Source organism: Erpetoichthys calabaricus, chromosome 14 (genome assembly GCF_900747795.2).
Source record: "Erpetoichthys calabaricus chromosome 14, fErpCal1.3, whole genome shotgun sequence".
NCBI lineage: Eukaryota > Metazoa > Chordata > Cladistia > Polypteriformes > Polypteridae > Erpetoichthys > Erpetoichthys calabaricus.
The window spans coordinates 11326926-11390067 of NC_041407.2; the positions used below are offsets into that span (position 1 = coordinate 11326926).

At 40.2% G+C, this 63142-nt stretch overlaps 1 protein-coding gene across 1 annotated transcript; it reads left to right on the plus strand.

The window, feature by feature from the left end:
- The first annotated feature begins 10853 nt into the window (after positions 1–10853).
- st6galnac2 (ST6 (alpha-N-acetyl-neuraminyl-2,3-beta-galactosyl-1,3)-N-acetylgalactosaminide alpha-2,6-sialyltransferase 2) lies at positions 10854–60245 on the plus strand. The gene is made up of 10 exons (XM_028818708.2): positions 10854–11416; positions 41777–41863; positions 41960–42041; positions 46373–46547; positions 50871–51033; positions 52460–52598; positions 53387–53490; positions 53929–54012; positions 58019–58118; positions 59951–60245. Exons 1-10 carry the CDS (start codon positions 11283–11285, stop codon positions 60119–60121), a joined length of 1239 nt encoding a protein of 412 aa, XP_028674541.1. The 5' UTR covers positions 10854–11282; the 3' UTR covers positions 60122–60245.
- Positions 60246–63142: the final 2897 nt, after the last annotated feature.

The window sequence follows — 63142 nt, forward strand, 5'->3', positions numbered from 1 at the left end:
GCTTTAAGCCTGGAACCGGAAGTGACGTCATCGTAGGTACCGGAGCCGGAAGAAACGTCGTCATAGGCACCGGAATTGGACATTGACGTTATCATAGGCGCGGGAACTGTAAAGTGATGTCATCATAGGTGCCGGAACCTGGTGGGATTTCCTGTGAATGGTCTGCAGAGGATTGAGAGAGAAAGTCAGTGCATTTCGGCCCCCGGGTTTCTGGCATGGAATTATCACTATTCAGACCATTAGCGGCCACCCATTCTCATGTGTGTGACACCTCCTAGAGGCCTGTGATGACAAGGGGTCTTTTCGCATTGCTCATGATACTCCCCCTTTGTAGAGACCCCCCACCTTCACCACTCAAGTCTCCACTGGATTAGATTATATATGGGGGTGTCTGCAGGCTGCATTGTTTTAAACATGACCAACTCTTTGCTAAGAAGTTCTGTTCATTAAATCTTCCAGGTACCTTTGGGGGTCTTAATCCAGCTTTGCATTGCTCTTATGAACTTTACGGTGGTTATGTTTTGAATTATCACTATGATTCGGAAGTTTGAACATAATAATTATATGCGTACTGGGGCAATGTTTGATATATTACTGGAGGTGATGTTAACTTTGCATTTGGTGTGACCTGTGGATATTTTGGCATGAAAATGTTAGTGGGCCATGTGAACCTGGGAAAAATAACTCAGTCAGAAGGGACAAAAGCATCCTAAGAAGTCATGCAGACTGTACGAGTCAAGCACTTAAAGAGAACTTCCTCTCCTGGCCTCAGTAGATGGCTGCTAGCAAGCCTTGGAGAGGAGTCCGGCTTGGATCAGCTAATCACACTTGAGAATGTGAGCTTACACCGAGTGGTGTGGGGCAGAGTGGGCAGCATGAATGTGCAAGTAGGATGTTAACCTTTACAGGAAAGGCTACCAAAGGTGACCAGAAGAGGAAATGAAAGAAGAACAGAGATTCAAAGCCAGAAAAGTCATCCTGAGCAGGATCAAAGTTCAATTTTTAGTCTGTTCACAATGTCTGCCCATACGTTTCTGGTGAACCAAAATTGGGCCAACATGAGAGAACATGGCATCCTATTCCAGACTGATGGAATACAATTATCAAAAGATAAAAAAAACTGGATGTATGGCAGTTGACAAAGAAACACAGAAATGTAAAAATGGCTAAATTGACTACAATTGTTTTGAATAACAAAGTCATGATGATGAGGAAACTGATAAATGAAGGCATGTTCATTAAGGTAACCACACATATTGCCACCAGAGAGGAATTCAAGACCCCAGGGAAATGAGTGACAATAAGGTGAATTTGAAATGGTTCATCTGGTGGCTTTTAAATTCCCTGATAAAAAAAAAATACAAAGCCCCAGAGCACTGGCCTGAGAACAGTTCTCTAATTAATAAAACAAATGTTTGATAAGAATATCAATTCCCACTCATGTAGCACACCTAAGAGATGTAAATGCCTGTAAGGCGGCGATCTGGAACAAGTTGACTGGTAGGTAACATCTTTAGCTCTTGACTCAATGATATTCTGGAAAGTTTAGGTGAGTATGCCATGTCTAGTCATGTTAAGCAGATAGGCCTTTTCTTCTCGTACCTTTACATTCTTATGTTCTTAACTACTGGCATTGCAAGCAATGTTTGCTTCCATTTGGGAGACAGGTGTCATCCCAAAGGACTGGAAAACAGGACTTGTCATCCCTAATTGAAAAGGGAAGGGTGTTCACCTGGATTGCAGAAACTACAGAGGGATTTCACTACTCTGTGCTGGGTAAGGTCCTTGCTAGAGTCATCCTCAATAGGATCCATGATCACTTGCTCACCTACCAGCAATCAGGGCAGTCTGGTTTTAAGCCTAAGAAGTCTACCATCGACCGCATCCTGGCACTGAGGGTTCTCATGGAGCACAAACACGAATATTGGCAGAGATTTTTTACATGGTTTATTGGTTTTCATAAAGCATTCAACTCAGTTGATCGGGCTGCCCTGTGGGACATCCTGAGGGCTCGCGGGATCCCCTCAAAGTTGCTGCATGTCATGGCCGGCCTGTACACTGGTACTGTGAGTGCTGTGCAGAGTGGAGGCAGAACCTCTGCATTTTTCCCAGTTGATTCTGGGGTTTGTCAGGGGTGTGTTTTTGCTCCTACTGTGTTCAATGCTTCCATGGACTGGGTGTTGGGTGAGGTTGTGGGGTCCAGTGGCTGTGAGGTGTTTGTTGGCAAGGAAAGATGCACTGATCTTGACTTTGCTGACAATGTTGTGATCTTTGCGGAGTCAATGGAGGCTCTGATCGGGGCTCTTGAGAGACTGAGTGAGGAGTCTGAGTGTCTGGGCTTGCGAGTGTCCTGATAAAAACCAAGATCCAGACCTTTAATGACCTCTTGGGCACGGCCATCAGCAGAGTGTCTGTTTGCGGAGAGAGTGTCAACCTCATCGAGAGATTTACTTACCTCAACAGTGACATTCATGTCTCTGGTGACTCTTCCTATGAAGTCAGTAGATGGATTGGGAGAGCATGGGGGGTCATAAGGTCGCTGGAAAGGGGTGTGTGGCGCTCCCGATATCTATGCAAAAGGATGAAGGTCCAGGGGCCTCATGTATAAACGGTGCGTACGCACAGAAATGTTGCGTACGAACCTTTCCACGCTCAAATCGTGATGTATAAAACCTAAACTTGGCGTAAAGCCACGCACATTTCCACGGTAACTCGTACCTTGGCGTACGCAATTTCTCCCCTCGGTTTTGCAGACTGGCGGCACCCAGCGTCAAAGCAGTGCTACTGTTCCTGTGTGACCACCCTTTCTTTCTTAGATCCACATCCACGGCGGCGGCTTTATCAAATACACTGAAATTAACCGCATATCGTTCATAAATTTAATGCATCTGATTGTAATTAACCTGTAACAATATAATGGTCCACAGAATGGTCAAACTACTGTTCCCGTGTGCTCATCCTTTCTTTCTTAGCTCCACATTCCTGACGCGGCTTTATAAATACACTGAAATTAACTGCATATTGTTTATTAGTGTAATGCATCTGATTGTAATTAACCTGTAGCAATATAATGGGCCAGGGAATAGCCATAGTATTCCAAATACCATAACTGCTTTAGCGTTTTTACGTTTACTGCATCTTGTTCTTCTTTTTGCTGTTCCCGTTAAGGGTTGCCACTGCGGATCATCTTTTTCCATATTACTCTCACTGCACCACTCGGAGTATTTATATCACTGTATCTGAGTGTGAATCACAGCAGCAGATGATCGGAAAGAGAATTATCGGTATACAGTTTCAAGTACATACTGTACCTCAACCACGGCAAAAAGCGTCAAAGCCTTTCCTGTACGGACCTCGCGTTTCAGAAACAGTTTCATCCCAATAACTCTAAACGCACTCAATCAGTCCATCAAGTGATCCTTGTAGAACTGTTTGTACTTATAAGTACAATCACCTCACTGTAAACTTGCACTACAGTTATAATATTGCACAACCTGCGCTACTTTATAAAGCGCGTATGATGACAATATCATTTTTAAGATGAAATGCAGCAAAATATGTTGCTTATAGTATACAGGTAAAACTTTAACTTCATTTAAATAATCTGTATTGTTAATAATTAAACATGTGAGGACACGGTGCCGCAGCGTATAGTTCAAGGATAGCTCCTGCCTTGCGCTGTATTCTTGCTGGTGCTGACGCGACACTGGAAGGATAGACGAATAGAATAATTAAACATGTACTACGAAGATATTTCAATGTTCCTTAAAAGTTTTGAAGAATCGGCGTTCTAAGCTTACATATGGCTTAACGTCTATTACAGAGCTGATTGTGTGGCGATTGGAGAAAGAAAAGTATGGACAAGATTTGGTTTTAGTACGTTTGAAAGAGACAGTACTTCTGTAATAAATTATTTCATCGAAGGTCGCACATGGCACCGCAAGCCTCTTGCGTGAGATATGAACAATCACTGCGCCACCGTGTTCCCATGTTTAATAACACGCTTTCATTCCTATCATCATGAAAATGATATCACGTATACATCTCAGTATTTTAATTATTCAGAGAGCTGTAATATCTCGAATGTAATGCATTCTGTGTCCTGTCGGAGAAAGAGAAAGAACGGAAGCACGTAGTGATTCACACACATAGAGCACATAGAAGATCAAATACAGAACAAAGACTTTAACATGCTACTTGAGAAACTAGTAAAATAAACGATTTTAAGATGAAGTTTATGATGCTCTACTTTAATGGCAAAATAAACTACGTGATTAAAGTGGAAATTTCGAGATTAAAGTTGACATTTCGTGCTTTTTTCCCACTGTGTGCCTATGTTTTTTGTTTGTACCCTAATACGCTTTCATATGACACTCAGACGGTGGGCTACGACTTGCCTTTTCACGGCGACTTTGATATGTGATTTCTTTTTTATTTCGGGCACTGTGCGACTTTGTGAATTTGATCTTTCGAGTTTCTCCGACACTCTGTCACTCGATCAGCTTCCTTTTGTTGATTATACCACTGTTTAAACCAACAAATAGTACGTTTTTCCTTTGCCTCCACTTGGTATTCGCTGAAATTCTTATATTTTCCCCTGTGCTTTTCCCATTGTCTTTTCACAGAAGGCTATTTATATTGATTTGCATATTCAAAGAGGCGTAATTCTGGGAGGAGTTGGGGCGGGACAGAAGGCGCGTGCACGTGCGTTACTTTTCACGCAAATCGGGATTTATGTAGTGGAAGAACGTGAAAGTATGCGTGCGCACAGATTCTTGCATCTGGATTTTTCTGTGCGTACGCACAATCCCGCTTTTGTGCTTACGCCATGTTATAGTGTGAGTTCTACGCACGGCGTTATACATGAGGCCCCAGGTTTTTAGAGTCCTGGTGCTTCTTGTTTTGTTATATGGTTGCGAGACATGGATGCTATCCAGTGATCTGAGACAAAGACAGGACTCCTTCGGTACTGTGTCTCTTCAGAGAATCCTTGGGTACCGTTGGTTTGACTTTGTGCTGATTGAGTGGTTTTTCACGGAGTCCTGAATGAGGCACATTACCTGCATTGTGAGGAAGCATCAGTTACAGCACTATGGCTATGTGGCGTGATTCCCCAAGGGTGATCCAGGTCACATGATCCTAAGTGTTGGGTACACGAGCAGCTGGACCAGACCAAGGGGACGCCCACATAACACCTGGCTACGGGAGATAGACGGTCATTTCTGGGGGGGTGAGACTGGACCACATGTCTGCCTGGGGGGTTGCCAACCAGGATCCCGATCTGTTTCATCATTTGGAGGGTGCGGCAACGCGCTGTACCAGTGCATACGCCCCAACCTGACTTGACCTGACATAGTTAGCTTGGTTGGTCTACTGTACTTACTGTTTTTCTGCAAAAATTTCTTATGTGTATTTTGGGGTAGTGGTTAGCGCAGCTTGCGGTGGGTTGGCACCCTGCCCGGGATTGGTTCCTGCCTTGTGCCCTGTGTTGGCTAGGATTGGCTCCAGCAGACCCCTGTGACCCTGTGTTCGGATTCAGCGGGTTGGAAAATGGATGGATGGATGGGTTAGCACAGCTGTCCCACTTTTCCAGAGTATATGGCTTGAATCTTGGCCCAGCCAGCGTCTTACTGAAGGAAGAGAGAGAGGGGAAAGTTAGGAGCATACGCTGATATACCCACCACATGACAAACCACCTCAAGATCAGAGATTTGGACCCAAATACAGCTATGCAATGGGTGACACCTCAGCATCACACTACTTCAGATGAAATGGAACCATGTGAGGATTTTTATGGTGGCTGGAGTGCCAATCCCACCACCAACCCCCAAGCAGTTCTGCTGGATGCAGGTTAACATCATACCCAGGACGGAGCAAATGCATTTAAGGGCCTTGCTCAAGGGCCCAACAGAGTGGACTCACTTCTGGCGTTAATAGGATTTGAACCAGCAACCTTCTGATTGCCAGTGCAGATCTCTAGCCTCAGAGCCACCACTCCAAACAGAGGTTCAGTAAGAATTTTCCTAAATAAAATAAATCACAGACACTTTTACTTCTTTAGTTGTCCAAAGCATGGATTTTCTTTATTGTCACGCACACAGACCCCAGTTGCTAGGTTCACGTGTGCACCTCGCTCATTTACAGATGTGCCTTTATGTTACAAATTGTCTGACATTTAACGATTCACACCTTGGTTAATATGTACATCTTATAAATGCTGATTCTCAAAACACACAAGTTGGTTATTGGTATAAACACCATGTCCTTGAGAAGTCCATTTTGGAATGTACTTGTCAAACCCAAAGAAGCTGAAAAAAGTTGGAAACTGTTTAATTTCCTCCTATTTAGACTTAACTAATTAACTAAACATGAAGATGACATATAAAATAAAACACATGAAGTTTTCCATTAGCTTAAATATGTTATTTATCTATTAATTATTACTACTGTATGCTGAGCACTGCCAAATTAATGATTATGCAGACCATGTCAGGTGTGCTTTTCCCAGAAGATTAAATGAACAAACATACTACACACTTCTGTGACCGCAAATAGCATAGCAAAGCAAGCTTGAGGACCACTATGCTTGCACAGAGGCCCTTGAGACTCCCAGAATTTCACATAAAATCCCAGAATCTTCCAACTATACCCCACATTATCATATACTGTATACACTGTGGACCCTCAGGGGGTGTACAGCCACCCCAACCCGACACGGACAGAGAGAGACACAAGTCCTGGAAGCAACACGTGTTTATTTTTCTACATGGGAAACGCTTTCTCTTGTTTCCCACCTCACCGCACAGTCACAATAAGTAAAGTCCACAGCACTTTCTTTTCTTTGCTCCTCTTTCTCTCTCTTCACCACTACCACCACCACTCCTCCTCCAGCAAGCTTCATCTACATCCTCCCAACTATGGCTCCCAGAATTGTAGTTGCTGGATCCTTTTGTAAGGCACCTGGAATGTCTCCAGCTGCTCATTAACCTACTTCCAGTAGCACCTCTGGGTGTGGTGGAAGAGCTGAAACCCAGGGCTCAGCAGTAGCTGCAGCACCCCTTGGCATCACCCACGGACTCCAGCAGGGCTGCACCAAACTACAACTAGCTCACCTTTGGGAACGTGGCTGAAAACGGAAGTGTCCCAGAGGGAAAGCCATGCAGGCCTTGGGGAGAACAGGCACAATCTGTTATATTACAGCCATAGTGTGCTCCCTGACTTGTGTTTAATTTCCTTTTTTGCCCTTTCTTTGTTTATTTTAATGCAATACTTTTCATGTGTCTATTGTAATTATGTACTTTTGCTAACAATGTTCTGTTTATCTATTATTTAGTATCTATGTATTGTGCTTCAATGTTCTCTTATGTCCCTAGTGCTTTGTTGGTGGACCTTAAGAGGCCAGACTACTCTAATGTCACTGTTGAAGGACCACCCTCAGCCTACAGTGCATATCTGAGGAAGTTGAGAGAAAGAAGAATGCAGCCAATTACAAGTGGGTCCTTGAAGGAAACCTGCTCCAGAGTGCACGTAACCTCAGGCAGGGGCAACAGTTCAGCTTTCAGCACGACAATAACCTCAAGCATACAGCCAAGGCAATGATAGAGTGGCTTCAGGACAAGTCTCCGACTATCTTGAAGTGGTCCAGCCAAACTCCAAAAAAACATCTGTGGAGAGACCTGATGATGGCAGTTTACTGACACTTCCCATCCAATCTAATGGAGCTTGACAGGATCTGTTAGGAAGTATTGGAAAAAACTGCCCAAATCCACGTGTGCAAAGCTTCTAGAGACTTACTCCAAGAAGACTTGAAGCTGGAATTGCAGCCAAAGTGGCTTCTACAAGTCCTGAATTAAGGGTCGAAATACTTCTAGGAATGAGAAATTTCAGTTTTGATTTTTTTAAAATCTGTAAACCTTTTTGAAAACATGTTCTCACTTTGTCATTATGGGCTATTGAGTGCAGATTGATGGGCACTGAAAATTAAATCTACAACAATAAATTGTACAGAAAGTGAATACTTTCTCCATTGTTAAAAAAAGCTTTATCCTTGGTGTGGTTTGGTTTGAAAGTGTCGTCAGATATCACATTTGTTTCTGTCTCATGGTGTAGGAGTTTCGCTTCTCTTTTGTATAAACACAGCTGGCTGGGACTAGCTAGCACTTAATTCATCACCTGATTTATGTAAAGTGTCCCTAAGCTCTTCATTTTATTTTTATTTTTTACTGATTTTTCGCATAAATTAGGTCAATTTTAATTTGTTATTTTCCCCTGTGCTAGCTGGGAAAGGCTTCAGCCCCGCTAAGCTCGTGACCCTACTATGGATCAAGTGGGTCAGAAAATGACATGAAATTCAGAACTTTTAACATCTTGTCAGTGAAGCAATGGAAGGGCTGAGGGGGTGTCATTATTTTGGCTGTGTTTAGCCCATCATTTGGCCTTGATCCAGCTCTGAACAGAGTCCAGAATCCTTGTCACCTCAAATGGGTTCAGCTCCCAAGTCTCAGCTGGTTTCATTTTTATGAGGGCCTCCTAACTTCTAGACCCCTGGGCCTCCAATCTAAAAGGCTTGACCGAGGATCCATGCATGCTTCTTTTTCTTCTTTCGGCTGTTCTCATTAGGGGTTGCCACAGCAGATCATCTTTTTCCATATCTTCCTGTCCTCTACATCTAGCTCCATAACACTCACCACCTGCATGTCCTCCCTCACCACATCCATAAACCTCCTCTTATGCCTTCCTCTTGCCTGGCAGCTCCGTCCTTAACATCCTTCTCCCAATATACTCAGCATCTGCCCTCTCCACATGTCCAAACCAACACAATCTCGGCTCTCTGACTTTGTCTCCCATATGTAAAAAAGGGGGTTTCCACAAGACAAATGCAGTAGTGGTCAACTTAAAACACAGAAATTAAGACTAATAAATCACTGACAGCATTTCGTTTTTCTTGTGCCCAGCTTCCATGCACCTGCTCGCCTTGGGTGTCCAAACTTGACTCATCCACCTCTCCCTGATTTATCCAGTCTACAGTAGGAGCTGAAGGTTATAAAAAGGGTCCATTGACAAAACTGAGACAGAAGAGACAACCTACAGTCCAATTAGTTCCATTCTGCTTAGGTATGCTTTAAAAGCCAACTAGATGAACAGGTATGGAGGACTGGATGAGGTTGATTTTGATGAACATTCATTTTCATGCTGGTCATAACATCTTGCTCCCCTGACAGTCACTAACAGTTGGGAGGGATTCCGGGTGTTCATTCCGGGGGGTAGACATTGGTGCATATGTGTGTAAAGTGGCAGTGTTGTTCCTCCCTTGTTCTAACTATAAATTCCAGGTCTGCACCAAAATCTGCCTACCCAAAAGTATCATTGTACTTTAAAGATTTAGGTGTACTGGATTAATTTCTGAAATTTAAATTTCTCAACCACAAAGCATTTCCACAAGATATCGGGTTCAGAGGAAAAATGCTATTTTGAAAAAAAGTTTATTTTTAAAAAATCATTTTTATTTATTTTATGACATTCAAATTGTTTGTCCTCACAATATTACTTTGGCAGTTTTCCCTTTTCTTACCGTTAGTTGAGATGGAAACACCCCAAAATCAAATATCTGCTACACATTTTTGAATACACAATGGGTTGATCTGACAATTAAAGGTGCTGCTTATGAGAAGGATTTAGGAGTTGCAGCAGACTCATCAAAATCAACTGCCAGACAGTGTGCAGAAGCCATTAAGTAGACTAAAAGAATGATTGGTTATATAGCGCCCTGATCTATAAAGCACAAGTCCAAGGAGGTTCTGCTTAAGCTTTATAACGCACTGGTGAGGCAGGTGAGGAGTACTGAGTGCAGTTTTAGTCTCCAAGCTACAAAAAAGACACATCAGCACTAGAAAAAGTACAGAGAAGAGTGACTAGGTTGATTCCAGGAGTGGAGCGGATTAGTTATAAATTAAGATTAAAAGAGCTGAACCCTTTCAGTTTAAGCACACAGGGGTCAAGGAGTGACATGACTGAAGCGTACCATGCAATGTATACTGCACGTGCGCAGAACAGCTTTCGAGCACATTTCGGTGGGTTACGTGGTTTGATATAACACCGGCAACGGAAAATTTCTGTGGTGACCCCGGTTCCCTTGATGCCCTAAACACGTTATTTTGTTTAATGGTTAATCCAGCCTTATGTGTACTGTATGTGTTGGTACCAATACGGATTTAATTGCTGACATTTTATGTAATTGTTTTAATACATTTGTTCTCCACTGTTGGTCTTTGCCGTTTTGTTGATATTATCTTAATACTCTTATTTAATCGATCGATAACGAGGAAGGAGTCCGCAGGCGGTTTAGAGCTGAAATGGATCAAAAACATCACCAAAAGCGTTGACTTACAGCGGTATCGTCCGGGAAAGGGCGAAGCGATATAATATGTGTAATTCAAAACTGTTTGAAGTGTAAAAACTAACTGAAAAATATATTGTTTTTTTTTTCTCTGAAATAGCGTTTTCAAATTATTTAAAATCTACATATATCAAAATCTGGTTGTGATAGAACAATTCTTATTTGGCAGATTTGGACTCTATGCACGCTCAAATCGTTAAAGAACACATGCAATCTTTGATGGGGGCGATAACTTTTTTGTTTTTGCGGACAAATGTGTTAAATTAATCCATTACTTTTAAACTGGAGACTGATTTTTTTCCTCCCAAGTCGCAAAGATCATAAAACAAAACCACACCTAAAGCGGCATGCATTCAGCCTCTTGAGAGTCACGCCCACTTTTTTGCATAGTCACGCCTCTTAGGCGTCCCCCCAAAAAACTCAAATACTGTACTATACAATTGCGAAAGAAATTTCTAAAAAATGAAGTAATTTAGTTCCAAACTTACAAGCTAAACCGTAACATCGTAACCCTGACAGCAGATGTGGCGTGGCGCGGCGCTCCTGAGGGGCAGGTCATCTATCTCCGCCCTGGCTGGCAACAAACACTTCACACAGCTGACAGGTGGGAGTGTTCGAAGTCCACGCTTTTCTTTCTTTCCAGAAACCGCCTATTTTTAAAGCGTTACCTGTCAATATCGCCAGACGCAAACGTTATACCTTCATCAGCCGGATCGCCCGCTAGCGCTGAAGTCGCGCGTCTAGCCTGGACGAAGTGCGAGGTCCCGGACTGGCCGATAGGCAGGCAGGGGGAGAGAGATAGCGCGGGCGGGCAGGCAGGCAGGCAGGCAGGCATGGACTGTAGTGGCGCCCTCTGAGCCCCGCCACTTGTTACCGCTCGCACACAATGAACGGCGTTTCCTGGAGGCTTTGTAAAGGGAAGGCTTACTGTTTTGCTGTCGTTGTACTGGTGACAATTTCAAGTTTTCTTTATGGGCATTATCGCCTCTCCGGACTCGTTGGCGCTGGTGAAAAACCTCGGTAAGTTGTTTTGTGTTATTTGTACTTTTTCCTTGTGGCGAGTTTCCAGCTCTTGTTTGGTTAAATCTGCCTGCTATTCACCATGGAGAGGAAGGCTGTTTGAGTTCCCGCAAGGCAATTATTAACTTGTGTTTCTAACATTTTGTTTTCCGTTAAATCATTGTAGGATTCTGCATGGTTTACTTTGCTGTGCGGTTCTTAAATTCGTATTCTTTTTCCTACCGAACGCCGTGTCAAAAGACAAGCCCGCGGCACCTGCCCCGGGGGCTCACGCACTTCACTCGTACGTTATAGTGGGGGCTATTCTACGATACTTGCTGCGACATAACCGCCGCATGGATTTCTCTTGACTTTTTAATAACACTCCAAGTTGAACTTTTGGTGATCGGATACGGTATTCCAAATTAAACGCTGGGGTGTGCAGGCTAAAAAGCAGCGGTTCAAGCCTCGGCTTGTCGTGCATTCTTCATGCTGGAGCCTCTGCCACCGCGCTGCTCGGGGGCACGCAAAACGTAGCAGTTACCGGATTAGCAGTCGCTGCGCTGAACTGCCTTTTTAGTACGTAGATGATCCTCCTGGCATGGAAACGCATTAAGTTTTGCTTTTGAAAGGTCTATTGATTTTTTTTTTTTTTTTGCATGTTACCATTTTAATGTTTTGCTTTATTGTGTGGATTTGTTGCCATTTAACTTGCGTTCCGGCCGACAAATATCACGCCAGGCCCTATAAAGCGTGACCCTCACATGGAGGTGGGAAGAAGAAGTTGCAATTTAACTTTCTTCACTTATTAATAACGTTCACAGTTGTTCGCCTTTTTGAATATCCTGCTGCAGCTACGGAGTTTTCTCCTTGCGAATGTCTTCATCATCTTGCTCACTTTTCCATTTATTTTACGCTAGCAGTCAAAACATAAGAGGCATCCAAAAATGTTAATGGTTTTTGATTAGAAATGGGTGTCTTTTTATCAAAACACAATTAAATTGATCTAAAAATACAGCCAAGACATCACTAGGCTGTTACTGCTTGAAACTACGTATTTTAAATTTATTATTCATGTGACTGTAAATCCCCATTTTCAGCAACCATTCATTTAGAGTAATAGATGTGAGAGACTAATTGGGGAAATTCAAAACAGTGTGTTTATTTAGTGTCCTAATGGTAAACTCCCATAGCATATCCTTAATTAGTCGTGGTTATTAGAGAAACCTTTACTTGTATTAACACCACAGAAGTCTGTTATCATGTTGATTAGATTGCAAGGTACTAACATTCCTAAAGTTAAATTCTGGGTTCAGAAATAGCCAAAATTAAACCAAATTCTTAAAACACATCTGTCTATTGTGTGTGGTTTGGGTCTATGAGGGAGGAGCGAAAGCTTTAGATTCGTCAAAAAATTTTGATCGTCTGTTTTTGAAAGATCTCAGTATTTTAGGGTTCCCTGATACCGGAAACATCAATATCTCTGAGTGTGTGTGTGTGTCTGTGTCTGTGTGTCACAGTTGCTTGAGGATGGTCTAGAGCTAAAAGAAAGAAAGAAAAATACCCAACTCGAAACTTAAGCCTTTTATGAGATAATGATGTTTTGATTAGTTTTTGAGCCAAATCGTGCAAGAGAAAAAGGCGCTATAGAGGAACCCTGAAATGCTGTGATTCTGCAATTAATTATGAATTCTTCTCATTGATTGCTTTCATTATGACTTGTTTTATGATCAGAAAGATCAGCATCAGAGCAGTAATTACTGAAATGTTAGAATAATTTGGGTAACTTGTTTCCTAGGGCGCAAAGCCGACTGATGCTCATGTCTGTGCAGAATGAAGGTTATAGCATTTGACCAAATATATGAAATCTTCCGTTTCTCGGCAAAGATGTCTACTACTGTCTTGAAGAAGAGGGCAGACTGGATATAACCAGGATAGAAAAAGCAAGGGAAGGTCCAGATGCACAACGGCATAAAGAGGAGAACATCATCAATGTGAGAAATTAACCCCTTACAGGCCCTTTGTTGACTTCTTACTTTAATGCACACTAAATACCAGTGTAATCTGCAACAAAGAAAAGATGACTCCAGGATGGTGACCATAGTACTCTTCTCCAGTCATCTTCTGTCCAGTGTCTGTGTTCTTCTGCCTTCCCCAAAAGATGTGGCTTTTTCTTTGAATCTCTGCCTTTTAGGCCTGCATCCTGGAATTGTCTTTTCTCTGTTGCTGACGACACTTGTATTTGCCCTGTATTTAAGGAAGAAGCCTACTGAGGACTATAAGGTGTTTTGTTTCGCACATTCTAATGTCCTTATCCTCTTGTGCAGTTGTGTGTCTCGGCCTTCCCCTTTTTCTGTCCTGGTTAGATCCAATTTGTCCTCTTCTCTAAAAACAGCAACAGCCTTATGAATGTGAATTTCCCCTTGGGGATTAATAAAGTATCTATCTAGACACCTTTTTATGAAATGTTCAGTTTCTTGGCAACCATTTCCATGGGATAACCATTGTTTGTGAAGAAAATAAGCAATAGACTGACGTGTTGTAAGAATAATGTTTCATTTTGGCCATTTCTGAACCCAGAATTTAAGTGTGAGTGCCAGTACTTTGAAACCCCAGTGAACAGAATTAACAGTTTTCAGCAGTGCTAATGCAATTAAGGCTTCTATAATAACTTTTTAGCATTTAAAAAGTTCACGTCTAAGCTAAGTGCATTGACCATTGGGACACTGAAGGAACAGCTGCTGAAAATGGGGCTTTGTAGTCATGTCAATAATAAATTCCATCATTAGCAATATTAGTAGTGTCTTGGCTATATTTTTAAATCGGTTTAGTGGTATCTTGATAAGAGTATCAATTTCCATCAAAAGATGGAACATTTCTGGGTGTTTCCAGACTTGTTACTCTGTCATGCTACTGTAGTTTATAGTTATGGCCATGAATGTTTAAGCAGAATGCAGACAAAAAAAATGATATAATACAAGCCAATGTTGACTAATGCTGTACAAGCAAAGTGAAAAATTTCCAAGGATTAAAGGACAAATCTTTTTAGTTGTGTTGCATAATCCACATGTCAGTTACCTGTATATGCGAAAAAATGTTGAAAATGCTTGCATTTTTATGTAAAGTATTGTTAGATGCTTCCCAAAAAATCAGCCCACATCATAAAGATCAGGATTGCTTTTTTTTTTTTGTATTTTATTGGAGGAAAATAACATTTTATACAATCAAGTCTAATGTAACAAAACAGAATTCTACCCCTACCCGAGAGAGGCAAGCCAACAACATGAGCAAAAATAAAATAAAAAATGAAAGTATTTGCTTTTTAAATTGAAGATCTGCTTCTTCCTCTCATTCTTTGGTCAAGAGCAGGCGTGTCAAGCTGTGATCCTGGAAGGCTGCTATGGCTGCAGGTTTTTGCACTAGATACTTTTGATTCTTTTTTTTTTTTAAATGGATAACCTGTTACAGCTACTAATTTACCATAATAATCTTAATTATGATTGGTTGTTTTTTCCCTTAATTGGCAGCCAAACAAAGATACAAAACAAGCCATCAAATAACCACCTAATTCAGGGGTTTGTAATTGAGGACCACCATTGTCATTCCAACCAATTTCCTATTTAGCTGTTAATGATTTTAACATATCGTTATATTCCTTGACTGATCAGTCATTTCTAAATCTGATTTCCCCCGCCAAAGAGATTACCATCCAAACATTTTGAGTTAGAGCAGATCAGTATTTTTTTTTTTTCCATCCCCAAACCACAAAGAGAGATTGAATGAATGACAAGTGCAAATGAAAACTAAGTTTGCCCAGTTTATATTTTGGCTCATTTTGCATCTCATTATTGTTTGAATGCTCATGAAAGAAGTCATTAAACAATTTTAAATACAAGTCAAACCAAGGCAACACAGTGTGTTCCTTTATCATTAGTAATCCTCTTTAATAAAACCCGTGTGCATCCAGTGTCCGTGTGTGTGTGTGTCTTCTGGTGAAGTGCACATGCGCGGGGCATGGTGCGATGTTTCAAAGGCTGCGTGACGCGTCACACAAGACAGAGAGGGCGGCACCTATAAAATATCACGCAGCCGATCCAATCGGATTTCTGTAAATGAGGTAAGACTTAAAACAAAAGGCACGAAAAATCCAATCCGGTACTGAGACGCGGAGACCAGCTTCCCCAAAGAGGTGGGATTAGTGTTGTTTGTTGTGCAAGTTTTCACTTTGAGGATGTCAGATTTGCGATTAAGAAGCCTGGCCCGGTAAAGTGTAAGTCATTGAAGGGGTTTTCCTAAATATACGAATTTTCATGATATTACAATAGGATGACTTTTAAAAGTAGATTTATTTCCGCGCACATAAAATCCGTTGCTGGGGAGACACCACACATACAATAATCAGCTGCACGCCAGCACAGATTAAAATACTTGCTGGGGAACTGCACAGTACTTGCTGGAGAGACCCCACAAGCACGATAATCAACTGCACGCCACACATTACATCGGTTGCTGGGGAGAATCTGCTGATTGCCCACTGTTGTGACAGAAAATTAAACGCATATTACGGACATCAAAGCCAGTATTACTGTCAGAGAAAATTACAGGCATTTTACGGAAATACAAACCAGTATTACTGCAAGAGAAAATTAAAGGCACACAATACAGTGATGCATATTACAGCCACATACAAGCCAGTATTACTGTACTAGAAAATATTACGGACGTACAAGCCTATATTACAAGCCTATATACAGGATGGAGTGGTGGCTCTGAGGCTAGGGATATGCCCTGGCAATCGGAAGGTTGCCGGTTCGAATCCCGTAAATGCCAAAAAAAGGTACTCTGCTCTGTTGGGCCCTTCAGCAAGGCCCTTAACCTGCAATTGCTGAGCGCTTTGAGTAATGAGAAAAGCGCTATATAAATGCAAAGACTTATTATTATTATTATTATTATTATTACTGTGACTATCTACTAACAACATGCCACCCAAAAAAGAAGAAAAAGAAAATGAGCGTTGGAAAAATGCTAAAAGAGAGACTCGGAAGAGCAACACTACTGTTCTAGCGCCCGTTATTGTAACAGGCTTAATGTCCAGTTGGTTAATAATAGGGAAAGGGGCATGAATGAATACTTGCAGCCACTGTGGCTCTGACATTGACATCGCTGGTCTTATCTTCAGCAGTAAGCAATCTCAAATGGACTTGGCATTTAATGTTTGTGTGCGGATTTGTTTTTTTTTTTTTTTTTTTCCTTTTTCTGGAAGTATCCATTTAACAATATTTTATCAAAATGAATGTAATTTGCCACAAATTACAATGTATACTTTGTAGTAAAATGCTTAGTTACAGAAGTTCAAGAAAAGTATATCTATCGTATCAAAACAAAAACGCCTATACAAACTTCTGGCTTGAGTAAGAGCTGTTGCTGTTGATTAGAGGCTTGTAGAAAGTAGTAAGACGTGGTCAGATCTGCTCAGTTATACTGCAGGCTTTAATTTAAAGGCACTGATGTTCAAATAGACCGGGTCCAGCTTGTTGTGTCCACAAATCCAACATGCTCATTGAAGTTTGTTTGTTGTGATGACCCCGTTAAGTCACCAGAATTCTTGTTCTTCTCTCAGTTGCTGCCTTTTAGGGGCCGCCACAGCAGATCATCTTTTTTTCATATTTTCCTGTCCTCTGCATGTTGCTCCATTACACCCACCACCTGCATGTCCTCTCCCACCACATCCATGAACCTCCTAGGGTCAGACTAATCGGCTCATTGGGATATTAAAAACAGAAATGAATCTCTCTGTACTGAGTTACTAGTAAGTTGCATCATCCTGATTAATTTCATCTCCTTGGGTAGTAATGTGAACGAGTTCAGTCAATATTTCAATGAGTAGATAACACATTTTAGTTTTAATTGTAATTGTAATGTGATTGCATTTAACCATTACTTGCTCATTTCCAGTTACTCATTTTGAAGCCCATCTAGCATTAAAACAGCATGAAAAGTAAGAAGTTTAAGCCGATTCTCCACAATTTTATATATATATATATACTAGCAAAATACCCGCGCTTCGCAGCGGAGAAGTAGTGTGTTAAAGAGGGTATGTAAACATATATACATATATATACATATCTACATATATATACACATATACACATCCACATATATATATACACATATCAACATATATATATACCGCATATATACACACACACACACACATACATACATACATACACATATATATATAATCCATATTTACAAATCTACATATATATACATATCTACATACACATATATATATACATATCTACATACACATATATATATATAGACATACATACATAGATCTATAATAATAAAAGGCAAAGCCCTCACTGACTGACTCACTGACTCACTCATCACTAATTCTCCAACTTCCCGTGTAGGTGGAAGGCTGAAATTTGGCAGGCTCATTCCTTACAGCTTACTTACAAAAGTTAGGCAGGTTTCATTTCGAAATTCAAAGCGTAATGGTCATAACTGGAACATATTTTTTGTCCATACACTGTAATGGAGGAGGCGGAGGCACGTATCGCGTCATCACGCCTCCTACGTAATCACGTGAACTAAAAACAAGGAAGAGATTTACAGCACGAGTCACACGCGGGAACGAAGGTAAATGACGTTAATTTTTGACTGTCTTTTAATACTGTGTAAGCATACATATTAACACATGTGCAATTAAACGTGTGCATTTACGGGGTGATTTCTCAGGCTTAAAAGCTCACCTTTTATCAAACGCGGGAACAAAGGTAACTGACGTTGTTCACTGTCTTTTAATACTGTGTAACCATACATATTAACACATGTGCAATTAAACGTGTGCATTTACGGGCTGATTTCTCAGGCTTAAAAGCTCGCCTTTTACTAAAAAGGTAAATGCAAAACTATTTTCAATCAGTTTATTGAAACGCTCCCGTTAAGGATTGCAATAACATATTCACGAGATAAAAGAACGAATTAGGGGGAAATGGAGGAAGAGCCGCGAACAGCTAAGAGCAAAAAATTAATTAAACAATTGAGAACGGAGCGAGTTAAGCATACAAGCATGTTCATAAGGGAAAGAAAGTACGGTGTAAAACGTAAGTTTAAATTAAGTTTATAGAAACGCTCCCGCTGCGGATTGCAATAACATATTCGCGAGATAAAAGTTTAATGAGAACACACGAGGTATAAACGAACCACACGCCGTGGCGCAACGTTAGGGGCAACAGTTTCAACCATTCTATGATCTGCTTCTCGCAACTGAAAGACGGCACATGGCGGATGTTAGCCGACTTGCTGACCGCAACGTTAGGGGCTTCAAGTATGGCGCTGACGCCACATCTCAGTGCCAACACTTTGCAGACTGTACTTAAAAGACACGCCCTCCTCACTGGACACTTAAAAACACCAATCAAACTAACGATGACATCAAGTATTACCCAATCAAAAGTAGGAAAGGAGGCATCTTCATAAAATGCGTGTGGGATGATTTGCATGAGACGCTGCTTTAAAAAAAAAAAATGATAAAAAAAATACGGGATAAATCCCGTCCAGTATTGATTCAAAACGGGACGCGCAATTTCATTCTCAAACGCGGCACGATTCCGTATTTTAAAGGACGGGTGGCAACCCTACAGTGCCAGGTAACCACCGATACAATCAGATTGTGATTCAGACTAGGAATGCAATGAATGTAATTACCCCGATCTACATACAAGGCGAAAGTCTTGCAACATTCAAAGATGATGGTTTGGGATAAGTACACCATACAACATAAAACTGCTTATGAAGCCTTGAACCGAAAAAAGCAAGATCTCAGAGATCGTAAAAAAAAAAATAGGAGGTAATGTCGTTTTACTCGCTGTAGATTTTAGTCAAACATTACCAGTTATTCCACGAGGGAGACCAGCAGATCAACTCAACGCGTGTTTAAAATCCATGCTTCTCCCACACTCGGTTATATGTCGCGTGTTCTCGGGTAGGTGCACCAAAAAATGTATACATTTAAGCATGTAATGGGCAAACAAAAAATGAGGTATACCCGAAGGCACTGCAGTAGTACTTAATGTAACTTTACTTCTTAAATGTTAATGTTTTACTGTTTAATAATTTATACGCTTCTTATATGTTGTTCAAATTCTTTTATCAAAATACCAGTGACAGCGCAATGCACGATAACGTGGAGTGAATACACCATACGCATCCGCCCACGGCTGCCCTGCTGTGCGCAGATAGCAGTTGATTCTGCAATAAAATAAAATAAAGATAAAAAGACTAAAACAATCATCACCCATAAAACGGATAGTAGACGTGACGTACTATATGTGTACCACATTTCAAGTGTATAGGTGAAACGGTTTGCGAGCTACAGGTCATTTAAAATCCTGGACAGACACACAAATTGCCACGGTAGCAAATTACAGAAGAAGATTTTACTGTTTAATAATTTATATTTATATGAAATGTGCGTCTTATATATTACTTCATATTCTCATATGATAATGATGTTAATGTTTATATTGATTTCTGTGTTATTAAAACTGCATGTATGTGTGTATATGTATATATATATATATATATATATATATACTAGCAAAATACCCGCGCTTCGCAGCGGAGAAGTAGTGTGTTAAAGAGGTTATGAAAAAAAAAAAGGAAACATTTTAAAAATAACGTAACATGATTGTCAATGAAAGCCCGTTTCACTCAGTAAGTCTTATGTGTGTGTTTATGTATGTGTGTATATATATGTAGATGTGTATATGTAGATATGTATATATATGTATATGTATATAAATGTTTATGTGTGTGTGTATATTATATATATAATATATATATAAAAGACAGCAACAGTTATAACAATGACAACACAATTACATTGACAATCATGTTACGTTATTTTTAAAATGTTTCCTTTTTTTTTCATAACCTCTTTAACACACTACTTCTCCGCTGCGAAGCGCGGGTATTTTGCTAGTATAGAGATATAGATAGATATATATATCTATCTATCTATCTATCTCTAAATCCCCGCGAAGTACTGCTTTTAAATTTATATTAAGAAGAGAAGAAAACCTTTTTAAATTGAGGGAAAATATAACCAATAACAATTTGTTAAGGATCTGTTTTTTTTGTGAAGCAGCCTTAACACAGCTTTTCTGCTGTTTTCTAAACGAACGCCATATAAGGTCTTCCGTTTTCCTTGCTTCGCCAAGGAAGGAGCCTTTTTATTTAATCCACGGGTTCTCAGCTTTTTTTTTTTTTCTTTTTTTACGATTGTTATAGTTCTGTTTGTATACCACGTTGTCAGTTCAGCACTCCGGTTGTAATATAACCAAGCCGTGCAAGCACACTCTTGAGAATGCAACGTATAGTTGTACAGGCGAAAAGCAATCATGCCTCAAATCAATGGCAACCTTTTGTAGGTCTATGAACTTAATTTTAACTTTAGGTTTACATGGTGCTTTGTTTCCGACGTGCTGCGTTCTACGTGCTGTTAGCTAAGACCCGGCACTTAAAAGTTTCTCCCTACAGCAATTTTTAATCCGTTACAAAGTCATCGAAAGTCTCGTTTATGCCTTGTGTCTTCTCATTAAACTTGTATCTCGCGAGTATAGTATTGCAAACGGCAGCGGTAGCAGGAGCGTTTCTCATTAAACTTGTATCTCGCGAATATGGTATTGCAAACGGCAGCAGTAGCGTTTCTATATACTTAATTTAAACTTACGTTTTACACCGTGCTTTGTTTCCGCAGTATCGAAGTGATCACTCGTGCTGCATTCAGTCAGTTCACGTAAGCCGCTCTCTTGTGCCTTCTCAATTGTGTAATGAATGTTTTCTTCATCGCTCTTTGGGGCTCTTCCTTGTTTTCAGTTCACGTGATTACGTAGAAGGCGTGATGATGCCATACGTGACTCCGCCTCCTCCATTAGAGTATATGGACAAAAAAGAGGTTCCAGTTATGACCATTACGCGTAGAATTTCGAAATGAAACCTGCATAACTTTTGTAAGTAAGCTGTAAGGAATGAGCCTGCCAAATTTCAGCCTTCCACCTACACGGGAAGTTGGAGAATTAGTGAGTGAGTGAGTGAGTCAGTCAGTCAGTCAGTCAGTCAGTGAGGGCTTTGCCTTTTATTAGTATAGATAAAAAAAAAAAGTACAGTACCTGAGTTCAGTGTGACTTGCCATGAGATGTAAAAGTTCATCCGAATTCTTTTGAAAGTGATCAAACATACCATATTTATGGAGACGGGCCAGTTCTGAGTTGTTTTCGTCTCATTTTTATCCTTGCTAGGAATCTTCACTCTTTCCAGCTTTGGTTGGGCTTAGTGCTGGGCGGTATGACCAGAATTCTATATCACAGTATTTTTCAAAATTATACCGGTTTTGCGGTATTGGACGGTATTTTTTTTCCCTGCATGAGTGGATGTTAACCACATTTTCCACTGCAATTACTAGCCAAGAATAACCTATTCCACTGTCATGAGAATTGTGCATTGTACAAAAACATTTCAATGTGCACATAAGTATTAATACAGGTTTGCATGGCCCCATAAAGCGATAGTTTTCAAGGGGGTGGCACTAATGAAGAGAAGGAATCACATTGCATGACAGTTGCAGTCAAAATATAAAATCTTTTTATTGAGCAAATTTTGCAAACAACTTAAACTAAGATTTTGACAATATTTTCAACCATCCAAAGAGGCATTTAGACTTAGTAAAATATCCAGAGGTGCTTGTCAAAAGTTGTATTGCACTGAACATGTCTTAGAAAAGGAATAAAGAGTAAATATTTTTTGTAAACCAACTACACTTTCTGTTAATGTTAACAATCTCTGTCCGCTGCATAGTATTTAAACTAATCAATAATAACAATAAAATAAAAATTAGTGCAACTTCCAGTAATAATACTAGAAGACTTCAAAACCCAGGTGCATTACACAATACAGTATTCACCAAATAAAAATAAAACAAGTGCAACTTGGTGATGACATCTTTACCAACTGACCATCATTAAGGCAAACTGCATTAATATGGACTTTGCTTCAAGCTAAGCTATATACATAAATAATAAAACTGCAACTTGCATTTATAATGCGTTTGTGGTATAGCCCTACGGAAGAGTATTAGGGCCACGGTGAAGAAGAAAAAAATACGGACACAGTGAAGAAAAAAAAACTATATGTTGAGAATAAAGTCGACATGTTGACTTTATTCTCAACATTTACACTTTATTCTCATAGTTTATTTTGTAATTAAAGTAGAATGTTGTAAACTAAACTTCATCCTAAAATCAATATTTAATTTACTAGATTTTCTCAAGCCCCATCATAAGTTAATGTAGCGCATTAAATGCTTTGTGTTAAGTGTTCCCCGACCCAGTTGTTAATCGTTGTACGCGCTTCTTAAACTGACTTCTTTTGCACTAAGAGGAGGTGCAAGCTGCGATTGCCGTACATAATCCATTCACTTCATGATATTCCTGCTCTCTGAACATTTAGAATGCTAAGATAAATACTTGATATCATTTTCAGGATGAAATGCATTAAAGCAGGTATTAAACATGCACAGTAGTGTGGCGGTAGTGCTGCTCCCTTGCAGTAAGGGGTCCCCTAGGTCTACGTTCAGTGTAGAGAACTTTATGGCAGGTGTGACGAGGCTCCAAAAAACTGGATGTATGAATGGGTATCGCACAGATTTAACTTAAATATTGTGTAAATATTGGGCTTGTGATCTGGTGTTCGGAGACATGAACACAGAATTCAATGGATATTCTTCTGAGCAGGCTTTCTTTATTGCATGTGTGCTGTCTGTCTGACGTACCAAAACCCCAGTTCCTATCCTTCCTTTTTCTTTCTCCACATAACCAATCACCACACGATAAACGTCTTTGTGAAATTAGAACTAGTTATAAACTTGGACCACGGAGTGTTTAGGACTTAAAAAAAAAAAAAAAAAAAAAAAAAAAAAAATATCTTCGTTATACATGTTTAATTATGCCGTCCATTCACGGTTGCGCCCATCCCAGCAAGCATTGTGTGCGAGGCAGGAGCAAATCCTGAACGGGACCGCCAGGTCATCGCAGGGTGAAAAGGATCAATACATACACTAGCAGGGTCAATATAACGTAACAAAACCACACATCCTACATGACTTTGAAAGGAAACTGAAGCACACCGAGTAAACCCACCAGAAAAACCTGCAAATTCAAAGCAAGGAACACCCGTGACCCCATTGCTGCAAGGCAGCAGTGCAACCTCCATGCCACCGTGCCCCCACATGATTAATACATGCTTTAATGTATTTCATCATGAAAATGATATCAAGTATTTATCTTAGCATTCTAAATGTTCAGGGAGCAAGGATATCATGAAATTAATGTATTCTGTGTGCTGCAAGAGGAAGTCAGTTTAAGAAGCAGTAGTGATTAACATGGCTCTGGGAACACTTAACACAAAGCATTTAATGTGCTACATAACTTATGAAGGGGTTTGAGAAAATCTAGTAAATTAAATATTAATTTTAAGATGAAGTTTAGTTTACGATGTTCTACTTTAGTAACAAATTACGAGAATAAAGTCAACATGTCGACTTTATTCTCATCATAAGCGTTGAGATTAAAGTGGAAATGTCGAGAATAAAGTCAACATGTCGTCACACTTTTACACAGTACCCAGGTACATTACACAGTATTGAAAAAAATAAAACAAGTACAACTTGGCTTGCAGTATTATCCAGTAGTATAGAAACAGTATTCACACATTTGAACATAATGGTCCACATCTGACCTTTTAAATCCAAAGTATCTCCAGACAACAGACACGGCTCCTTTTTCCAGCAAAAGTTCTTCTGTGTCATCATGTTCAACTTTATCATCTGCTACAGCTTCAGTTTTGGAATGTTCTGTCCATTTTCACTGCACAATACCTCCACCACCACATGTACTCCGTTGCATTTGTTAGTTGGTGTAGCAGTGAAAAAGGTCCCCCTTAAACAGTTTCCCGCTGCGCCACGTTCCGAACATTGTTTAGGCAATTTAAACCAGTGTTGCGGTATAAGAAAAATCCATATCATAACAAAAATAAACGGTTTTCGGTATGAACCGGTATACCGCCCAGCACTAGAGATTAACAGTGCCTGTTTCACCTTATAGCAGTGCTACCTGCCGAGTATGGAAATATTTAATATATTTCACTTTATGTTCACAGAGTCTGTGAGAGTAGCCTTCTGATCCTTTTCGTTCACGCTGTGACAACCTTAAAGTTCACAGCTTGTCGAAATGACAATTGAGATGGCACAATTACTTTGGTCTGCATCTGACTGTAGCAATAAAAATGAAAGTTCATAGTAACAAACCAGAGGCCAATTCTTGATAATAAACAGAGTAATAATCATGAGAGTTTCACCAAAAATGGAAAAAAGTATGGGAACTATTAAAGGTAGCCACAGCCACCAATGCTACACCCGGAAGAGTAATGTGTACAGAAATGCATTTTGAGCACACATCTAGATATGTGGATTATGCAACACTAGTAATGTGAGAATTTCTTTTTTCTCATGGATCTTTTTCCTTTCTTTCTGCCATCACCACAAACTACATAGGATGAATAATGTAAAAAAAAAAAAACTTGGACTCCTCCAAGACTTCAGACTTCAAGAACTTTGGAACCAATGTAGTAATGAAGGGTTATTCCTTGAATTTCTTACATTTAAAAAATGTCTTCCTTTAGAGTAAGGGTCTCAAACTGAATTCCTACAGCTTTCTTTATTCTTAACGGAGTAATGTCGCTAATGAATAATGCTTTTCAAGATTGTCATGTCATTTTCTAACTCGCTCAGTCCAGACCAGGGTTATGGAGGGAGCCTGGAGTCTGTCTCAACCAGCATAGGCTACAAGGCAGGAATAAACCCTTGACAGGGCACCAGTCCATCGCAAAGCCAACATACACACACACACACACACACACACCGCTCCCATGGCCAATTTTGTGTCACCGATTCACCTAACCTGCATGTCTTTGGACAGTGGGACGAAACCAGAGCACCTGGAGTAAGCTCATGCAAACTCTATACAGGGAGAACTGGGGATACAAATCCAGTTTTACTTACTGTTAGTCAGCAGTGCTACCACAGTGCAACCCATTACTCCCTCGCTTTTCAAGATTGCAAAAATAAATTGCTAGTCATTTCTTTCTTGCTAACTAGAATGTAGTTAAAATACTGAGCTCAAGAAACATTTAGATCAGTGGAATAACTAGAATTTTATGAACCCTTATGCAAAAAAAAAAATATATATAATACCTCCTTTGAAATTAAGTTAATCCACCTGTATAAGCTGCTTAAAAGGTCAGTCTTCACAATTAAGCTTTATGGAGTTGTGGGAATGATAACAACATTAACCTTTCTATTCAGATGTCAAGCAAGCATGTTAATAATAAAGCCTTGTGAAAAAACAACCATGTAGTTACCATAGGCCCTCCAGCCCCATGGGCCCTGGTGCAACTGGCCTGCCTATAGTTACAAAACTGATTTGGATGATAGTCTTAGGAAAAGAAAACACGCAGTTTTAGAAATGTCTGACGTTAAGAGACTGTGTGCACTGCCAAGCTTGAATATAGGAGTCTAAAAAATATTTCTTAGAGGACTGCAAATGATTGTTGTTTTTGTAGCAATTAATTTAATTAGAAGCTAATTCCCGCTGTTGATGCTTTTTTTTTTTTTTTTTTATTATTATTTAATTACATCATCCAAGTGGCATGTACATGTGTTCCATTAAAAGCAGTAACAGGTTTTTAATTAAGAAAGCAAAAGGAATGAAATCTTGATTCCTGCATTAGCACATCATTTTGGAGTTGTTGAGCTTTTAACAGTTGTTACACATTCCAATCCAACTTAAGTTTGCACCTGCATATTTGCTAGTTGTGTGTTTTTTAGTTTACATGGTTTTGCTGTAGAATTTCCTTTGGAGTTGTTGCACATTTTAAATTTGCCTTTCTTTTGACTGATGTGTGGATTTAACCCTACTTTTAGATTTGATTGCCTTTAAATTTGTTTCACATTTAACACCCTTTGGATTTGAGATGGTTTGTTTGGCTTTGATTTTGCCATGTGGTCTTTGAATTAAAAAGATTTTTGCTTTCTGCACACTTTTGAAAAAGTCAAAGCAAAATGACACCTTTTGTTGGCTAACTAAAAAGATTACAATATGCAAGCTTTCGAGGCAACTCGGGCTCCTTCTTCAGGCAAGATGTAATACAGAAACTGGAGTTGCCTGTGTTTATATATACACACTAGGCCAAATAACATTGGAAAACCTTTAAGGGAGACATCTTAAATGTAAAAAAAAAAATAGACTTCTTCAGGCTAAGCTTCATTTAGCAAGAGAGGAGAACAATGTGTGGTCAAGATCTTTGGATAAGATAACTGTCCAACAAAGTCTTTTGAAGTTTCTGATGAGTTTCTCCATACAATGTGGGTCTGTAGACAGAGAGATACAAACAATTCTCATATCTGGCTATAAAATTCTTGTCTCTATTCAAACCATGTTGTTGTAATGTGTTAAATCTTAGCATGAGTTTGACTTCCCATTCTTTTCTCTCTTGCTGTGTTTTTGTAGTTGCCTATAAGCACTGTGTCTTTAAAGTCCCTTTTACAGTGTCCATGGCTGTCTAATGGTATTTGGCCCTCAAAGTGCAAAAGTCACCTTTTATTATTTTCTTATCCCATGCAGTTGTTTTCCAATCACTTTTTTTTTTTTTTACTTCCATTAAGTGCCTTGAGCATGGGAAAGGCACTATATAAATAAAATGTATTATTATTATTATTCCTCTTGTACTAGAAGTGTAATTGTACAGTACTACAACTGGAACGTCTGCGGTGATCTAAATGTAGTGGTACTGCTACTAGGATACAACCAGTACTGTGTAATGGGACAGCCATGATAAGTCTCTTTGCAGTAAGAAGAATTGGCCATTCTGTAAGCAGTGCAGAAAGGTCTGATGCATAAACCACATGTCAGCCTAACAAAGATATTTTGCTTCCTCTTCATATAAAACTTCATTTAAAGAAAAATTTAATGAAACTGATGAATATGGAAGGTGAATGATTTCAGAATTTGAGACAGATGTTTCCATGATGCCAAAATTAAGGAAGGTGTTTTTGTTGTCCAACACCATCATCGATGACGAGTGCTTTTTATGATCTGCTAGTGGGGCCGAATGAAGTTGCATGGAAGGCATTCAAGGATGTATTTGAGTATTTTCCTGTCAACTACAGAGCACCAGTCTATGTCCAGTTGGTTGACTACGTGCTTGCAACTTGTCACTAAAGATTCAAATCTCATCTTGGCGCAATAAGTGATGCAATTGGTAAAAGGTTTCTCCAGGACATTTACAATGATGCAGAAAGAGTATCCAGCCATTATGAATGCATCAATACTGCCTGACTGTTGTTGAACACTAAAACAAGAAGCATTAGATGTCGAGTATAAATAAAAATCTGCAGCAAACCTTATAAGCTCAATTGAACTAATGCAGTGTGTCGGCATCATTAAGTGATTAACCATGCTAAATTCAATAAAAGTTTCTACAAATTACTACATGATACAGTCAGTCGAAAATTGTATTTGTATTTGGCTTGAAACTGTCCTGCATAATCCTCAAAATGTTTTCAGGAAGAAAAACCCTTTTTGAAAAAGTTATTCTGGTTGTGTTTAGGCTTTTTAATGCCCTCTGATTTTTGTTGCACTTTTACATCTATTCACTGTTTAACATGCTTTTTGGATTGGTAGCGTGTTTGGATGTTTGTCTTTAGAATGCTCCTTTTTAATTTGTTTCATAATTAAATTTGCCTTTTGTTTTGGATGTTGTTGTTTTCACCACACTTTTTGGCACTTCAAAATTAGTTTCGCCTTATGTCATTTTGGATTTGCTTAACCTTTTGAAGATCCATCCATCCATTATCCAACCCGTTATATCCTAGCTACAGGGTCACGGGGGTCTGCTGGAGCCAATCCCAGCCAACACAGGGCGCAAGGCAGGAGACAAACTCCGGGCAGGGTGCCAGCCCACCGCAGGGCACCCTTTTGAAGATCCTTTTTTTTTTTTTTTTTAAATAGTTGCATGACATTTGTGTTTCTGTTGGATGTCTTTGGGATTTGTCATACTTTTTAGTTCAACTTAGCTCCTGAGGACCGCCAAAATGATTCCCTGTCATTACAGTTTGTTTCTTGCACTGCACTTGGAGCATTTACTTTTGCTCAATCTTTTTGCTGAATTCTTTTTTTTTTTTCCCCCTCGAGTAGATTGTTCCATCGAAAAGAGTTCTCATCTTCATATACAACCCCCCCCCCCCTCCACTTTTATGCTATTGTACTCTTTGAATCAGCAAGAAAATGCAGCATCTTGTCTGAATAAGTGCCTGCGTTAATCCTTAAAATCCATTCTGGTTGCGAAGGAATGAAATTCCAATGCAGTTCTTTTTTACAGTGGCTGTGAAGCGTGAAATTGTCTGCAGGGTTCGTTTTCTTCAAGTGGAGCCTCCCCTTCTTGTGTTTGCACTCTGTAGGACTGGCTTCTTCCTTTCTTAGCGGGCTAATGCTACACAAAACGCCTTGTATTGACGCCAAGCCTGTTCTTAACATTTGGCAATGTGCCACGTTTCCCTTCTAATTTTGTTTTTTTTCACGTTTGTTTTTTCTCTTTTCACCATAATCCTCTAACTGAAAGGAGGATTTGGAACAATGTAGCGATTGATTTACTTGTCCAGGATGTGTGTGGTTTTTTTTTTTTCCCCTTTTTTTAAGTTTCTTGTTGTGTCAAGGAGGTGGTTTGCTCTAATGACACTGCCTTTTACTCTGATGTCTCCAGAAACCTGAGGAATTTAGAGTTCACAGTTAACATTTATTGTCATTATTATTATTGGCCGTTACAAAAAAGACTTTAAACAAATGAATGGCCACCACCATTAGGCTGCTTATTTCTAAAGAAGATTCACACCAAAATGTGTCTTGCAACATAACCAATATATTTTGAAATTTTTTTCGTAATGGCCAATGATAGCTACAGCAATGACATTTACTCTGAACTCCAGATTCCTCAGGCTCTTGGAGATATCAGCAGTAGAAGGCAGCATCACTTAAGCCGACCACCTCCTTAACACAACTGGGAGATCAGAGAGGTAGCACCAAGGATAACCTGATGGAGATTAGAAGAGGAAGGGCTTAGGAACAGGTTTAGGGAGAAAGTTTTAAGTGAAGTGCAGTAATGTGAGAGTGTGATGGAATGGTGGGAGGAGAATGACAAAGGTGTATTGAGAGGATGTGCAGAGGTTTTAGGTAGGACAACAGGAAGAATACCATCTGAGGACAAAGAAGTGGTGGTGGAACAGAGAGGTGCAGTATGTGATGAAGGCTTAGGAGGTGGCAACGAAAACATGGTACCATGGAAGAAGATGGAGAAATACATAGGCAGACAAACAAGGAGGCAACGTGAACAGTGGCAAGAGGTATATGGAAAAACTGAAGACAAAAAGGGGAGAGTTTTTTTAGCATAGCAAAAACGAGCCACAAGGTTAGAAAAGATTTGTCAGATGAAGCAGATGAAAATGAGCAAGGTGTGGTCTTGAAAAAGCATGGTACAATCAAGAATGGATGGAAGGGGTACTCTGAAAAGCTGTTGAATGATGAAAATCCAAGGATGGAATTTGGGGATGGAGTCCCAAATGAAGGGTTAGTACCAAGAATAAGTAGAGAAGAAGTGAAAGAGGCACTGAAAAGAATAGAAAGGCAACAGGACTGATGAAATACCAGTGAAAATGTGGAACAGTTTAGGGGAAGAGAGAGTAGATGTGTTGTGGGATTGAATGCAGAAGATCAGTGAATGGGAGAGGATACCAGATGATTGGATGGAGCAGTGTGATTGTACACATGTATAGGGAGAAGGTGGACATTCATGACGGTGGACACTATCGAAGGATAAAGAGGATGTTACACATAATGAATTTTGGAAAGGGTTATAAGAGAGAAGGCTTAATGAAGAGACCACCATAGGGGAGGACCAGTTTTATGCCTGGGAGAGGAACAAATGATGCAATCTTTGTGATAAGACCGCTCATAAAGAAGCACCGAGTGAAACAAATGTTTGAATATGGTGTTTATGATAGAGTGCCATGTCCAGAGGTCTCGAGGTGCCAGAGAGACAAAATAGTACCTGAGAAGTATGTGAGGACAGTCCAGAACGTGTATGAGGAAGTGAGGACACCGGTTAGAGGTATTGTTAGGGTAACAGACAAAGTCCCAATTAGAGAAGGTCTGCACACCAGGAATCTTCTTGAAGTCCTTCCTCCATGGTCTGGTTATGGACATGTTGACTTGTGGGATAAAGAGCAATCCCCATGGTGTAGGCTTTTTGCTGATGACACTGTGTTGGGTAACACCAGAAAGGAGGAAGATAGAAGAATAGATAAGGGCTTTGGAAGGTAGAGAGTTGAAGATATATAAGAAGAAGATGGAGTTTTTGAGGTATAATGATGCTTGGGATTCCTAAGTTAGCTTGCAGGGAGAGCTATTGAAAATAATTTAAATATCTAGGATCAGTGGTAGCCCAAGATGGAGAATTAGATATGTTGCTGGAAAAAGGTATCGGGTGTACAGAGTGATTGAAGAAAGTAAAGTTTTTAAGACTGTGATAAGACCAGCACTGATGTATGGAGCGGAGGCATGGCCAGCAAAGGGACCACGGGGAAGAAGTTGGATGTGACGGAAATTAAAATTTTGAGATGAAGAGATGAAAAAAAAAAAAGAGAATAAGAAATGAGACAATCGGAGGTACAACAAAAGTGGGAGAGAGAGCTAAGAAATATAAGAGGTTAACAAAGTTTGGGTTAGACAATGTAGTGCACAGTATATTAGAAAATTATGTTTTTGATATGTAGTGCCTATAAAACGTATTCACCCCCATGTAAGTTTTCCCATTTTATTATACAACACTGACTCAATTTGTCATTTTTTGAGAATGGACAACAGAAAAATAAACTCTTAAAGTGATTCAGATTACAAATTTAAAACCCAAAATAATTGTCTAGTACATGCTGACTTGAAAGTGTGAATAGTTAAGCAATTATTTTATGTTTTATATTTATAACTTCGACCGTTTTGCAGACATGTGTTTTCACTTGGACACTTAGTCTTTTTATGTAGATCGGTGTCAAAAAGCTGAATTAAATCCACTGTAATTCAGCGTTGTATAATGATAAAATGTTAATGGGGAGTAAATACTTTTTATAGGCACTGTATTTATATAAAAAAAAAAAAAAACACTGACGCATGCAATAAAATTGGCAAGTAGTGTGGTAAAGAGTAGGGACCATTCAGTCTTGACATTTTTGAGAAATTAAGTGAATATGATTGGCCATTTGCCATATTACCTACAGTTTTGACTCTTCTTTATATACTTGGACTTGGCTGTTCTTATTTTTAAACTGAATCGGTATGTAGCTGTGAGAGTTGGGGTTTTTAAAATATAGACCTGGGATATTGTAAGCACCCATGCAGCTGGAGTTTACAGGTTATGAGTATTATGTTGAAAGTGAATTGTATTTTGTTTTTGCTGGATATAATTTTGGAAAGGAAAAGATTGTGGTTTTCCCTAATTTTTAAACGGTCTGTGTATTTGAAGGGGTACAGTTACTAAAGGAAACTGTGCTGGGATGAAAACTGTGAAGCTCTTCAGTTATCCAGTAAAATTGTTGGCACTTGTACCTTGAGAGCAGAGGTTTGGCTGGATTGTGTTTGCATTTGCAGCAGTACAAACACAAATTGGGGTGGAGGGTTTAAGTCGGATCCCTAAAGCCTGAAGAGTCCACACATTTGAAGATTTTGACACATTGGTTTGGATGAGTGCTGCTATTACAGTTTTTTAAATATGTCCATATCAAACTTTAAAAGTGACAAAGGAAGCAAACAGTCGCTGAGCAATTTCATTGAAAAATTTTCTAAAAGTTGATCTTCAAGTAAACACACGAGGATAATATTTCTCTCTGTGAGGCCGAGATTTCCCTCTAAATAGTAGTGGCTGTTGTATCTGAGGTATCTCCGTCAGATTATCAAGTCTTTTATTCGTATGTATGTTTTATTTAAATTATGTATGCTTTCTCTGTTCATCCATTTTTCTAAAACTGCGTTTATGGAGCAGGGTTTCGGGGAAGCTGGAACCTGTCCCATTAATTATTGGGCACAAACAGGATACGAAAAATCCCTAGATGGGGCGCAAGCCCATTGCAGGGTGAACATATGTACACACATCAGGGTGTGATTTTTAACATTACCTAACCTGCATGCTTTTGCACTGTGGGTAAAAGCCAGAGCACCCAAAGAAACTTGCATGGACTTGAACCCATGTGGTTTTACCTTGCAACAAGGAGATCAGGGTTCACATCCTAGGTGCTCCCTGTGTAGAGTTTACATGTTCTCCCCGTGTGTGCATGAACTTCCTCTGGGTGCTCTGGTATCCTCCCATGGTCCAAGGCTGAGCAGATTAAGTGGATGCCATTGCTAAATTGGCCTTTTGAGTGTGTGTGTGTGTGTGTGTGTGTGTGTGTGTGTGTGTGCGCACAGTGATTGACTGAGGTCCAACCCAGGGATTGTTCTTGCCTTGCACTCAGGGATTGTTGGGGATAGACCCCAGCATCTCCACAGCCCAGACCTAGATAAGTTGGTTTACATAATTTAACGGATATGTGTGTGTGTATAATATTTTGTGTGTATAATAATGTATAAAATATTAACGTGTGTGTCCAAAATCAATGTGTTGTCACAGTCCAAAGGTATGCATGTTTAGTGGATTGGCGTTACTACAATGACCCGTTTATGTGCGAGAGAGAGTGTTTACCCTGTGACAGGATGGTACCATGTCCATGTTTGCGTCTGGTCTTAATGTGAAAGCCAAACCTTCTAAGTTAATATTGAAGTTTAAATTTACATAAGTGTTTGAACCTGCCAAGGCAGAAGTTTCCGTTCTTTTTAGTCATTCTGGACTTTCTCCAGGCCATAGTGTGTTTTATTTAAATATTTTATTTATTTAATGAGCTTCTGTAAAAAGCCAAATTTCCTCCTGGAGGGAGACATGTAAACGTCTTTCTGTTTCATGGAATAAAAGTTATATATATATATATATATATATAGTGAGTCATTAGATAATGGAAGATTCTCTTTTACTCCCTATAACCTACAATAGCATATTAATGAACCACACTTAATATTCTGCTGTGTAAGCTATTATTGCTAAGAACAGACTGCTTGATCCTAATCAGTCTGGCTTCAACAGGAGCCGTTCTATCAAGACCGCTCTACTCACGGTTGTTGACATGTCACGGCTCGCTAGAGCTAAAAACAGGTTATCTGTTCTCTTCCTGCTATATCTCTTCCGTCTTTGACATGGGTAAGCACCACATCCTCCTGGCCATAGCATCACTGAGACAGCCCTCAGGTGGGTTAAGTCCTTCCTCTTGGGCACAGCCTACCATGTGTCCTGGTGAGGAGAGATGTCAAAAGTGCACCAGACAAGCATGAGAGTGCCTCCAGAAACATCTATCTCTATACACATTCTCACTAGGACCTATTATCCTGTCCCACAATTTCTTGTGTTAGTGTTGTACCGATGATACGCATTCCCTTCAGTGGACCACACTGCATCAGCTAGAATCTCTGTACGTCTCACTGATATTGCAACCTGAATGAAAGAACACCATCTCCAGCTCAACCTGGCAAAGACTGGCCTTCTTGTTATCCCAGCTTGTCCATCTATTCAGCACCCCATGTTTGTTAAGCTCAACTCGCTATCGCTAACACCAAGTCAGTACACAACCTTGGGGTAGTGGTTGATGACTAGCTGTCCATCACCAACCAGAGTATGGAGCACAACTCCTGATCCAATCTTTGGTCTTGTCACTTCTGGAGTACTGCAATTCTTTCTTGGCAGGTGTTACCAGCATGAGCCACTGCAGGTGATTCAGAACGCATAGGGCATATCTGGTAGTCGCTCCTCTTTTCAGCTCACTAGGTTGGCTCCCCATAGTGGCACATATTAAGTTCAAATCCTTAATGCCTTTCTGCAGAGTAGTCAACAGGTCTGCACCTGCATATATGGAGACTCGTGCGAGGTCCTATGCTCCCAATTGCAAACTCGGGTCTATCTATGAACAGCGTCTGGTGATGCTACTTCCTATGTGGCATCAGATCTTAGTCCACACTCTTCATGTATATTTCCTGACTGGTGGAATGAGCTGCTCACCTCCAGTCAAAATTCTGACTAGCTCAACGTATTTAAAAAGTATTGAAAGACTCTTGTATGAATTTGTCTGATGGCTGTTAGATGTTGTGACTTAGGAATTCAGTTGTATTTTGTTCTGTGCTCTACTTCACTTGTGTTGATAAATTTTGCAACCTTGTCCTGTAACACTTGTTCCCAAACAGCCTCCCAGACTGATGTTTACTTGATTTTGTTGACCTTTGTAAGTTGCCTTGAATAAAATCAACTGCTAAGCAAATACATGTAATGTGAATGTTAGTTTGAATGTGAACCTATGAACTTAAAAAAATGAAGATGACTTGGACTAGGTGCGGACTGCAGCTAAAAGTCACTGGTTCATATTTTTGCTTATTTTTTGTTTGACTATACAAATTGATTTTGCATGTGATCCAGATGTAATATGTGTGTATAGATATGTATCCTGTTTATGCAAAACTAAAACATTTTCAGAAAGAGCGTGAACACCAGTACAATGCTGGCTGTTATGTACTTGACACTGTTTCCAGTATGTAAGCAAATATGTCAGCACATGATGGCCAAAAAGAAAAATGAGAAAACAAAATTTCATAGTTATTATGAATGCAGCCATCACTTTTGCATATTTAAGTATAAAGCTGTGTACATAAGAGAGGAGTTGAGACTAGTGGAAGGTTTTAATGCAAAATGGTGAATTGACAAATATCAGAATATTGAGGGGAACTTTGCTTGGTGTGTGGGTGTGTGTGCCCTGTGGTGGGCTGGCGCCCTGCCCGGGATTTGTTCCTGCCTTGTGCCCTGTGTTGGCTGGGATTGGCTCCAGCAGACCCCCATGACCCTGTGTTAGGATATAGCGGGTTGGACAGTGACTGACGGACTTTTTAAAGTATTTGTCAAACTCTGTCCACAAAACTCTCATTTGAAAAAAACACACATGAAGTGGTGTCATCTCTTTTAAACACAAACCAACTGGCATATAAAGGCTGGTGACCATAGCCCCACATCTGCATGTGTAAAACTTCAGTTTTTAGATGACTGTTCTCTTGGAGCTCATTCTGTATAGACCTAGACATTCACCTGGTGCCGTTTGTTTGTTTGTTTGTTTGTTTGAAGCCCATCTCTTTCCTTCGAGGTGTGCTTCAATTCTTGTTTCTTGCAGCACCCGGGGGGTTAATTAGGACTAATTGGGATTGAATGGAATATGCAGGCACACCAGTTAAATTACTCTAACTTGTTTTGGTTCAGTGTGAGAATTGTCCCTGTGGATGTGACCGTCACAATGCTAGCACTCAGAGCTGCATTTTCTGCTGCTTTTTGCTGTCATGTCACTGCCCATTTCCTTGTAGATTTATTTTCTATGAATTTTTTTTTCTTGTCATTTTGAATGCCTACATGTTTTGGAGTGGCAGGACTGGACATGTGTTGTGTCACCTCACAGATGGGAGCAGATGCTGCTTGTTGTTTTCACCACATATTTGGTGGTGTTACTCCACAGGGACTGTTCGCTGCCTGCTGTACAAGAATAAGGTGTGATATGTGTATGGCTGCCTCTTCCTTTATCCCGGGCCTGATTTTCTTTGTCTTTTTAACCCAGAATAGGCAGTTATGAAATGTCAATCCATCCATCCATTTTCCAACAAGCTGAATCCGAACGCAGGGTCACGGGTGTCTGCTGGAGCGAATCCCAGCCAACACAGGGCACGAGGCATGAACCAATCCCAGGCAGTGTGCCAACCCACTGCAGATGATATGTTAAACATTTTTTTTTTTTTTTTAATGGTGTCGTGCTCGGTTTCTCCGTGGTGTTCCTTTTACTTGACAAATATTAATTTACACATGTCTCCCAAGAATTGTGTGACAGAAGTTGATTAGTCGACTTAGTTGACCTTCCACAATTCTATGAAATACTGAGTAGTTTGATTTATTGGTAAATTAATTGATGGCATCCACTTCAAATTCTGAATCAAATACTGATATCTGCACATAGTTTTCTCTGAAGCAACTTCTCAACTTTCATGGCCTTCCTGCTTTTTCAGTCTCATCAATATGAAATACTGTATCAATGGTGTTGTCTTTGTACCCGACAACGGAGTTAGTAAGTGATCCAACTAGGGATGGATTTCAGTTACTGATGAATCAATATTTGGACACAGGTCTCCCCTTTAAAAATGAAGTTCAAATTGCTGCCAGCTTACCTTTTATCTCAACATGGCAAATGCCCCCATCAATAGAGAACTTAAGAAAAGTGTGATTTTTAGTCTCTTTAGGGACTTCAAGTAGACAACAAATGATCAATCTTAGCTCTTGGTTTGCTAGTAATTAATCTAATTAATTAATTAATTAAATTAATTAATTAATAAAAGCAAACCTTTTTTGCTTTTATTTAAAAATTGCTTGTTTATACAATAACCATTAGGAGAAAATATAAGTAATACAAACAATTATACAAACTGAGTCGGTTCACACAGTTTTCATACAGTCCCAGATGACATTTCCCAGACGGTCCAGTTCCTTAGTTACAGATTATATAACCATAATCAAATTTCTTGCTGAAGATGGAAGATGGATCTATCTGTACATACATACATAAAATTGGAATCTGAGACATCTGTGCAATTCGTTTTTCTAGTTTAAAATTTTAAATTCCGGGTGGGTGTTGGAGTTTTATTTTATTTTTTTCATTTTATTTTATAATTTTATTGTAATGACACAACATTCCATACAAATAGATCAATTTTTACAAAAATAGGATTGAAAACAAATCAACCCCCACCCCTCTTTATTTTAACTAGTGAAAGCACTTCAGAGGCCAAAATGGTTTCCTGTATTTCTTCCTTTAACAGACTTAAAGGGTTTGATCTATTAGGCAGTTCCTGTGTTACTTGCTTCCATTAATAAACAACACGGTTCCTTTGGGACTAGGTGCTGCTACTACCTAGGGGGCCGGAGTCCTCCTTGGGTTCATTTACGGTTTGGTTAGAGAATCTTGCACTTCTAATGTAATCCACGCCAGCTTGTCTTCTTACAAGCTGGAGGAGTGTCCCTGTATCTTTCTGCAAGCGCCAGATTATCATTTTCTTTAAGGTACAGCCTGTGGATTCCCGTTTCAGGGTACATCCTAGCTCACAAGTGTCTTTTTTTTTTTTTTATGTTCAAAAGCATCTGTTTTCTTATGTGTGCACGTGAGTTGTTCTTTGTCTGCCAATGTGAGCTTCTTTATCTAAAAGGTGGGACTACCGTACCAGGTGCCATCATAGTGGAACCCATGCCTCTGTCAGTCCCCGGTTGTTCAGTAGTGTGTTGAGGAAGGGCACTTGAAAATCAGCAACTCACATGCCAACACAAACTGATAACTATACAAGGAGATGCTGACACTGTTTATTGGGTCTGACAGCTAAAAACATTTTAAGCAAATAAATATGGGCAAATAGTTCCGTTGTGCCGTTAGCAGTTGAAATGGCACCGGTCTCCATGATCCATGTGACTGAATAGAGTTATTTTTGCAATTTTAATAGCTTGCTGCTGTTGGGAATTCTGCATCTGGCCAGATAACAGCCTCTCCTCAGTAAAGGGCATATGGAAGCCTGCTTGGAGTTTGTAAAAAGACACCTGAAGAACTTTCAGCCTGTGAGAAACGAGAATGTCTGGTCTGCTAAAACCAAGGTTAGCATCATGTCTGGTGGAAATATGGCACCGCTCACCACATGTGCAATACCATTCCAATGGGGAAGCATGCATCATGCTGTAGGATTGGTTTTTCAAAGACAGTGCTGGGGGACTAGACAGGATTGAGGGAAAGCTGAACTGTACAAAGTACAGAGATATCTTTAATTAAAACCTGCTCTAGAACATGCTGGACCTCAGACCTGGATGAAGGTTCACCATCCAATATGACAAAGCAAAGACAACACAGGAGTGGCTACAGGACAACTCTAGGAATTGAACATCTATGGAGGAACCTGAAAATAGCTGTCCGCCAATGGGCCATATCCAACCTGACAGAGCTTGAGGGAATCTGCAGAGGACAATGGCAGAAAATCCCCAAATGTAGGTGTGTAAAGCTTGTCGTGTTAAACCCAGGAAGATTCCAGGCTAGCATACCTGCCAAAGAGGCTTTAATTAAGTACTGAATAAAGGCTCTGCCTACATGTCAGTGTTTAGTTCAGTTTATTTATTTATTTTTTTACTAACTTTGCCAAAAAATCCTGGTTTTTTTTGTTTTTTTTTTAATTTTGGGGTATTGAGTGTTGCTTGATGTGGAAGAATATATTCGTTAAACTGATTTTTGCACAAGATAAAAAAATATGTAGAAGGTGTAAGGGTCTGAATACTTTCTGAATCCACTCTAAAGACGACACCAGTCCAAAAGTAGAACTAACATTAAAATGAAAAACAGCATTTTTGACAAACAACAAACTTAAGAATCAGATCAGGCCCTGGCTGAAATGTAACAGCCTTTGGCTGGAATTTACTGCATACATATAAAGATTATAAATTCAAAGCTATAATCTGAAATAATGACTATGACAAGTATAGGATAAAAATATAAAGCAATAAAATGCTGTGATTTTCGGGTTAATGTACAACTAAATAAGAACTTAGTCTTTAAACCAGGTGAACTAAAACCGATATCAAGCACTTTAAAGTAATGACAAGAATATGCTGACTATGGAGGTTCACAGAAAACAGTATTTGAAATTTTCTCTGTTTTTAAGCACAAATGGAGCATGCCATTCAGTTAAGCAAGAATTATAATTAATAGCACAGACATCTGGAACAAAACCATGCAGTGACTGTAGATCACCGGGATGATATATATATATTTTTTAACCTTTTTGTGGTCTTAATTTTTTTTGTTTTAATTCCTTATTTATTTTCCCAGCTTTTGAAATGTGCAGTTTGTGGTTTAATGTTTTTGGGGACTTCTAGTTTATTTTTTTTTTTTTTTGTCTCCTGTCCTGTGGTGCCATTTTGTTTTTTAGTGGATGCTCTCATTTTCTGTTCCCAGCACTAAGATGCAAACATCTGTGGCACGCGGCTGGGGGTGGTGCCCAGCCGGGACGCTCAGGAGGACAGGAGGAGGGCTCATTCCTCCTCCAGACCACGAGGGGGCGGCCGCCCTGGTTCCTTTGAGGGCCACGGGTGCAGGGCTTGGAAGCCCAACCCTGTAGGGGCCCGTGGTCTCCGCCAGGGGACGCCCCCATGCCTGAAGAACCCGGAACCCCAACACTTCCGCCACACCAGGAAGTGCCGGGGGGAAGAAGACTGGGAACACCCGGAGGGCTTCCGGGAACACAGCCGGCACTTCCGCCACACAGGGGAGTGTCTAGGGAGTGTCGGGGATCACCTGGAGCCCATCCGGGCACTTATAAAAGGGGCCGCCTCCCTGCAAAGAAGGACTGGAGTCGGGTGAGGAGTGGACAAGGTTTTGGAGGCAGGAGAGAGGAGGCGGCCTGACGAGCAGGCAGAGAGAGTGTGAGAGCCTGGACTTTGGGGGAGATTGGTGCTTTGGCACTGGGTTGGTGCACTGTGACTGTAAATATAATGTACAATAAACGTGTGGTGGACTTGAATATGGTGTCCGTCTGTCTGTGTCCGGGCAGCTTATCACACATCCATTTCTTGGCACACACCCCCAGAAGTCTCGTCACATGACATTAGTTTAACATGGTTTGCGCCAGCATTGTGAGTCAATCTGTTTAATATTTGGACTCAATCTAAAACTGTTATGAGACAAAGTATCATATTTCCTGATCACTTTTCGCTTACCCCTGTTGCCTTCTAACTTTCAAGACTTGAGAGATAAGAAATACAAGGCAAACGTCATTGACAAAGTCGAAACCAGAAGATCACAAAGGCAATCAAAGCACAAATGCAAAGCAAAAATCAAAGTTAAATATAGTTGAGAACCAAAATGAAACCTGTTGTTTAGTGACAGCTTTAATACCAGTAGGCTGAACATTTTATTGTCCCCGGTGATATAACAAATACAATAGGTCCCAAACACATGACCCATTTCCTGCATCACATAAATAAACGAAAGGGGGAAATATTATTTAAAAAAAAAAAAAAAAAAAAATTGCAAGTGCTTGTGTGTTACATCATTTTAGTTCTTATCCCTTTTTATAGGCAAGCTTGTTGCCTTTTGTGTTTTCATCTCCAGACTCGTATTTCCTTTAGCCTTCTAATTTTCTGTCTCTGGCTGCTCACCATATAACCTTTCAGACTGTCTCCCTGCAATCAATTTCAAGTGTATCCTCTTGGTATTTGGAAAGCCATTGTCCACAAGTAAGGTTTTTGGGATTATCCCACGTCTACCTTGGCTCATGTACATCTCGCACACAGTTTTGCTTGTGAAAACTTGTTTAATATTTCCTATTATAGTGTGTGCGCGTTTTTTTTGTTTTTTTTTAAGATGCTAAATCTGATTTTTGCATTTATTTTTGTTAGAATTTATATTTTGTTATTAGAAATTTATTTTATGTCATTTTTCATTGGTATTTTTTCCTGGGGTGCTGCCATTTTCAGTCACTGCAGTGATGTACTGATAGTTGCTACAGCATGTGATCCCAAAAATTACATGGTTGATGTCAATATGATGCTATAAGAATCTGTGCACTGGATCTGTTATTGTTGAAGTTTGTGGATAGTGTGTGTTTTTTGAAGATCTTTGCAAGTTAGTATTGCTTTTTACATTTTTTTCCAGTTCCTGAATTTTGCTTTTGAGTTCTGTTATCTGACCTTTTGGCTTTTGATTTTGTTTCGATGAACAACAAAATTGAGTTTAGGTTTTTGCTCTCCTGCTTGTCACATTTACCTGGTAGCCTTTTCTTTGTGCGAGGTTTAACACACACACACACACACACACACATTGATGTTACTTGTATTTGCCTTTTAGGGGCATCACTTCCATATTAGTGCAGAAGAGCAAGGCAGTAAATATTTTCTCACAATATTATATTTTGGCACAGTCTAATACAGCATGCTGTGTGAAGAACATCAGAGTCTTTTAGATGGAATTAATTAGCTCTGTCAAATACACAAATTGATCTTCATTAACATTGTTGGTTCCACCAGGATTTCTGCCTTGTTGAGGTCTGATTTGAAGGACAGAGAGTCGGAAGAACTGAGCAAGTCTCCCTGGAGCCAAGTCAATGGCGAGAGGTGTGTAAAGTCCGCCATGACCATTGGGTGTCATTATTGTCAAGCCAGTTTTAAAATGTGATGCATGATTTTTTTCCCACCCCTAAAAAAATGCAGGTTTTCCAAAGAAGAGAAAGAGGATGTGTTGGTGGAGGAGGATGTGTTGGTGGACAGAGTTGACTTGAGGATGCAAGAGAAGGTAAGGGCTGATGGGTAAGTCTAACTGATGGGCAGAAAAAAGTTCCTTACAAGAGACAAAATGTGGACTTCAGCTTTAATAGTGAATTTAGAGAGACTGGTCTGAGCTCAGTTTTATATTTTAAAATTCCTCAAGCCTTTCGTTCTCTGCAATGAGTTCATCATAAACATAGCCAGCTAAAGCTGGTTTATGCCAGTTTGTGTGTGGACGTTTTCACAAACTGAAAGGACATGCTGACCTTGTATAGAAATAAAAGAAACGGTGGCCCTCATCGGCTTAGAAGGACTTTGCATTTCGGCACTGTGCTCACTAGTGGTTTTCCATGCCATAGACCTACATTTTGTCATAAGCACCATTGACTTCATGTGATGATCATGTTTAACGGCTTTAGTATTGTCAGGGTGATAAATTTAAAAATGTTAGTGACTGTGAAATCAAATCCCTCTCGCCTCAGATTACCGCATGAGTGGTTTGCTAGCTGATGGTTTAAAGCTATAAGCAGTGCTGGCCACTAGAGATGTGTCAAAACATTGCTTTTCTGTTCTTCTTCATCTTCATCATCATCATCAGTAGGTAAACTAGTTTGGGTTCACATCTAAAGAACAGATGACTGTAAAATATGGTGACTACATCTCAGCCTGGAGGGACTGACTGAGATGGAGAGAATAAGGGGTAAGAGATATGGAGGCAGTGCGGGCCTAAGGGCTCTTAAGGTTTCGAATCTCTGGTCCTAGCACCTGATTAAACCGCTTTTACAAGTTTGGTTACCATTGCAGCCCTATATTTTAGATTAGATAAACTTTATTAATCCCATAGGGATATTCAAATGCCTAGAGCAACATAAACGTAAAAAACAAGGATACAGGAGAGATAATACGGCCAATCAATTGATTGAGTACTGTAAATAAAAATAAGTACATTTGGTGGAAGCATTGAGTTGCTTGATAGGACTGGGCAGAAACGACCCCCAGATGCACTTCTTAGAACACTGTGGTAGAATGAACCTGTGGCTAAAAGTCCTCCAAGAGAGCACCTCCTGGAGGGGAGTTTTCTTGATGGCATCCAGTTTTGCCACCATCCTCTTTTGCACAATAGCTTCCAGTGTGTCCAGGGTTCGTGTGATGGTGCCGGCTTTCTTGATAAGTTTGTTCAGGCATTGTTCTTTTTTTGATGTGTACAGCAAGCTACTAGAAATGTTCTATCAGTCCAGAGTAACTAGTGGTGGTCTACGTTTTGGTGGTCTGGACAAAAAACCTGAGCTCAGAAGACCGGAGTCTCCTTGACAAGGATTTAACATCCTTAACCCCACTTAGCCCTTCACTGAAACCCCCAAGTTGCTTCATACTTCATATTTTAACACATTTTTATGAGTAAATATTCAGTTGATTTATTTCAAAATGCAACACCTCAAAAGATCAACTTCTTGTGCTGTATTTGACAGAGGGTTAGCAATAAAGATAGATAGATAGATACTTTATTAATCCCAAGGGGAAATTCACATACTCCAGCAGCAAAAAAATATTAAAGAGTAATAAAAATGCAGGTAAAAAAACAGACAATAACTTGAATAATGTTCAACGTTTACCGCAACCCCCCAACCACCCCCCCCCCCCCCCCCCCCCCCCCCCACCCCCGGGTGGAATTGAAGAGTCGCATAGTTTGGGGGAGGAATGATCTTCTCAGTCTGTCAGTGGAGCAGGACAGTGACAGCAGTCTGTCGCTGAAGCTGCTCCTCTGTCTGGAGATGACACTGTTTAATGGATGTAGTGGATTCTCCATAATTGATAGGAGTCTGCTCAGCGCCTGTTGCTCTGCCACGGATGTCAAACTGTCCAGCTCTATGCCAACAATAGAGCCTGCCTTCCTCACCAGTTTGTCCAGGCGTGAGGCATCCTTCTTCTTAATGCTGCCTCCCCAGCACACCACTGCGTAGAAGAGGGCACTCGCCACAACCATCTGATAGAACATCTCCAGCATCTTACTGCAGATGTTGAAGGATGCCAGTCTTCTAAGGAAGTACAGGCGGCTCTGTCCTTTCTTACACAGAGAATCAGTATTGGCAGTCCAGTCCAATTTATCGTCCAGCTGCACTCCCAGGTATTTATAGGTCTGTACCCTCTGCACACAGTCACCTCTGATGATCACTGGGTCCATGAGGGGCCTGGGTCTCCTAAAATCCACCACCAGTTCCTTGGTTTTGCTGGTGTTCAGTTGTAGGTGGTTTAAGTCGCACCATTTAACAAAGTCCTTGATGAGGTTTCTATACTCCTCCTCCGCCCACTCCTGATGCAGCCCACGATAGCAGTGTCATCAGCAAACTTTTGCACGTGGCAGGACTCCGAGTTGTATTGGAAGTCCGATGTATATAGGCTGAACAGGACCGGAGAAAGTACAGTCCCCTGCGGCGCTCCTGTGTTGCTGACCACAATGTCAGATCTGCAATTCCCGAGACGCACATACTGAGGCCTGTTTGTAAGATAGTCCACGATCCATTCCACCAAGTATGAATCTACTCCCATCTCTGTCAGCTTGTCCCTAAGGAGCAGAGGTTGGATGGTGTTGAAGGCGCTAGAGAAGTCTAGAAACATAATTCTTACAGCGCCACTGCCTCTGTCCAAGTGGGAGAGGGATCGGTGTAGCATATAGATGATGGCATCCTCCACTCCCACCTTCTCATGGTATGCGAACTGCAGAGGGTCGAGGGCGTGGCGGACCTGTGGCCTCGGGTGGTGAAGCAGCAGCCGCTCCATGGTCTTCATCACATGTGATGTTAGAGCGACAGGCCGGAAGTCATTCAGCTCACCAGGACGTGATATTTTTGGGACTGGGGTGATGCAAGATGTTTTCCAAAGCCTCGGGACTCTCCCCTGTTCCAGGCTCAGGTTGAAGATGCGCTGTAGAGGACCCCCCAGCTCTGATGCTCAGACATTCAGCAGTCATGGCGATACTCCATCTGGACCTGCTGCTTTGCTGGCACGAAGTCTCCTCAGCTCTCTGCTCACCTGCGCTGTTGTAATTATGGGTGGGGATGTCTCTCCTATGCTGGTATCAGCAGAAGGATGTGTAGAGAGTGCAGTACTCCGAGGTGAGAGTGAGAGTGGGTTAGGGTGGTCAAACCTGTTATAGAAGTTGTTCATTTGGTTTGCTCTCTTCACGTCTCTCTCGATGGTGGCACCCCGCTTCGAGTTGCAGCCAGTGATGATCTTCATCCCATCCCACACTTCCTTCATGTTGTTGTTCTGCAAATTCTGCTCCAGCTTTCTCCTGTACTGCTCCTTCGCCGCCCTGAGCTGGACTCGGAGTTTCTTCTGCACGCGCTTAAGCTCATGCTGATCACCATCTTTAAAAGCCCTTTTCTTCTGGTTCAAAAGGCCCTTGATGTCACTTGTAATCCATGGCTTGTTGTTAGCATAGCAGCATACAGTTCTTACTGGAACTACAGTGTCCATACAGAAGTTGATGTAGTCAGTAGTGCAGTCAACAACCTCCTCCATGTTCTCACTATGTGATCCCTGCAGGATATCCCAGTCTGTAGTTCCAAAACATTCTCTCAGAGCCTTCTCTGCCTCCGGGGTCCACTTCCTGAATGATCGTGTGGTTGCAGGTAGGACCCTCACTTTTGGTTTGTAGTGAGGCTGAAGCAGAACCAGGTTATGATCTGCTAAATCTGATAAAGACGGTTTAAATGGTTTTTTTGGACTTTGGTATCGATGCCAGCTTTTGGAATTCAGTATTGGTGTATGTGTGTGTGTATAATATAGGCCTTTGTAAACCTTTAGGTTTGAAATAAGTTACCCGCTCCCTTTAAAGGGCATTTTTGTGTATTTGCAACATTTTTAAAAGTATTTTTGAACTTGTAAAATCTATGGTCCATTTTGTGGATGAAAAGGAATTAGATAGATAGAATTGAAGCCTGCCAGTAGAGTTTGGGGTCACGCTACCTTGGGTGAAGCATATTTCTAGACAAATGAGTGAATTTCCTTGACTTTCTTTCTTTCTTTCTTGCATATCGCCCCCTTTTTGCCATTTTTTTTTTGTACTGCTGATTTACTATAGGTGTATTTTATGTTGCGTGCAATGCTGGTGAAATAAATAAATGAATGAATGAATACATAGGAAAATAAGCAACAAAAAACTATTTTATAACTCAATTATTTATGCAGACATATCAAGTTTATATTTATATGTAGTCACCTTTCACAATTTGTGTTTATTTTGTCCAAAATATTTCTTCATAGCCTTTAGCTGGTTAGTCACATTTTTCTGTGCTACAGCATGGCTTTGTGATGTTCTCACTGCTTTAAAAACACCTGGTCATTTTTGTGTTGTAGGAGAGGAAGTGTCCATCATCCCTCCGTAGAAAGATCGAGAGCCACGAAAGACTCAAGGCCCTATTCAGCTTTGAAATCCCAGTGCTCATGTGGAGTGGTCATTTAAATGACTCGGAGTGGCAGCGGCTACAGCATTCGCCACCTCCCTATGGATGGCAAGGACTTCCCTATAAAGGTATGTAGAGCCTCTAGAATGAGGGGAAGGTGCAGAGGTTAAATACACCAATATTATGGCTTGAGAAATATTACACATTACAAACTTGGTAGGGAGAGGAAACGTGAATGGTGTAGGTCCAGGCTTAGCATTTATTGCATATCCTAGTGGAAATTCCCACCAATCTTATCAGTAAACTTTGTACTCTGACTGCTGGAGTCTTGTGTTAGATTGCAGCATGTGACAGTATATGGTTGCTCGTGACAAGCAGTTCAGTTTTGTTTATTGCCACAATCGCAGATCAGGATTAGATTCTTGCATCTGTATATTTTGAAGCCTGACTAGTACATTCCCGGTGCCAGAATCGGTCCTGGCAGAATTGGCCTTTGGACTGGATGTCCTATCCATTAGTAGTGACAGTGTAGATCCTTAAATTCGAGCCACTAGAAGCTAACATCTGCAATGAGCAGTAGGAGTGGTGTATTTTGGTCCAAAAAGGTACAATTAGGCATGACATGACTACAGTGATAGTGGAGGCTAACACATGAACATGTGTTGAAAATGAACATCTTGTGGTCCAGGGAGAACAGTCTGCAACTTAACATCAACTATGCGAAAGAGTTAGTAGTAGACATCCAACATGCGAGAGACCAGTCAATCATCCAGGGGGAGGGTGTGGAGGTGGTGCAGTGCCGTAAGTACCGGGGAGCCCATGTGAACAGCAAACTTGACTGGTCTGACAACACAATGGCACTGTATAAGAAGAGCCAGAGCAGATTGTACTTTCTGAGGAGACTCCTGTCTTTTGATGCGTGCAGCAAGTAACTAGAATTGTTTTACCAGTCCGTCGTGGCCAGGGTATTGTTCTACACTGTGGTCTCCTGGGGAAGCAACTTGAGTTTAAGCGATGCAAGATGCATGAACAAATTAATCACAGGTATGACCCTGCATACTCTGGAGGCTGTTGTGGAGAAGAGAATGGTTATATAATCCGATGCCTCCATGAGCAATTTCAACCATTCCCTCTAGGGTGTGTGTTTTTTTCGGAGCAAGTTTAGCCAGAGGCTCATTCCTTCACGGTACAATAAGAAGCACCTCTGACGATGTTGTCTCCCTGCTGCCATTAGGCAGTTCAAAGCTTCCTCCAGATGTCCCCTCCTTCATTACTGCCGTAAGGTATAAGAAGAGAGTAAAGACTCGATCTCCTACAACTATTTTAGTATAATATTGTATTATGGTTTTTTTTTCTGTTGTCTTATATTGTACTTTGAGTCAGTATCTATGTATGCTATGTTTTTGCCGTGGTATACATTTACATTTCTCCTTGGATTAATAAAGTGTACCTAATTTATTCATTCTTTATGACATATAATGCTTACATTTTAACAACACTCTGATCACTGCTTCTGCCAAGGAAGCTTTCGGGTTGTCCAGGATGTGACTTTAAAGAATGCTACTATAATAGCCCATACCTAGATGCTTATGGCCCTGGTGTGCGTTTTCTAGAACCCTCCACAACATGCTCAATTATTTGAAGTAGCACCACTTCATACAGTTTGAGTCCTTTAGCCATGTATAGTGACACAAGTAGTTAGAGTGTGGTGGCGCATTACAGATTCTCACTGTGCTCTATAATTATGACAATCCTAATTTTACTACAATACACAAAGCCCCAACTTTACACAGCTGATCTTGGGTATGTCATAATCAGGATGAGTGCTGAATTACTAAATATGTCCACACCAGCACCCCACAGTGAAACTTTCAAACTGATCTCTGAAGCTTATTTATAAATGGTGTATAATTTTGCTAACAGCAGATTCCAGACTGTGTGCATGGTTTCACGTAGAGCAGCATGTTCAGACACTTGGCAGTGAGGCCCTATGAAAGTGATATGTGCTTACACACAAGTACTGTTTGCACCCTCCCTAATTAAATTAATGACTTGACACAACATGTTTTTCATTCTTCCTTCCCTCACCCCAAATCATTTATGTTGAGGAATTAATGAAATAAGCGAGACTATTGTATCTCATGCGTTGTTTCATGCATTCTGGTAACCGCATCAAGTTGCATTTCAGTAATCTTGCCCAAAACTGCCATGCTGATGCTTCTGGTACCACAATGCCTCAGATGTTGACTTTATTGGAACATTATTTTTTTAACTAAATCAAACAGGCTTTTTTGAGGAGACAAGTTTATGCCAGGTAGGCACAATGGCAATGTTAGAATCTCACACCCAGTCATTGTCTGTGTAGATTTCTGCCTGTGTCCATGTTGTAGTTCTTCATGCATTTTGGGTCTTGTCTTATATCTCAAAGATATGATCATTAGATTAGTTAGAGATTTCTAAATAAACCCTGTGTGGCTTTGTGTGTAAAAGAACCCTATAGTGGTTTCTGTTTTACACCATATGCCGCTGGGATATGGACAGGATATGCATGTGCTTTTGAGCGAGTTAAAGATAATGAGTAACTTTTTTGCTTTTTTTTTTTCTTAGTAGACATTTATTCAAACCCACTGTATAATTCAACAGGGTGAAACTATGTTTAAAAAACAAAATTCACATTTGTTCAACTAGTTTGAATTCAGAGAAGTGCAGTTTCCCATAACATTGTCTTCCAAAGACCATTTGAGAAAATCCAAAGTCAGTCAGTCAGTCAGTCAGTCAAAGCATGAATTGATCTATGGCAGGAATAATTTACTCATGGGGAGTTGTATGTAGCATATTCAAGTGAAATTGTATTAGCTCCTGGTGTGGGGGGGTGTGTGTAGTTTTGTGTGTTTTTTTTTTTTTTTAAATATATTTTTGGGGAAAAAAACATCGTATACAAAAAGCACTTGGTCACATAGGATTACTGATTAACGAATCCATATTACTAACCGAGAATGGTAAACCGGATATGGACGCAGGTACATGGCATGCCCATGGATGCAGGAGACATAGTGCGCAGGCGCCGACAGCGAGCGAAGTCTGATCCACCGAGAATGAAGGAGTCACAGCTCAAAAACGAAGGAGCTCAACTAACGTAAATAAGAAATGAGGCAACGCGCCCATAGGTAACGACACAGCCACACAAAAAAGAGGATTCCGTGCTGCACCCCAGAGTCAAACGGAAGAGGCTACGGAGGCCCCACAGGTCCACAAAGAGAGTACGGAAGGTGCGTGAAAGTACGAAAGGCGCATGTGCCTACAACGCGCTTCTGAACTAAACGGCCACACTACACAGTATGGCCCACGCGCTTTTAACACACCTACGGAGGCCCCACAGGTCCACAAAGATGCGAGCCCGCATGGATAAAAACAATAGATGTGGGCGCCTACAACGCGCGTCTGCAACCGCGGAAGCAAAACTGTCTCGGCTCCAAAACCAAACAGCTCGACTAACGGAGCTACAAAAACGAGCCCACATGGACAAATACAATGTACATAGATGCCTACAACGCGCGTCTGAAACTGTGGAAGCAAAGCAGGCACGGGTTCAAAATGAACGACCACAACTGACGGAGATACATACAGAAGCGAGCCTGCCTGAATACAATTAATGAACGTAGGCGCCTACAACGCGCCTCTCAAACAGCAGAGTGAATAGATAAACGGCAAAGAAAGGAATGACAGACGGCCGATGAACAATTCCACCAATTAGCTGACAACGCATTCTGTAATGAGTCCACTATTAGTGGACATTCATTAGGATTAATGAATATACTTCCTTTGTTACACTCCAATATATCTCATACATTCATTAATGTATTTCGGGTTACCCAACACCGGGGGTAGGCGAGCGAAGCCCCCTTGTGGCACTATAACTGAAGTCCCATGATCTTAGAAAATTTCCTGGGCTAACTCAGGTAAAACAGCTAGTGTCTTAAACAGTAAAAGTAGGAGAACATGTTGTGATCTTAAAAGGGGTAACCCTAGTCGATATTCCCATATTAACATCACATTCTCAAAGTTTAAATTCTTAAATCTGGTTAACCCACGTCAGAGTCACATAATCCTAACCAACCAAAGATTGAACACCAGCCAGATTTTGGGGATCCAGTCACGTGTACACTAACTCATGGTTAATTTGAAGTTACTCGTCAACCAAACCAGGATGCCTTTGGGATGTGGGTAGAAAATGGCAGTTTGAAGGAAAACCTATGCAGGTTAAGAAAGAGTGTGCGATCTGAACTGGATATGGAATTCTGGATATGTTAAAACTTGCCAAATATCTGATTTTTATACTGTTGTCCATATAAATGATAGTCAAGAAACTGCTCTGCCCTGCACTGTAACCAGCTCCTTTTCATTTTATGTATTTATTCATTCATTTATTTTATTTTTTTTCCTCCTCCCAGTTGTGTCTTCAACACTTTTGCTCCTTAATGACTCTACCTATGGGAGGCTGTTTCCTGACAAACCAGAAAGCCACTGTATCCGTTGTGCAGTCATAGGCAATGGTGGCATCCTGAATGGTTCACGCCAGGGACGGGCCATTGACGACCACGACTTCGTCTTCAGGTGACACACAGCTTCCCACTGTGCACAGTACAGGCCTAGCTTGCATTTGTGGGTTTTCCAAGCAAGGAGTGGTGTTTATTGACAATGGTCTTTGAAAGCATTTCCAGAACCATCTGTTTTATAGCAATCACAAAAATGTGTCAGATTTTAATGCAGTGCTGTCTGAAGGATTGAAGCCCAAGGGCACTAAATATTGGTTTCTGACCTTGTCTTTTATGAGCTGAAATTTCTCCAGATTACCTAAATCTCTTAAAAATATCATGCACTATAGAGGATGAGATCTAAATATTCCTACTAATTATTCATTGAGAAACATTGTTCTTGAACTGTTGGATTATTTGATCACACCGTGATCCTCAAACATCAACTGAGCCTTTTCGTGGATGTTTCTTTTATATATTAGTGTCACCTGTTCAGGACTTTTTTGGAAGAACCAAAACAAAAATTCAAAATGAGCATATATATACAAAAACATTAGGATAATTTGTGATGAGAACAGGCTCTTCACACCAACAAGCCCCATCCTATTCACCTAAATTGTCCAAAATTGCATCAATTCGAGATTTAAAGGTCCCTCTGGTCCCCCAAACTTTTGTGGTTCTTAGTGTGACATAAAACTTCCTAACATTTTATGTGAAATCTGCCCTTAAAAAATTTTTCAAACTGGATTTCAGTGCTCTTGTTGAAGAATTTATATTAAACTATCAGCTGGGGCCCACTGTACCAATTCCCTTTATAATTCTGAACACTTCAGTCGTGTCACCTTTCAATCTTACTTGCTTAATATGAAAAGGTTCAATCTTTCCTCCTAGCTGGTACTCCCCACACTGAATCAGCCTAGTTGCTCTACCCTGCTGTCTTTTTTTTGTAATATGGAGACCAAGACTGGACACAGCACTCCAGGTGAGGCCCCACTTGTGCATTGTACAGTTTTAAGAGTAACATCCTGCAATGTTAACTCTACACATCGGGGCTATATAACCTAATATTCCATTAACCTTCTTAATGGCTTCTGTTTATTGTTAAACTGTACAAAGTAATGAGTCCACTATGACTCCCAGGTTCTCCTTATATAAGGGGGTACTTTGCGTGTTTGTCTAACATTTCTACTTTCTACATGTAATACTTTACATTTATTTACAGTACTTTTCATATAACACAAAGCCAAAGCATGTATGCTGTTCGTTTGTAACAATTTATCTGAATCTGTAATATTTGCCCTTCCAAAAATGCAATAAAGTTGACATTGGGAGAAAAATAAAAAATTCTGTTTTCAAATAAATTTGGATCAAAGGGGATTTCACTTACTGTACCCACATTTTTGGGAATGACCGTTGATCCAGAATATGCCATAGTTATCAAAGCCTCGCACGGGTCAAATGCTTTCCACCTGTGCTTTAATGTTTATGCCATTTGATATTTCCAGATTAAATGGAGCAGTTACGAGTGGCTATGAAGAGGATGTTGGAACCAAAACCTCTTTCTATGGGTTCACAACAAATACAATGAAAAACTCCCTTATTGCCTACAAACAGATGGGCTTCAGGAGAGTGCCTCAAGGAAAGGTGAGAGCGCAGCCGGTTTCAAACTGTAAACCAATATCGGAATGGTGGTTCAGTAAGCATCTGAGATCTGAAAGTGGACTTCTGTGACCCTAACCAGCTCGCCAGTATGAGATTGTAAAAACTTCACTGTGATGTAGAGCCATCTGCTGGAAGTGCATGGCATGTCACTAAATGTGAATCCGTTAAAAAAAGTAGAAATTTAAGAGGACTGAGTTCAATTAGGGTGGCACAGGGGCTCATTGAGACCGGGGTTCACGTCCCTGGTGCTCCCTGTGTGGAATTTGCATGTTCTCCCTGTGTCCATGCAAGTCTCCTACAAGTGCTCTGGCTTCCTCCACAGTCCAAAGATGTACAGGCTAGGTAAATTGGAATTGCTAAATTAGCTCTAATATTTGTGTGTGTTTGCCCTGAGATGAACTGGCACTCTGTCCAGGTGTTCATGCTTTGCACCCAATACTTTGGTGAGAGAGGCTCCAGCAGCCCTGTGACCTTGTCTTGGATAATTGAGTTAAGGAAGCATCTTCTGTGCAGTCTTTATGAATAGAGTGCAGCGGCCCCATTTCCTTAGTGTGCCCTGGTTATGCTGGTGTTGGTCCTGTGCAGAAACCCTTTTATGTAGCTGCGAGAAGGCAGCACTGCCCTCATATACTTACTCTTTAAAATATTTAAATACTTAGGGGTGGATACAACACCATCATGCAGATTTCCTGATGATTCAACATTGTAACTAAAAAATGCATCTCCTGCAATAAACGTCCTCACCATGGGTCCCATTTGTTCTATTTTAGAATGTGCGATACATTTTTATTCCTTCTGAGATCCGTGACTATGTGATGCTATACTCTGCTATTCAGGGAATTCCAGTGCCATTTGGACAGGATAATGGCGATAAGTAAGTACAGAATATCCCGCAGGCTTTGACTGTTAATTAATGATTTATTTTAGTTCAGGAACAGAGTGTGCTAAACATGAGGCCTTTTGCTCACATACATTACAAATATTACCCAGGATAACATCAAAGTGTGTGTTTTATAGCAGCAGCCAGTGCGTCAGGCTCTCATTGAGGTGAAAGAGTAAGTGATTTTTGCCATGAGCAGCAAAGCAGTGCAGTGTTACATACGCGGTTCATCATGTTAAAAGACCATGTAGTTCAGGAGCTGAAATGAAGTCTGTTAATTCTTCTTCATCATCAAGATTTGGCTGCTCATCTTCAAAGGAATCTCTTTAACATGACCAAAGATTCTGATGAGGGACTGGACTCGGGAAGCTCTTGTACCTGATCTTGCATTTTTTTTATAATCTAATTTATGTTTGTCTTGTTTGATTCTAGACCTTGGTTTTATTTTGGTTTTAATCGCAAGCCAAAGAAGTTCAGGATGCTTCATCCGGATTTTATCCATTACATTAAGGAAAGGTAAGAGTACGCCATGCAAACCAAACTCCCCAGTTTGTTTGCATAGTTAAGCAACCACTAACATTTTCCCTTTTTCATTAATTCTTATTTATTTCATAAGTTAAGGTAGCCCATTGGCATCGTGGTTAGCATAGCTGCCTTTATAGATTCAGTGTCAAGGCTTTAAAACGCTGTCCAGATGTATCGTTGTAGGATTCGTGAAACTCGCTGTGTTTATTACTGAATTGGATTACTTACGCACCTTAAGCTTAACACATACACAGGTTATAGTCCTACAGGGACATATGAGTGATGCCTACACTGCAAGTCCCTCTCTAGTACTTCACACAGCAACTCACAATCTTAAGCATGAATATCATGGGTGTCCCCGAATGTAATATGCTACTTTGGTCTCTAAGAGTACAGTGATCCCTCGCTATATCGCGCTTCGCCTTTCGCGGCTTCACTCTGTCGCGGATTTTATATGTAAGCATATTTAAATATATATCGCGGATTTTTTGCTGGTTCGCGGATTTCTGCGGACAATGGGTCTTTTAATTTCTGGTACATGCTTCCTCAGTTGGTTTGCCCAGTTGATTTCATACAAGGGACGCTATTGGCAGATGGCTGAGAAGCTACCCGGCTTACTTTTCTCTCTCTCTCTCTTGCGCTGACTTTCTGTGATCCTGACGTAGGGGGTGTGAGCAGGGGGGCTGTTCGCACACCTAGACGATACTGACGCTCGTCTAAAAATGCTGAAAGATTATCTTCACGTTGCTACCTTCTGTGTGCAGCTGCTTCCTGAAGCGACATGCTGCACGGTGCTTCGCATACTTAAAAGCTCAAAGGGCACGTATTGATTTTTGACTTGTTTTTCTCTGTCTCTCTCTCTCTCTCCCTGCTCCTGACGGAGGGGGTGTGAGCTGCCGCCTTCAACAGATTTGTGCCGCCGGTGCTTCGCATACTTCTAAGCCAAATAGCCCTATTGATTTGTTTGCTTTCCTCTCTGTTTCCTTTGAAGAGGAAGATATGTTTGCATTCTTTTAATTGTGAGACAGAACTGTCATCTCTGTCTTGTCATGGAGCACAGTTTAAACTTTTGAAAAAGAGACAAATGTTTGCTTGAATAACGTTCCTGTCTCTCTACAACCTCCTGTGTTTCTGCGCAAATCTGTGACCCAAGCATGACAATATAAAAATAACCATATAAACATATGGTTTCTACTTCGCGGATTTTCTTATTTCGCGGGTGGCTCTGGAACGCAACCCCCGCGATGGAGGAGGGATTACTGTATTCTAAAAACACGAAGCCTGATAAGTCTTATGGTTATATGCCACTTACCGACCAATGGTGTCTTACTCCTGCTGCGTTGTTTCTCTATTGGATTGCCCTCCTCAGCCAGATTGCCATCTGCTTTACTTACATGGTTATCTCCCCTATGCTAGGTGCCCTACATACAGTATACATTAAATAGCGCCGCTGCAAGTTCAGTTTCATTTCAATAAAGTCAGGCGTTAGGCAAGTGTCATTAAATAGCGCCACTGTATGATCAGTTATAATTTTTTCAGGGTGTTTCTTTTCTTTAAAGTTCGAAATGTTTTCCCACATTGCAAACACTTCCTTTATCTCACTTTAAGAGAGAACCTCCTCCGCGATACCGATCTCCTGCAGAACCTCCGTATGTTGCTGCGTATGTAGTTCCATCAACTCCTCTGTCGTCAGTTCCTCGGAATGTGCGGGGACAAGCTCTTTGATGGCTCGTGTTTCGAATTTTGGCTCGTAACTCGAGACAAAAAATCGACCTAGTGATGGCTCGTATCTCAAAAAACTCGTACATTGGGGCACTCATATCTCAAGGTATCACTGTACTTTAGTCACTCTAGATATAAAGACAAATTATAGAAATTTAAAAGCAATATGGTATTTAACTCTTTGAGGGCCAAATATATATATATATTTTTTTTTTAAAAAAACTGTTTTCTGAAAACACTCAATTTCACACACAAATCAACATAAAACGTCTGTTGCTGCGTGCTGTGGCTGCTATCGGCACCTGTTTAGAGTCTCAGGCAGCAGTGGGTGCATGAGGGCAGCTTGATGGCCAGCAGGAATGCACAGCTGCTTGACTGTCTTTGCACAGCAGTGCAACGCAATCAGGTTTGTAACTCTTGCCATTGTAAGTGGTGGTCCTCCCAGGCAAACATTGCTTCAGGTGCATCAGCTACACGCTGATGTTCAGCATCATGATCAGCTGGGGACCGTTGCCGATACCTCACTTTCATTTTTGACCTCCATCTCCAGATCTCTTGCATCAATATTGGAGTCCAACAAGTCATAGTCTATTTATCGATAATATGCAAAACGTCGTCCATGGAGTATTTTGCCTTGCACATTCGCTTTGGTCTCTTCACTAATCTTGCATGCGCAGGGAACAGAAGTCAATGTCACAGTTTACAGCTGATTACAGTCCTCTACCCCTAAATTTCAACAAAAGTCCACATCTGCCCTGAAAGAGTTAAAGTACATTAGTACTGGTAGGAAGTTTAATCTCTCTATAGATTAAGCAATAAGACATCCGGCATCCTTGCCCTTGCTTGGGCATAATGTCATCTAGTAGTCACAAGAGGATGGGAATGTCAGATTAAGGGTCAGTGTCCAGCATCCACAACCGGGATGGAAACTATTGTCTGACAAATAAAGGCAACAATGAACATAAAGACAGATGTACATATTTCTGTACATCTACAACACAATCAAAACAGATGGACTTATCGTTGTCCCATTAAGCCTGTTTTGATAAACGGGCGTCTGCTATTTCATATTTTCTACTAGCATAGCAAAAGTCTGGAGGTATATTCTCTTAGAAAGCTATCTGAAAATCTACAATGTCAAAGGTGTCATGGGCACATTTTGACATCCAGATGAAATAGTGTTTTCCCTTATTGATGTGTTTCAGTTTCTGGTGTCACTCCTCCATCTTTTTGCTCACTGGTCCCTCGCATGGGCTGTTACCTGTGTCAGACGTAGGCTTGGTGTTCCAATCCATGTGATATTACATCCATTATTGGCTACCTATCTTAGTGAGGGATGGCTTGGCCCAAAAGCTTTGATCATGACACCTCTTGTTGTTGTCTTTGGTTCTTAGCAATAAATTGTCTGGCCATTTTAAACCATCCATCCATCCATTATCCAACCTGCTATATCCTAACTACAGGGTCACGGGGGTTCTGCTGGAGCCAATCCAAGCCAACACAGGGCGCAAGGCAGGAAACGAGCCCCAGGCAGGGCACCAGCCCACCGCAGCATTTTAAACTAAGTACCATAAATTAGTTAGATAACAAGACACACACATTAAAGCTATAGACTATTGTAAATTATTGGTCACAAGAAGACTGAATGTACAATTATTGATCAGAAGGAAGAAAGAATGCAGAAATAGCTAGATAAGTTGCTTTCAAGGGTCCTGTAAATGCCTTTGTAAGTGAGTTGGATCCTTTATAGTTAATCATAGTTAGTTATTTTGAGTAAAATTAAAAAATGTATAATAGAAGCACTCTGCACTTAAATAAAAAAAGTGAATGGATGTGTATGATTGTGCCCTTTGATAATAAAGGCACCCAACCTGCTTCAGAATGGACTCTGAAAACCCAAATGCCATCTTTTTGGAGGCACACTGGTAATTGACATCCATCCATCCATCCATTTTCCAACCCGCTGAATCCAAACACAGGGTCATGGGGGTCTGCTGTAGCCAATCCCAGCCAACACAGGGCACAAGGCAGGAACCAACCCACCGCAGGACACACACAAACACACGGTGGCGCAGTGGGTAGCGCTGCTGCCTTGCAGTTGGGGGACCTGGGTTCGCTTCCCGGGTCCTCCCTGCGTGGAGTTTGCATGTTCTCCCCGTGTCTGCATGGGTTTCCTCCCACAGTCTAAAGACATGCAGGTTAGGTGGATTGGCGATTCTAAATTGGCCCTAGTGTGTGATTGGGTAATTGACATAAAGACCTTTTTATTTTCCAGGTTCCTCCACTCCTCTCTGCTTAAGATGGAGTATAAGGACCTTTACATGCCAAGCACAGGAGCCTTACTGCTGCTAACTGCCCTGCACACCTGTGACGAGGTATGTCTTTAGTTCTCATCCTTTCATTTAGTTAACATTCCCTGAAATTTCGTTCTTGCCTTACCTGAAAAGTTTCAGAACATATTTGTCATGTCAATATGCAGTATATTTTGGGCCAATGTTATTTAGAAACAAGAGGGCAACAACCTAACCAGTATTTTATTGTTCACATTTATGTTACATTTATTTGCATAGCGGACACTTTTTTTTATACAAAGCGACTTACAAATGGAGGTCAACATAATCACGTAAATGTGAATGTGAATTTCCCATTGGGATTAATAAAGTCTCTATCTCTATCTCTCTAATCCTGCCTACTACACTAAAACTAAAATCTATCTATCTTATCCTGCCTACTACACTAAAACTAAAATCTATCTATCTTATCCTGCCTACTACACTAAAACTAAAATCTATCTATCTATCCATCCATCCATCCATCCATCTATACAAACGTCTGGTGGACTGTTTATGGACAAGGGTACAAAATCCATCCTCGCAAGTGAAGACCTCAGGAAAAAAAAACATACAAACAAGTTAGAAAATTTTACAGCTAATATCAGTTAGACAGAAATTCACCAAACAAGAGAGTCTTCAAGCGCATCTTAAACTGAAGGAGTCAACAGTTCGGATGGAAGTGGGCGGCTCGTTCCACTAACCAGTAGCTATCCATGAAGACTCTGGAATGAGATTTGAGATTATGCAGAGGATCTATCACCAGATATCGGTCAATGGCAGATGTGTGTGGTCAAGCAAGAGCATAGGTCCTCAGAAGTGCCTCCATGTGTATATGTGCGAACCCATTGACTACACTATAGGTAAGCATCAAGGCGTTTAACTTAATATGTGCTGCTACAGGATGCCAGTATAATGATCTGAAGAGGGGAGTGAAATGTACCTGCCTAGGTGGTTGCATTTTGAATCCTCTGGTCACACATGCCAGTACTCCTTCCAGCAGAGAGTTGCAGCAGTTCAGCCATGATAAGACCAAACACTAGACCAGGAATTGGGCTGCATATTCTGTCAGATACTGTTTGATCTTTTGGATATTCTACAGAGTGAATAACCACGACCAAGAGGCTGTTACAATATGGTCCCTTAAGGACAGGTGGTCATCGATCATTACCCCAAGAAGAGAGAGATGGTACTGAACAGACTGGATGAGCTGGGATAACAGGAGACTCCATCTTTATTAGGTTGAGCTGGAGATGGTGTTCCTTCATTCAATTTGCAGTATCCGTGAGATACGCAGAGATCCTAGCTGAAACCAGGTGAACCTAGGTCGTCTGGAATGAGCGATAGGTACAGCTGTGTATAGCACAGCACTGATGAGAAAAACGGAGACCTGTTGGTTTTGTAAGGGGAGTTGCCGTATGTTGGCGCACATGCCTACCACCTGGGTACATACTACTTAGTTGATGTGTTCTTTAGAAACTACAGTGCCTTTAAGTGTTCAGACCCCTTCATTGTTATCACATTGTGTAAAATGTGATATTTTGTTTTTTACTTTTTAATAATTTAGTACTAATTTTGGAGTTTGTGAAAATTCCTACAATCCTGATTTTTGCTTTGTTACTCTGGAGTATTGAGTGTTGCATGATGGGATTGGAGGGGGGAATACATTTAAGTGATTTTAGCACAAGGCTGCAACATAAAAAATATTTGGGGGGGAAAAGAGTGAAGGAGTCTTTCTGAAAGCCCTGCCATCTGGCAGTACCAAGGTAGGAAACTGCACTCATAGCCTTGTCCTGATTTCGTGGGATGTTGGCACTGATAACTCACTCTCTATTAATTATTACTTTTTTTTTTTTTTTTTTCCCTTGCCCATTTAGGTTTCTGCATATGGCTTTATCACGGACAACTTCAGAAAATTTTCAGACCATTACTATGACCGTGTGAAAAGACCACTCATTTTTTATGCAAACCATGACATGCAGCTTGAGTCTCGCTTCTGGAAACTTCTCAACTCTCTGGGAGTGATGCGGCTTTATCAGAGACCCTAGGGGGGGGGGGGGGATGGGTGGCATTAAAGGAGTTCTGTTTGCATTGGAAACTGCAGTTTTATTTTTTAACTATTTTTTTAATGAAATGGACATTGTTTTTAAGTGACTGGTAAGGAATTCTTTTTTTAATAAAAAAAAAGAAAAAAAAGTCTTCATTTTGTTTCCTTTTTTCCCAAGCTATTGGTACGTACCAAGTTGAATACAGTTGACTTAGGGCAGGTGATGTCTGGACTAGATGTAACATTACAAAATTCAAAAAAGTAGCAAAGGCAGGTTTCACTGCGTCTGCTCAAAGAAATCTCACTACAGCGTGTTCCACAATGGTGCAATCCTGCAGCAGAGTGTCCATGTTCATTTGACCTTGGCTTCAACAAGACATGCAGCAGAGCACTGCGCTGTGCATGTCTGATACACCCACAGGCCATCTCAAACTTGTCATACTGAGTCAGCTTCTACCCATTGTGGCTACCACGTTGTTTTTAAAATTGCCTTTACTTTTCCTTTACTGTTGTGTATCCAGTAGTCCTAAATCCCCTTGGGGATTAATGAAGTATCTATCTAACCCTGTTGGCTATGCTGAAATTAATATCTATCTATATAAATGAATGAATGAATAAATAAATAATGCATCAGATGTGTCAATGGGCTTTAACAGGCTCGGTTTGACAGCACCCCCGCCATCCTTAGACTCTCTATGTAGACAAGAAAAAACCTCCGCAAAACCCATAGGAGGAAAAAGGAAGAAATCTTGGGGAGGTCAATTTAAATTTATTTTGTGAATTTCTCATTGGGATTAATAAAGTATCTATCTATCTATCTATCTATCTATCTATGTATCTATCTATCTATGTATCTATCTATCTATCTCTTAATTAAGAGTATATAGTGCCTTTCATATCTATCTATCTATCTGAGTATATAGTGCCTTTCATATCTATCTATTAGAGTATATAGTGCCTTTCATATCTATCTATCTATTAGAGTATATAGTGCCTTTCATATCTATCTATCTGAGTATATAGTGCCTTTCATATCTATCTATCTATCTGAGTATATAGTGCCTTTCATATCTATATCTATTAGAGTATATAGTGCCTTTCATATCTATCTATCTATCTATCTGAGTATATAGTGCCTTTCATATCTATCTATCTGAGTATATAGTGCCTTTCATATCTATATCTATCTATTAGAGTATATAGTGCCTTTCATATCTATCTATCTATCTGAGTATATAGTGCCTTTCATATCTATCTATCTGAGTATATAGTGCCTTTCATATCTATATCTATCTATCTGAGTATATAGTGCCTTTCATATCTATATCTATCTATTAGAGTATATAGTGCCTTTCATATCTATCTATTAGAGTATATAGTGCCTTTCATATCTATCTATCTATCTGAGTATATAGTGCCTTTCATATCTATCTATTAGAGTATATAGTGCCTTTCATATCTATCTATCTGAGTATATAGTGCCTTTCATATCTATCTATCTGAGTATATAGTGCCTTTCATATCTATATCTATCTATCTGAGTATATAGTGCCTTTCATATCTATCTATCTGAGTATATAGTGCCTTTCATATCTATATCTATCTATCTGAGTATATAGTGCCTTTCATATCTATATCTATCTATCTGAGTATATAGTGCCTTTCATATCTATATCTATCTATCTGAGTATATAGTGCCTTTCATATCTATATCTATCTATTAGAGTATATAGTGCCTTTCATATCTATCTATCTATTAGAGTATATAGTGCCTTTCATATCTATCTATTAGAGTATATAGTGCCTTTCATATCTATATCTATTAGAGTATATAGTGCCTTTCATATCTATCTATCTATCTATTAGAGTATATAGTGCCTTTCATATCTATCTATCTATCTGAGTATATAGTGCCTTTCATATCTATCTATCTGAGTATATAGTGCCTTTCATATCTATATCTATCTATCTGAGTATATAGTGCCTTTCATATCTATCTATCTATCTGAGTATATAGTGCCTTTCATATCTATATCTATCTATCTGAGTATATAGTGCCTTTCATATCTATATCTATCTATCTGAGTATATAGTGCCTTTCATATCTATATCTATCTATCTGAGTATATAGTGCCTTTCATATCTATATCTATCTATCTGAGTATATAGTGCCTTTCATATCTATATCTATCTATTAGAGTATATAGTGCCTTTCATATCTATCTATTAGAGTATATAGTGCCTTTCATATCTATCTATCTATCTGAGTATATAGTGCCTTTCATATCTATCTATTAGAGTATATAGTGCCTTTCATATCTATCTATCTGAGTATATAGTGCCTTTCATATCTATCTATCTGAGTATATAGTGCCTTTCATATCTATATCTATCTATCTGAGTATATAGTGCCTTTCATATCTATCTATCTGAGTATATAGTGCCTTTCATATCTATCTATCTGAGTATATAGTGCCTTTCATATCTATATCTATCTATTAGAGTATATAGTGCCTTTCATATCTATCTATCTATTAGAGTATATAGTGCCTTTCATATCTATCTATTAGAGTATATAGTGCCTTTCATATCTATCTATCTATCTGAGTATATAGTGCCTTTCATATCTATCTATCTATCTATTAGAGTATATAGTGCCTTTCATATCTATCTATCTCTATCTGAGTATATAGTGCCTTTCATATCTATCTATCTCTCTGAGTATATAGTGTCTTTCATATCTATATATCTATCTATCTATCAGACAGACCACCTTCCAGGTAGGCCGGCCATGTAATAGGTCCCAATTTGGTATGCGTACTAGACAGAAAACACAAATGTGGGTACTAGTTGTATTACATTTTTGAAAATAGATCTTCGTCTCAGTAGTAGAAGACTTCAGGATATCCACAGGGCCAGCCTGGCATACCTCCGCTGGCAGAGCATTCCATAATTTAGCAGTGTAAGCTCTGAAAGCTGTCCCACCAGTTCTTTTAGGCTTGGTTCTCAGTATGTTGAACAG

Bases quoted from the DNA above. Each gene is read 5' to 3' on its own strand.
- st6galnac2 (XM_028818708.2), top strand. From the start codon at position 11,283: ATGAACGGCGTTTCCTGGAGGCTTTGTAAAGGGAAGGCTTACTGTTTT. The intron at 51,034-52,459 runs GTGACACACAGC...TGATATTTCCAG, and splicing joins GACCACGACTTCGTCTTCAG to ATTAAATGGAGCAGTTACGA. The intron at 52,599-53,386 runs GTGAGAGCGCAG...GTTCTATTTTAG, and splicing joins GGAGAGTGCCTCAAGGAAAG to AATGTGCGATACATTTTTAT.